We start from the raw sequence: 72089 nt of genomic DNA, 5'->3' as shown, positions 1-72089 counted from the left end.
AGTTCTTCCACGTACTGCGTTTTCCTGGTCGATCAATGATTCGGTCTTATTTAGCAACCGTCGTATTAGAATCATCATGAGTCATGGACATACTTGTCGAAGGAAATTGAAAAATTACAAAAATGAATGGAAAGGTGATGTATTTGCACCAAAGACTTGATAAATGGAAATAGTTTATGGAATATCATCGCATACAAATTAGCCTCAAAAAGCTATGATTTTTCAGGTAACAAAATTATCGGTCTAGTTAGTGTTTAGATTCTATACGCAACATACCGTATGTAAACGATGCCACCAGTATACCTGGGTATGAGCAGCCAACGATGAACTGACAGAAAATGAACATGGAGAGATGTGGCGATGCCGCAGACAGGAAGCAAAAGATGCTTTGGATAAGCAAAGCCGAGGAAATCGCCCGCAGTCTTCCATACCTAGAAAGTAGACGGAATCACGTGGCATTTTGGAACATTTCCTGATTGGCTAAAATGGAGAGACGCTGAGGTTTAATGTCAATGCGACCAAAATCTCTACAGAAAGGATGTTCCTGATAGATAAATTCATATGAACAAAATCAACACGTGCAACAACCGTCAACATAGGTCACACTATTTCAAATGAACAGAACTATTGTAGGAACTACCATCCAAGAAAAGGGGTTCTTATGTACGACGATCAGTAATGAAGATATGAGTTACCGTTTATCTATACGGCTTCTATGAATGAACAGTTTCTATTACAAGTACCTGCAATCACTAAGCAGATATACATTCGGAGGCGCTTTAAACAAAGTAATTTGTATGCCGTCCGCGTGCTGGTAGGTTTTCAGAGAAAATTAAGAAAACAAACACAATGTTAACACTATTACAATAAATATTATTTTTCCAAAGGAAACAAAATTAAATTGAGCTTATGTTAATACACTTGTGTTTTTGTCTGTGTTTGTTTTTTTTCTCCTGGCTGGCCAGTAGGTTTTCCAAAAAATCAAGGACGGCAAACAAAGAATTTTCTTTAAATGGCCTTACTATAATTAAAGTGGACATCGCTTTAAAACACCTAATTACCTGGTCATGAGGGCTATAGCGCCCCTTATTACCCAAGGGGCCCAGCGTTACGTCATGGGATTATTTGTATTTGTAACACGCCACATGCTCATTCGGTGTTGCGATTCGCCAGAATACGTCACGTGACGAGAAAATCGATATGTCTAGTCCCCACTGAATCGACAAAAGTGACGTCAGAGGGTATTTTTGAAACACTATTTCCCTAGGGAAAGTCTTTACCAAATTTGGAAAAGTGCCTCGTAACGTGACCGTAGTCTTGTCTGCAGCTTTCAAACAATGGCGGATGACTCGATCGTGATGTGCGCCCGGGAATTAGCGACGGGCCTCTCTCTAAAACAGACAGATATTCCATTCCACGTGCAACAAGGATGTTGCTGAGTATGCTTAGAATATTATGGAAGAAAGTGGGATCATACTGTAACCGCTGTGGAAATATCACGAAGTAAACTTGTCACAATGGATTGTTGCAGTTCAAAATATCAAAACATTAAAAACTATAACATAATACAACATGAGCCTGTGGTGTGTTATGAAACACCTATAATCTGGTCTTTATTCTGGCCATAGTGCCCGTTTTTTACCCCTCGTGGCCGTGTGTTACCAGAAACACATCGCTATACCCCTCGGCCTATGGCCTCGAGGAACAGCGATGTGTTTCTGGTAACACACGGCCCTTCGGGCAATAAACGGGTACTATAGCCCCTATGACCAGGTAATAGGTGTTTACCATACTATAGTTGTCGAGAAAGCTTTTATCAATGAACATAGGCGATCACATTAATTTATCATGACTGAACAGACGATATAATCCTGAATAGGGCATCTGATGCAAAAAGACAGCTATGCGCGGTTGTAATAATGGACCATTGTGACTACGTGAAAGTGTATGATTCATAAAAATAGACAACATAAAACGACCAACACTGCGGAAAAACTGTTAATACATGACTCAGGAGTTCGATTTGCTGTCATCGATAAAAATGAGAGGATTTTTCCAGAAGGCCACGCTTCTAATAATGGTGGATTTAAGTCACCTATCCGAAATTGTTCCGCAGATGCCGGATCCTACAGTCATTCCAGCGTAGACTACAGACAGGCTAGTTCCCTCAGCCATTTTCTGTCACACATACAGGTTCCACTAAAAAGAAAAACAGTATCATGGTGTATGTACTATATACTTGCATATGATGCAGTCTATCTGTTTATTACTCCCCTTAGTGGAGCTGATTTTGCCTGGGGACGAGGATGCAAAGCAATTCCCTCGCAATGACCACAACGCTAACGATACCTGTTACTTATCCGTAATGACTCTGACCACAACATTGCGATGACATTGACTTTGCAGTTAGTGACTAGCTGACATAAAGTTCAAGCCATGTTTCAGAATGCCATGCCCTAGTCTTGATATTATCAACGTCACCGGAAAATTTATCCACTGTGGTGCAGCCATTTTAGAGATATGTCTGGTCAATCCCGACGGCTGTTTTGAGATATTTATGACGTACTAACAGGGAGGCAGATATCTGTACGACAGTATCAATGTGCAGCTCGAAGGTTACTTGTCACTATTCACAGCAACTTAAGGCGTCTATTGTATATAATTCAATGATAACGGTATACTGAGATTCAGGGAACCAATTGGATCACAGCTTCCGAGATCCTGCACATTAGCCTTTATCTAACGAGTCATCGCTTCATTATTCAAGTAGACCTTGTTTCATTGTCAATACGTTATAGTGCGTTACATGGCCCGGCTGACCCTGAGTCGATCATTGACATAAGGGGTGGATCCTTTTGATTTCTGGGAGGGGGCTAGAAGATTTTCGAAATGAAAATTGTTGCTAGCCATTTATGAAAACAAGACTGTCTGCCCAGTATGCATGAAAAAAATAATTCAAGTCTGTAAAAAACTGTTTTGATGTACCCTGAGACAGCAGACTGCGTCTTCAGTAGACTCTGCAGCCGCGCCTACAGTAGTAAATTATGGCCAAGGTTTCATAGATTGATTGATAATTAATCTCTAATTAATCTGTTGCATAGGATATATGGCATTAATGAGCAGAAACCTGAGTATGCATGAAAGTGTACTAGTATTCTGAATAATTTCAAGTTGTTTACAAATGAATTACTGCTAGCTTTCTTAAACTTAGAAAGGCTATGTACTCCAGGAAAAGGTAAAAGGAGGATTTGTTACATTTTTTCTTTAAAAACCTTCCGTTTGACAATTTGCTGTAAATGTTTTATAAAACGCCATTTTTTGGAATGCTTTGTATTTGAAAACCACAGTTCAAACTTCAAGCAATCAGAAAGGCATTTTCTGTACAACATTTTTTGATATTCTGGACAGCTATTACAGCTTATTTTGTCACAACTTACAAGTAAGTATTTGAATGTGAACATCTGTAAGAACAATCAAAGTGAATTCAAAATAACTACATAAACAGTTTTAGGAAGAATTTATAACTACAAATTGAACATAAAGACAAAATATTATAGCACATTGCAGATATATAGATGTAACATTTTTCATGATTTGTATATGTTGACTAATCAAGAAGTACTGTGTACTGTGCAAAGATAACATATGTGCAAGATATACATTTTTTACATGATTAAATAATTAAACGTAAAAAGCAAGAAACCGTAACGTTTCCTGATGTTTTCTCGGTATTTTTGTTTAATGTTAGTTTTTTTTTACTCTCCATGTTGATATACCAAGAATTACAGCCATTACGTGTACACAATGCATTGTTGTTGTTCACAATTAAATTTTGTCCGGGCAAGATCCATTTGTACACAATATTAATTCACTTTGCATATATTTGCTGTGTACACAAACTGAATACTGGGCATTTCAATACTCTGGAAAATAGAACATAAATTGTTATTAGTAGTTGATATACTGAACATTTTAATACAGCAAAAACAGTTAAAACAATTCTGTATAACACTGTATTTTGAAACCCATGTTGTGATTGAATGTTTTTGCTATTGCTGACTCCCCTCTCGAAATCAATGGTCCACCCCTAAGTAAAATACTATATGTTCGCACATTTGTACTTGCCCTATTCTGCTTCATAGCAAACAGTTAAAACACAATAAGTCTCCATTGACCCACGCAAACTACTAACGGTATGTTACAATAACGCAGTTTTTAAAATTTCAGTCTATAGTTCAGACTGAAACACAACAATATCAAGCAATGTTACAATATCATACGTGTTAATACCTCAGTGACTGTGGTGGATTGGTGTTGTGACCGGTCGTAACCCCATTTTGCGCATATTCGCCCTTCTACGTTGGTGGTATAAACAACGTGCTGTTATCAGCACCTCCGGATAAGAAGTCAGTACTCGAGTACAGCGTGGACCGGTTTTCGGTGAATTTTTTATCAAAAATGTCACACCCTCCTCTATCTTCAACGATCCACGTTGTTCTTAAGGACGTCGCGTTCAGGGATGACCGTTTTGAATCTCTGCCTGACACACGAAGTCGACATCATCGCTTATGAAGACTTGCGCAAACACACGATGAACGGACTGTCCACCAAGAAAGCCGCATTAAACACAAGAGTTTCCTTTGATACGGTCCAAATTCACCCAAGGAGGTCAGAATTGTATCGAAAGCCTCCCGGGGTTTCCCCTCCCTCTTGGCACCCGTGACTGGGGCTTCCCGCATCGACAGTGGCTTCACGTCCTTTCCCCAAACAGCTACCACTGTGTAACAACGTAATGTTACATAACATCACCTGAGACCGAGACGAGACAGACACCATTGTGCACAGACGACCTCAAACCCACATCATGTGCGATTCTGGTTTTGTTTAGCCTGCAAATTTCAATAAACTCTAATTGATATATATATATATATATATATATATATAATATATATATATATATATATATATATATATATATATATTATATATATATTTATATATAGATAATATATATATATATATATACGGATGTCCTAGTGACGTGGGAAATAACAGTGCTCGATGCTAAAGTAGAGCGTAATGGCACAAATTACTTCAAGTAATATACTATATATATATATATATATATATATATATATATATATATATATATATATATATATATATATATATATATTCACCATTTTTTTTAAATATTTTTTATTTTATTTTATCAATAACAAAGACAAAGACTGGCAAAGACTGTTACAAAAGTCTAAACCAAGGCCTTTTTTTTCACTCATTCTTTCATTCAGAAAAATTGTCTGTGTAGACTTTTCCATCTGTTCTATTTCCAAATATGTGTGAATGTGTAAATTACTTTTTTTACGTTCGTGTCGTTACCGCCAATAATTTAACGGCCACAGCGTGGACACTCTCCTACGTTCTAATAGATTCCATGACCAAGTGTTCGGATAACAGTATCCTAACACATGCGCTCAAATCTACATATTTTGTGTTTGTGTACATAATCGTGCACAAACATGGAAAGTAATTTTTCAACAGACTAGAAGTTTTCTTCTAGAAGAAAATAGAGAGAATTAGTTACACGTAATTATGTTCGATCAGTACGCCTAGCGTCTTGTCACGTGATAACCAGACGTCGCGTACGTGTAGCACAGACGTTCCGAACGTCAAACAACACTTCTACACGTAGTCATAATTACGTGTAGTATTTTTGAGATTTTCTCAATGATTTCCACGAATTTAGACAAGCAAACTCAAAAGGTATCATTGTAAATTAGCAACATCTTTGATATCAGAATATTTCGTAGAGTTTGCAACTGCACAAGGATACTTGCGATAATTTCCTTACATGAATGAAATGTTGTAGTCGCATTCCACTTTTTGTCTTACGGCTTCTAAAAGAATCCTCTAAACCACCTAAATAACTGTATCAAAGAAATTCGGCCGATTTAAGGTAGTTCGAGGGTACAACGAGCTACTATAAAGTGGTCCTCACTTAACGAAATTCATGTTTTTCTTAAAAATTACACGAATTTCGCATGTTTATGAGAAAAATATGCACAGCAAAAATAGTCGGGAACGCACAACTAAACCTCTCTATTACCAAACTTCATTAATACTTGAACTTTTGTGTGATTCATGTATGATACATTATATATGTATATGTGTATATATATATATATATATATATATATATATATATATATATATATATATATATATATATATATATATATATATATATATACACGACAAATTGATATCGAAAACACGGCGTTCTTAAAATGTTCTCATGGGGCACAATCAGATGACTTATCAAAGCAGGAAGCAACGACATTTTGGGGCAAAGCATTTGACAGCGCCGAAATTGAACAGTTAAGTTAGCTGTTTGTTGTGTATTCATAAAGTTTTGTTCAAACAAGTCATTGACAATGACACAGTCCCAAGTTGTTAATGGGTACTTTAACTCTTTTCCTGCCAAGTCCAATTTTACCACCAGGTCAAGATGGTAAAATTAATGAAACACAACATATTCCATATGGTTTATTTAAACATAATACTGTACATTTGAAGGCAGTTGAAAACATAAATAATGTAAACTTGATTTTTTTTTTTACTAAAGATGCTATAACAGACCAAGCCAAGTGGTTAAAATACGTCGTGTTTTGGCTCAAAATCGCTTTTTACTGACTTGGCTGATGGGGAATTGATACTGTCTGGCAGGAAAAGGGTTAATTACAAGTCCTCTGAGAGGACTACTGTAAGCTGCCATACTACTTACAAAAGTCAATAAAATGAATCATTTAGTAGTTAATCGACAGGATGCTGCCAAAATTTTTGCATCATATCCTAACACTGACAGATTATCACCGTTACCATATTTCATAAAGTTTGATGCAGTACTTGGACATTCACCCTAAAAACAAAAATCCATTATGTAAATGAAACTACCAATTAATTTAAATATATATATGATACCACTAAGTGTCATTGATTTGTATTTACAACACTATGAGATCAAAATCTGTACCAAGTTTCATCAAATTTAACACAGTATTTGTGGATATATCACTCTAATTACCAAACCTATAAGTCCCCCGGACGGTGGTCCGTGGGGACTAAAAAGGAAATAAATCTAGAAGCAAAGCAAGTATGGGAAAAGGTCAGTCAAGGTCATTCCCAAATTCTCGAAAACATTGTCCAATACTGATCATATCCAGCAAAAGTTGAACCTCCAGCCCACATGGTTGCCAAGATACGTTAAAGTCGCTAAAAGGTCACCAAGGTAATTCGAAAAAAATCGGAGAAATTTTGGTCACATACTAGTCAATACTAACGAAAAACCACAGCCCTTCTGTAGATAGAGAGACTGTGAAAAACCCAAACCTATAGCTCTTGTGGTTGCTGACAAACATGAAAGTCCGGTCAAAGGTCATCAATACAGCGGAATTCGATCGAGTGTCCGGTTTGCCTTGCAGAGCTCGACAAGTCTACATGTTGAATATCGTTAGAAAAGTCTTTGGTGTTTAGATTACAGCGTGTTTCCCATACACTGACTACTCTACAATCACGACAGTCGTTTCAGCATGCCACTCACAACAAGCTTGACACTGCACTACTCATCATCAAGGTTTCATTTCAGGTATTTACATGTACTTTGATTTGACAAATACAACTCTGACGAAACTCACTGACATATTTTTCGAGTGTCGGATCTATATCTCGAGAAAGTCCTCAACATCAACCGACTGACTCTGGGCGCGTTCAGTTGAACACATGCTTCAGCAAGGTGAAGAATATTTTGAAGGCAGAGAGATATTGCCGTCTCCTCCATGCTAACTTAACCGTTGCCGTGTATGATGCCGTCCGGGAAATTAGGTGCCAAAATACCGCGAACTATTTTGAAACACTGGGTATGTTATTTAATGGCACAAAATGTACAGTGTTGGTTGAGAATTGCACTTGCATGTGTAAAATTGACACTTGTCTTCTAGTCTATTTTGTAGCTGTGTCATGTATTTGGAGAAGTGTCCAGTAAGAAAGTTTCATTTAACTGTTCTGAGACAAAAGAGAAAGCAGAAAAAATTTCAAGCAGGAGGTGTTAAGAATTTTCTGGTTGATAATATTGTTGTATTGTATCATATAGAGTAGACTGCGCTGGACCTGCTACAGACTATGCTAAAGGGACCGTTGTCGTGATTACTGACATCGAGAGGAAAAAAGTTTATTTTGAAAAGAATTTACGTGTTTCTTCATAAAGTTCCCAAATTAATGTGTATTTGGTGCAGTGTAAAGTTTATTGTGAGTTGCATGCAGAAACGACCGTGTTGATTGTAGACAAGACAGTGTATGGGAAACGTTCACTGCGCGCTGTAAGCTAACACCAAAGACTCAATTTGTTGCAAATGTTTACTTTTCTATTGATAAGCAACATATAGACTTGTCGAGCTCGACAAGGCAAACCGGACACTCGATCAAATTCCACTGTACTTGGGGGAATGAGTTGGTTACAACACTCGTTGATATCCAAACAAACGAAACCTCTAGCCCTTGTAATTACTTACATACGGTTTATTGAGATATAAAGCAGGCCAAAGGTTGACATATTCATAGGAGTTCCGGATGACTAGTTGGGCATAACTAGAGATCATTACCAATAATGAGTGTGATTGCTATATATCACGTCACCTTTGTAATTTTTTTAGGTACAGGAGTAGCATATATGTAGTAAAGCAGCAAAAATGTTACTTAAAAACGAGACTCATACCTGGAGAGTAAGATGTAATGGTAAAACAGCTTTGGCTATACTGACGGTGATTTCGTAAAACTCGCCAAAATCGAATAAAATAGGAAGCTATAGATTAAACATAACGTGACCGGTCTGGAACGTCAGGGAAAGTAAATTCTTCATGAAGTACTTCATGGGACCAAGTCGAGTAAACCTAAACACAAGAATGCTGTCAGTACAATCCACCCTCAAAGTGTAGCTACATGGTATCTGATGGACATTTTCGACTTTAAAGTCCTCGGTCACCGAAATGTGTGCTTACATATACACGCTGAATAGAGGATAGCCGGTCATGTATATTCAAGAATGGAGGTAACACCATAACAGTATCGGCTGCGTGCTTCGTTTATGCATAGCCATCACAGTGACCACATTTGTCCAGGTTACAAGTCATCGAACTCCTCCGAGTCAAATGCTTCAAGGGATACAGTCGTCGGAACTGCGCTCAAAGGTCGCACGACACCCTTACAACCAATGTAAACACTGTATCCAAGGAAAGACGGTGATTGATGAAAGTCAAAACATGTCTGTCATTATCACATCGTATAATTTAAATGTTGAAGCTATGATAATGAGGTGCATCTAGATATCGTGCACGAAATACATTGTTTGTGAACAAGAAACTCGCACAGACGCAGTTTTGACGACTATTTCCCTTTAATCTGAAACAATGTCATCGATTATCTGAATATCCATAATTGGAACGGAAATTTGAAAACCCCATACATTGTTCGCGAAATCCAAATATTCGACAAACGACCTTCAGAGACTTAAAACTTTTCCCTCATGATGGATGGGTACGCGATGACGTAATATCTCACACTGTACGTATGCAAATTAAATTGCAGCTGATTTTCCTAAATGCAACGTCGAGTAGGCATGCATTACCATAGGGTTATACCGGACAACTGCAAATAAATCGACTAAACGAATCGCAAGTTACCATGGGTTGTGGCTGTTTTCTTGAAGGTATACAGAAAGCCTAAAGCATTTTCTCCCTGCGCAAATGTATTTTTATTACACTTTACGTATAATTTGCCTCCCGGGAACAGATATTTGGACTATGAAATTTTTATAAATTATTTTCGGAACTGCCACTTGTCGGGCTCGTTTTCATTGTCTTTTTTTTCGAAAATCGAAAATTTTATCTTTTAACCCAATAGGGCTAATACATTAATGGCGTCCACTTTGTAATTCAAATGTCGGTAAATGTTAGGTTATTTGGTACTCAACTTTGCACTGTGATCCGTAATTTTTATTCTTGATTTTGTGAGAAATGGTTGAAAATTACGAAGTCTGAGAGAAAATTTAGGTCCTTCACCTTTGGAGCGCATACTATCTTAAGCACCATCGATAGTATATGGCTAGTGCTTTCTGAAAGATTTTAGGCGACACCTGGCTTTACACAGACTGTAAATCAGGCCATGTATATTCAGGACTTTCAGAAACAATTCACCCTAAATCTGAAAGTGAATAACCTTTTACCGGCCAATATCAATGACATCTCTAGGTGTGTAGATTGCTTGAAATGTATTGTATTTTCATCTTTTAAGCTTGGCAATCAACGTTTGGGATTAACGTACATGTATGTAGATATGGTCGTAATCATGCCCCTGTGGACCCTGTCACGTACCCTTAGCAATGTTGTCATTTGGTGCCCCGTAACAGTAATGTTGATCTACTGTTCAGTATTTTCCGTCATGTACAGTCTATGAAATGCGGGTTATTGTTTTATTAACAAAACAATCCCATACGTTTCAGGTATTGGGGGCCTTTGATTAGACTGAAAAATCCGTCGCACGAGGGCGCTCTCTACGCTCCCCCTCATACTTGACGGAGCTTTCAGCCTTGTCTACGATGTATGCCCCGTAAATAATGCACTTCCTTGCACATTGTTTTTCTGATGATTAAGTTGCACTACTATGATCACACAAATATGTGAAATGACACATCATGTAGCAGATTACTATTTGATATCAATCAGTACATTATTTTAAATACAGAATATGTTGACATTCATTTTAAAATCGCTACAGATAGCAGCATATTAAAATACTATCAAATACAATGAATTATTTTTACTATTACTACCTGCATTTTTAAAAGTGTTATTTTGCAATCTTTATTAAACTTTAAAGATAAAATGTGATCACAATAAAATCTTTGCATGATAATTTGTATTGATAAACATTCATAGTTGAAATAACTTGATTTACAACCCGTATAGCTGTAAACAGGTCATAGTCTCTAAGTAGTTTGTTCAGGTCTTCCAAAGATACAACATGCTAGCTGACTTGCTGGTCTTCTATTTTGGGTCTAGATACATTTTACAGGCATATATAATTTTTCCAAAAGATTTACTGGAACTTTTGACATTTTACAGTCCACCTCAATTTTTTCCTATCAGCAGTGCTGATTTTTTACTTTATTTTTCATGTTTCTGTTATTTCAGATTCAACGATCATGTCAGGTTTGTCCTCTAAATATCAATAAAGCACTGTTAGAAAAGGTCATTTCTAAAACCAGTGTACAGAGTAGGTTGAAGCACTTCCGAGGTTTATTAGCAGTTCTTGACTAACTGATATCACCAACAAGCATCCGTCTTGCCAGCTGTACACACAAGTTTTCCTTGAATTGGAAGACGGTTTATAGGTTTACTTGGATACCAGCCTGCATTTATAACCAGGTATGACAATGCATACAGACAAAAATTAAATATGGTCTCCTTCCATCCTAATCATGGACAGAGATGGACATTATAGAAAAAGTGATGGTTCATAGTATATCGTTCTTACCGACAAGAAGACTATTCTATAACAACTTCTTTCAACATCGAAGCCATATGGTGATCATGTACATTTAACTCAGATTTTTTAAATCTATCATAAAGTCACTTGACACTGAATGGGACAAAGTCTGTTTTCGTGTGCTCCTAGGTGCAACCAGGTCTCGTAATGAGCTATAGAGTTTGGGTGTCGACAGTGATATTATACGATATGAAACAGAGACAAGTGTTAGCTGGTAACAATTCTCAAGTGGCAGCCTTTGAAATGGTGAATTTAAGATTAAGAAGCCAGGTCGAAGACTTGCAAGAAGAAGATGACAGATTACAAAGCTTACTTTAGAAGAAGAAGTTAATGAACCAAGTACGACTAGACCAAATACAAAATAAGATAGAATTAGCCAGACAACTGATTAACACCAAGAAAGCATTGGTCAGTCCATCATCAGCAGGAAAAAAAAAAGAAAAAAAGAAAAAATTGACAACGGAAAGTTGAGTGCTTTACTTTGAGAATAACAGACAAAGAAATTACTTGATAAACGAGAAAGTCTCAACTCAGGGCCGGCCAAAGTTCAGAATCGACTCAGAAGATGGGAATTCATCGGAAAGTGTATTGACGATAAAGCTACGTACCATGACCGTAGACATGACACTGTGATGTACACTAACCGTCGTATAAAGAAGAGTGACCTGATCAACATTGTCCAATTACAAGTTAAAGCAGAGAAACAAACAATTAATCAAATCAGCATCTACTGTATACACTTTGCAGTTCCACAAAATAGAAAATCTCTCCAAGCAAAGAAACATCACGGTAAAGGCTTATTTTGTTGGAAGAAGAGTCCCCAAAGCAGAGGAGTTGATAATGAAAAACCCATTATCAAGAGCTCATATCAACAACATCAAGAGAACATTTTTCAGTAAACAAACTGAAGATATAAAGACACCGCTTTTTATGCGTAGTAAGACAAAGCTTATGTCAGACCAGGTACTTCTGAAGGCCTGAGAAGACTAGAAATGTCAAGATTCTCACATTGGCTGATGTTGAAAGGCAAGACAACTTCCTAAATATGACTGGCCCAAGAAAGCGGTGTACCAAACCCTTGCACCTCCATCGATATATTTACAAAATAGGTGACACTATGTCAGTGGAGAATGGTACCAGTGAAACTCTTGTGACAGATGAAGACAATCACTTTGTGTTTGTGAGACCAAAAGCAATGTAGGCTCAACTGGATCTGTTTGGGCAAGTGAAACTGTGTTTGCTTAAGATCAGCGGAGCCAGGTGTTCTTTGAAGTACACAAGCCTGATGCCCAGAATTACTCAAAAACATTCAGAGATATTTGTGCAGAGATATACTGTGCAGCATTTAGATTTTATGACATGTCAGAACCTACAGACATTGCCAAAGTTGAAGGAAAGGAAGAATGCCCTCACAGAAAATATGAATTAAAAAGAACTCAAAATTTGAGAAAAACTCAATTAAGATCTGAAAAGCAATGAAGAATTTCAAGAAGAGGGCAATGAGCAAAAAAACTGATCATCTAATAGGGTTTTACCAACTGTACAGAAAGTTCAACAGAGCTGCAGGAAATACATAACACTGCTAGAGAGCAAAGACTTTAACAGGACAGACCAGAGAAAAGCAGCCGAAGTTGTAAAAGATGACTGCTGCACCATTATTTCTGTGCTAAGTGAACTCAATCTTCCATCACGTGAAGCCAAAGTGGGCAGATTTAACAGATGCTGGTCCATGTGTTGGTGTTAATAACAGAGGTTCAATTTCGTGATGCAGAGTTTGCACGAATGTACAATTCTGACTACCGTATTCGATGTCACAGCCCAGGGGACAGTGGTCAGGGGAAGCAGAGCACACAAATTCTGCAATCGGCGATGCTGGTACTGGCTCACCATTGACTGGGAGTATTTCAAGAAGTTCTTTGACTTACTCAAGATGAAATGGAAACCTATGACAGTGAAAGACTTTGAAGACTATGATGAGAAGAGAATGGCCAAAAATGCATGGCATGTTGCTTATATTGTCACTGAAAGGATTCAAGATGCCCCTCTTTTTAAGTGACTGTATAAAATCCTTTTGCAGCTACCCACCAGAAGAACTTTTCATCAATGACAACAAAGAAGATAATACCAATTATTAAGACGGTCATAGGAGTAGCGAGAAGTAAAATACCTGGATCAACATACATTGAGGAAATATTCAATTTTCTCAATCAACACTACCACATTGGTGAGCTATACATGGAGTACATGAAGAAGAGCTGCCTAACAAAAACTGGCTTTGAATGCACATTCTGCCAGACTCATGGATGGGTTGCCCCCCACCTTCCCCCAATGAAATGCATACCACAGCCAGTACCAGATCCTGCTCGACCAATTCACTACAAAGATTTGTTTAACACCGGTGATGAAAATGATGATGGAAATCAAAGACAAGTAGACGACCTTCAACCAAGAGCTGAAGTTACCAGAAAATTCAACAGTGGAAAAATAAGTACTAGTGACAGCAACGCAACACTGGAGTTGTCCATACAGCTAGCTGTACAGGAGAAACACATCAAATCATACGTGTTGCATTTAGAAGAGCTGAAGCAGACTGCTAAGATCAGACAATCAGAAAGAAATAGGAAGAAAGCAGAAAAGAGAAATGGACAAATACAAGATGTATGACAGGCTTTCATTGACTATAGCCAGGTGACTACCCAAATTGAAACAATGAAAGTGAATGAACTGGACAGGTATTTAGATCATCATCAGCGGAGCAAAAAAGGAAAGAAGGAAGACAAAATTAAAGCAATAATGGCAGAATGCCTTCAAAAATCACAGCTTCGCTCTTCTAAATTGCAAGTACAGCAGTACTGATTGTGAAAGCAGAAGACAGTAATGATGAGATTGATATTGTTGTTCATGAACTCAATGGCACCAGAGACAGTGGAGATGAAGAGAGTGGTGATGACAGTGGTGATGATGATGTCATGCAGTCGTTTCCAACATTTGTGACCAGAGGTAAAGGAGAGCTGGGCCATGGAGGAAAGCTCTCAGCAGATACCCTTATTAGTGCACAGGATTTAGGACAAAACTGAACTGTTGTGAATTCACAGTTTGTTGTTACAGAAATATATATTTTGATTGACTTACGTTCGGTAACCATTTTCACATTTAACCTTACCAATCCAAATTAACCAATACTATACTTGTCATAAGGTAAGCTTTTCTATATTTTGTTGCGACTTTGAATGTCACTTTGTTGGTTGCGGCTTTTTAATCATAATGAGGCAACTAATGATAATATAGCAGAGTAAACAGGATTTAAAAGGTCTTTACCATTGCTGTATCGTAACTTATACAAGTAATTGTATTGATATTTAACTTTTTTTAGGTTGGGTTGGGGGCATCACTCAAAATTTCTGAGTTAGAGAACTGGGTTACTCAAATTCTTCATGGTTGGCAGCGGGTGCTCAAAATGTCGGACTTTCGAATGCAATTCCTCCGCCCCCGACCGTAAATAATGAAGGCTCCTTAGTACATTTGTGACCGTTGGAGACATGGGCTACACAGGCAGTGTATATCTGTGATAGATACATACATTACTACATTAAGTATTGTGTGACCGTAGGGGACATGGGTTACAGAGGCAGTGTACACAAGTATCTGTGATAGATGTATACATAGATGTATTTTTTTACATTTGTTACCATGGGAGACAATGTATGGGCTACACGCGTGCTGATGTGTCTGTATTGCGAGCATACATGACAGCATTAATACGTGTGTGACCATGGGAGACACGGGCTACACAGGCAGTGTACAGATGTATCTTGTCTGCATGCATATATGACTTCACTAATAGTTGTGAACTGTGGGAGACAAGGGCTATACAGGCAATGTATATCTGTGATAGATGCATACATGACTGCATTAATATATATTGTGACCATGGAGGACATGGGTTACAGAGCAGTGTATACAAAGTATCTGTTAAAATGCATACATTTCTAAACGTATCACGTATTCTGTTTGCTAGTGAATGGGAGCCTTTAGATAAGGCGGCTTAGCTAAATGCTGAATACAAAGAACGCGATTGGAACTTATTTGGGATAATTGGATGGTGAAGTAAGGTCGTTTTAACCGGCAAATGTAAGCTAATCTGCTTATTTCTTTTTACGTTACACACTTCTTGTTATGAGTAATTTGTGAAATGCAACATTCATCTATATAGCACCAAACACTTTGAGAAATTTGAAAAATATTAAGATCCAATTATCCCAAATAGTTTCCAATCGTGTTAATGTACAATAGTTCTTGCGTGAATGACGGTGTTTTGAAAGTAATGTGTGAAGTGAAATACATGTGGCGGACGACAACCTACAGTTGGCACAACTCGGGTTTTGAAGCCTGCAGACGTCGGGTACAGCGACTTGTGTGTCAGTCCCGATGCTGCGCCAGCACAACGTGTTCAGGTGCAATTTGTTCCTGGCAGAGAGCTTGGATAGTACGTGAATTTTGCGATTATTTATCGGGAAGGCCCGCACACATTTCCTGACGCAAACTTGAGATCATTACCAGGAGTGGGTCACCTATTGAAAGCCATGACTGACTTAGGAGGTGAAGTGAAGAGTCAATTATGGAAGACGACTTTCATCATAAAACTAAAAGATTGAGTAACTTCTTTAAGTGCTTAAAGCCCCACTAACTGTATCTTTAAGCTAAATAAGTTTGTGAGAATTTTCAAATTTAGGGTTGTGTATTTACAATTATTTGTAACTACCCGCTTGGCCTGTATATGCTTTTTGGACAAGATAGAGAGATTATATTGTGATTAAATGTTTGCCCAAACATTAAATCGCAGCTCCATGCGGAAAAGCAAAAACCGTGATACTCTGCATATCTGCACTAAAATCTTCACATAAACTTGCACAGAGTATCCAATGTAATGCATAGGGGTGAATGTTTTCGGCTGTTTCACAAAGGGATGGTTTCCTAATGCAGTAAAAGCCTATATAACTTCAGCGGGTAGAATTGAGAGAAAACTAGGAATGTATAGGAAGATATTTTGAGGTAACAGATCTTTTGTTAACGTTTGCATTAAATATACGCGCATGCGCGAAGATAAGAAAAAATACGTGATGCTCTTTTATGCGTAAGGTAACCTTAAGGTAAGCTTTGCTTTGCGCATGTGCGAAAGAAAGGATAGGAAAAATTCGTCTCGTACTGTCATCCCTAAGGTAAGCTAACGATAGCTTTAGTTTTTTTGCGTGACAAGTCAGATTGCGATAGTATATTTTGCATAAGAGTAGGGCTTGCTGTATAAAACATTGGACGCTTGAGTCGTGAGATTCAAAAATTCCTTAAAATATTTACTTTCGTTTTCATATATGGTATCTGTGACGCATCAATAACCAGACAACCATTGTGTGTGTACAATAGCCACTAGCTGTTCGAGGCAACGTGTATTCTATTTTTTCATTATAGTTACATTTTTCGCGCCTTTTCCTTCTCGAAATATATCTAAAACGCCGTAAAAGCCCGCCTAGAATATGGAATAGCAGAAGACAGTACGTGATCTATTATCATTGTTGATAGTGTCAAATATTTATTTACTTTCTTTGTCTATCTCGCTCTTGGTCGGGTTAATTAGTCTGCATGCTGGGTTGTTCATGAAATTTTCTTGGGTATTTAAATGTAATTCTCTTTCCAATAATGAGATCGTTTGCTATTACCATCGCCTCACTATTAATTTCGTTGTAGACGCTGCCGTCCGCTAACTCGTGTGACTTACTGGTATTCTCCCGTAACAGCTTCTGATAACAATGAGCGTTAACCCTGTAGAAGTTTCGTGTCTTGTCAGCAGGCACAAAAACCTTTCACGATTGCTTGATTTCACGGATGTCGGATTTGAGCCTTCTTTGGAAAGCGTCATTCACTTTCCTAAATTTAAAATGTCCACCATATGTAACACAGCCTCCTCAAAGGGTCTCAATCCCTAGATCTGTTGTGGTTGCTTTCTTGTTCTGAAGCCATCTTTTGCATCAAAAGTCTGTTGATGGTCGCTATCATCCTTCTTGTTCGTTTAATGTGAATCCACCTGATACGACCAGCTCTTTACCATCGCAACAAGCTGTGTCATGTAGACTTTAATATATGGCCTGGGTATGCTCGTCATAGACTAGTTGAAGCTAATTCTCTCCCTACTTGATGTAGATCCCAGCTAGAGAAGAGTGCTCAAGCTATAAATTAGGAGCCTGTAATATCGAGTATAAAGATGTCCTCGTGGGGAATAGTGCTCTATGCCAAAGCAGAGCTTTACTTCAAGAACAAAGTAATAATATCCATTACTTAAGTTTCATGCACTCTGCAATCCTCAGACAGAAGTGAGAGGCTTTTGGCTCTACACTCTCATTTATATTGTTGGGACCTACCATTCGATTTGTAGGTGGTGTTAAAGTTTGGTAAATAATATTTGTTTTGGTGGCGACATTGTGAAACCTACTCAGAGCGTTTGTTTAACAGTGAAGATTATTCAGCATTGATAATGTGAAGATTTTCTGGCCACATAAGATTAAATCTGATCAAATCAGATGTAGGGGATGTTAACATGAATGCATCAATACATGTGTGACTTTGGAAGACACGGGCTACACCAGTCAGTGTATACAAGTATCTGTGATAGATGCATACATGACTGCCTTATAATACATATGTAACCATGGGACACACGGGCTACACGAGCAGTGTATACAAACATATATGATAGATGAATACATGTTTGCATTAAACACGATCGAAATTAATTTGGGATAATTGAATATTAATATTTTTCAAATTTCTCAAAAATGTTAGTTGCCCTATAGCTGAATGTTGCAATATTACAAATACTCATAAAAACAAGTATGTAACTTTAAAAGGAAAAACAGATGAGGTTACATTCGCAGACTAAATCGACATTACTGCACAATCCAATTATCCCAAATTAGTTCCAATCGTATTATTAATGCATGTGCGACCATGGGAGACATTGGATACACAGGCAATATATACAAGTATCTGTGATCGATGCATACATGACTGCATCACAACATTTGACCATGTAAGAGGCATCGGCTATACAGGCTGTGTAGACAGGTATTTGTGATAGCTGCATACATGGCTGCATAATACATGTATGACCAGGGGACTCATGGGACTCATGAGACTCATTAGCAATGTATACAAGTGTCTTAAGTGTCTATGATTGAGGGATACATGACAGCATTAATACATGTGCGACCATGGGAGACATAGGATACACAGGCAGAGTATACATGGGCTACACAGGTAGTGTAAAGATGTGTCTGTTCTGCATGCAAACATTAATGCATTAATACATGTGTGACAATGGGAGACATGCTACACAAGCAGTGTATACATGTACAAGTATCTCTCATAGATGCACATAACACATAAATGCATTAACATGTAACCATGGGAGACATGGGCTACACAGGCAGAGTACACATGTATTTGTTCTACCTGCAATCATGATGAATGAAGAAAAAAATGATACACAAACAGAGACACACTTCAGAGATATTAATGTACACAATGTGCACAAGTGTGTGGCAGTACGGTCACCTGTGACTGACTAAACGCCCTACTAGCTGTATCTTTTAGCATTATTTTTATGATTTTACTTTCAAACACAAAAATAAGTTTGTTAGAATGAACTGATGTGTGTAGCTAGGCAAGTGTATACACAAATGTTTCACAAAGCAATAGTTTCCTAATTCAATTAAAACCAATATCCCTTCAGAGTGTAGAATTCATAGAAAACCTCTAGAGAATGGGAAGATATTATGAGTTAAATCAATAGTTTGAGTAACTGATCCAACTGTATAAAAGCTCTTTTGATCATCTTTTATCAATGCTGGTTAGTAAGATTTTTGAGAAGGCTATTTTCAATGATATGTTCAATTATGTTAAACAGCATATTTCTAATTCACAATATGGTTATATTACGCACAGATCAACCAAAACTAATCTTGTGTATTATGTAGATTATTTGGCTGACTGCTTTGATAAGAAAATACAAGCTGACAGTATTTATACTGACCTTACTAAAGACTTTGCTTCAGTCAATCATAGACTTCAAAAAGAGAGTAGTGGTTGACAATCATATTCTGAATGGGGTGCAGTATCTTCTAGTGTACCCAAGGGGTCATTACTGGTCATCTATTGTTTACTATTTATACGAATGATTTACCAAGTAGTTGTGCTAATTCTAAATGACTGTTATATGTAGATGATGCTAAATTTTCATACCCATACAAAATTTGCCAGATTGTTTAAAACTTGATGGATGATATTAACAGATTAGAGGTTTGGTGTAGTGTGTGAAAACTTGATTTGAATGCCCAAAAATATTTGGCAATTTCTTTTACCAACAAGAAATCTGTTATTGATTTTAATTATTGTATTGCAGAGTCTTTCCTTAAAGAGTGAACCAGATCAAAGATTTGGGAGTTATTTTGGAATCAAACCTAAGCATATTTAGTCACATATCTTCTATTGTCAATAATACTAAGCTTTTAGAATGTTGGGTTTCTTAAAACGCAATTTCAAGAATTTTAAACAAGTTTGGACTTTGAGAACTCTATATCTGTCTCTTGTAAGAAGTGGTCTTGAATATTGTTCTGTTGTGTGGAATCCCTGGCAACAGTGCCACAAGTCAATTTTAGAGAGTGTCCAAAGAAAATTTGTAAAATATCTGTTTTAAGACCCATATTTTATACCATACAGATCAGTATGAAGCCCATTTCTCTGTTTTTATAGTTTCAACGTTACAACAACGTCGTTTTTGTCTGGACATGATGTTTTTACATAAATGTGCAACTGGTATTTGTAATTGTCCGATGTCCTTTTAAAGCTTTGTTTTAATGTTCCAAGCAAACATCTACGCACCAACTTTTAGACCACCTCTTTGCCGTATCAATGTTTCTCAATACTCACCTATCAACAGGTGAATGAGTAGTTTTAACGAATTATTACATTCCCATCTAAATATTGATCTTTTAAGTAATCATTCTCAGTTTAAAACTGACATCAAACGTTCCATTTTTGTTGATTTACCCACTTTATTTTATTTCTTTTGTTTTCTTAGGTTCACCTATTGTATAGACCTCCCCTTTTTCTATATGACTTGTTCTGTGACTGTATTTGTCTGTAATTGTAGTTTTGTGCTTTGAGTTTGTATTTTTGGAATCTGTAAATGGGACTAGATCCGTAGGCTTTCCCGATAAATCAATAAATCAATAAATCAATAAATCAATAATAGATAAATAGATAAATAAATAAATAAATAAATAAATACATAAATAAATAAATGTTCGTATTCATAATACGCGTAGGCGAGTAGGATAAAACTAGCTCTAAGTGATTTCATTCTTAAGGAAACTAAAGCGAGCTTTGTTTTACGCATGCGAGAAACAAAGGATCGAGAAAGAGTCGTTTCGTACATTCATTCTTAAGGTACGCTAACGATAATTTTTTTTTTACGTGACAATTCAGATTGTGATAGTGGCTTTTGCATATGGGTAGAGCTTGCTGTATAAAATATTAGACACTTGACTCGTGAGATTTACTATTTTCTTCGAAATATTTACTTTCGTTTTCACATATGGTATATATGACGAAGTCATAAACAGAAAACCATTCACGGTGTGTACTTCAGCGACTGGCTGTTAAAGGCAACGTGTACTCTATTATTTAACTAGGCTATGGCTGAAAAGACAAGGCAAGCGAAAGTTTTATACCAAGAAGTAACTGGCTTCGCTTTAGTGAGTAACTGACCGTCTTTCATACTCTAAAATTTTTGTACAACTTTGCTTCACCGTCGTTTCGTTTTGAGTGCATTGTTTGCCATGGTTGCAATGTTTGTGTGAGCTGTAAAGCTTTCGAACTTTGAAAATATTGTGTTAACTTCATAACAAAGGCGGAACAAAATTATGTTTTCGTCCATTCACCAATTGTTCGTGCCATGATATGATCTTAATCTCAGATTCCTGACAATGCATTTCTTAAAAATGAATATGAAAAATTTCGCCGGAAGCACTTGCACATCTTATTTCTCTTTTAAACCTGTTTTAGCATATCTGACTGTAGCCATGCATATAATAGTTGATATTCATGACGGGCTTTGAGTGCTTATTTCAAAAAGTATAACGGGCATGAAATTGATTTCCATGAGAGCGTTTTTCTCTTGAAGACGAGGAAATTCACTCCTCTAAATTTTTTAGAGTTTGAAGCGAAGTCGTGAAGCTGTGTAATTTCTTAATTAATACAGGAATTTTGACACTCTAAAATCTTAAGGCGTTTGTTTGATTCAGCCTTATTCCTGAAGATGTAGCGAATCGTTCGACTATTTCAAACCAGACTTACTGACGACTTTACAGCAAACCGTGAGTAAAATTAGCCTCTTACCATCAATACATGACGTCCTAATATGCGTTTGGTTAGATGCTCTTCTTTGAATGTACGATTTCGTCAGGGCTGCCCGGACACATTTCTGGCGGATAAGGCCTAATGTGCAAGTTGTGCACACGTGTATACCCGTAAGTTTTTGCACGCCACTGTGTGGTTATCTTGTCGTGTAATATAGTCATCTTCGTCGCTAATGTGTTCGTAGTATTTTACTAAAAGTGGTGAATTACAAATGATTTGGATTCGGTCGAGATTTATTCGAAGTTGGTGAACACTTATCCTCGATGGCTTCCGTGTATTCTGGCTAAAAGTATGTTCTTTTGTATACCGAAATGTTCTAAGTGATAGGTCAATTGTTGTATACTTGACTTAACCTCATGTTACGCTTTCGACAACCCGGCCATTATATTCTTTATCCTATCCATATCCTATGATGTATTCAACAGAAGCGTAAATAAAATGTAAAATTCCTCTATCACCGCACTGATGTCCCATGCTTTTTTATTCAATGCATCGGAGTGTCATAAAAAGATCTGAACAAATTTTACTATTTGTATTTCGGTAGGAAGAGCATGTCAATAAAAGCGACTACGAAAAATATCAAGTTCAAAATGCAAGCAAGCATACTTTTGAATATTACAATTACATGCTATTTGCAAAGTATGGTTTTTCAGCTTTATTGTGACATATTAACCATTCTTATAGCAAATGGTACACAATTGGATAATGAGATATTTTGAAACAAGTACACTCAGAAAGGACATGGCGTTACGCCAAATAAGATCTAACCTTTTTAAAGATGAAATAATTGATCTTGCATGCTTGAGATAAAGTATTGAATAAATAAACCTAAGTTATCTGAGAAACGATATTCATTTTCACTGCAGACATACAACGTTAACGCTCATTCCGATCGACTACTTTCCACCGCCTATAGCTATTGCCGTTTTTACTTGTGTGAACTTAACGCATGCGCAAAGTAGTACGTAATGAGACCGTTTATCCGTCGTCTTACTTCGTAAGCGAGGTAAGTTGAACCAGTGTAGTATAGAAACACGTGATTTTGTGTGCGATTTTCGATTTCTGAAAGTAAACTAAACAATTTATCTAGAATATGTGATATTGAACTCATGAAATTCAAAATGCTCTCCGTGGCAAGTTTACTTTCGTTTTCTTATACATGACTCATACTACAAAGCTACACTACAAAGATCACTTAGCAACAATTGAATACTTGCTATAAGCTATATACTTGCTATTATTTTCTTTGTTTTATAAGAAGGGCTTGCACAAGAAAGTTACCGAGTCAGCATTCTTCACGTGATACTTAGTCCTTGATCGATAGACCGGTGCGATCTTATAAAACCCTTGAAGATGAGTCAGTGGTGTAACTTGCATTGTTTCAACGATTGATATGTTTCAACGCCTGAAGTATGTGACTTTCGATACAAAACTATCTTCGCCAATTTATACGGAACATGCGGGAAAGTTAGACCTTTATAATAATTTTGTCATAACATTATACCCATGAAGTAAGCTGAGTTTTATACATTTAGTCGGTGTTTTGTATCCCTATCAAAGTTATTAAAGTTCCGAAGCTAATGGGTGTAATCCAGCATGAGATGGGGACAAAGGATCCTTTAAAACTATCGACGAAAATTCGATACGTGTTGATGTCAACCAACTATTCACACTTTGCTTGGCTCTAGTCAGCGCTGTTGTTGCGGTTAAATATGATCGCTGGGTCAGCTTAATGGTTGACAGTTTCAACAAAGCTGAAAAAAGCCATTTTTTTTTAAACAAAGAATACCCAATTTAGTTAATACGCTATTGTTGTACTTGTTGCGGTGTTTATGCCACTGAGCTGTGTGACCTTCGAAACTAAAAAGTGTGAAACTATGTGCTCAAACTGCATACGCGGAAACCTTTTATTATTATCAGAATGTATATTTTAATGAATGTATATTCAGGAAATAAGTGCAGATTGTTTAACTTTAAAAATCCCTTTTAGTATATTTATACATATTTATACATATGTTGTATCAGAAGAAGTTCATGCTGCAGGTGTTCTAGAAAACTAAAATCCAGTAAAATCAATAAAAATCAGAGGTCACCGTGCAGTGTAGTGTTTGATTAAATAAATAGATTTCAAAATCGCCTTACTCCAAGAGTTTGAAAATGAGCCTACAAGTGGTAGGCCAGAAAAAAATTGTAAAAAAGTGAGTGTCCGAATACCGGTCAACGAGGCGTACTCTACCCTAATCCAATAGTGTAAGTTAAAAAAATTAAGATACACTGCTATCAAATTGCGATATTTCATCAGCAGTATTGACTATCATTTTCTTTCCCTCCAGTGCTTCAAAAAACTTAACGTTGGAGGCTGTGTTGATTCTACGTGGTGAAACATTTAACTTTGTTCCACACTACATTAATGCCACTTCGAAAGCAAAAACAGTTATCACTCTGAAAAACGACAATAGTATAGCACTCCATTTTTCGCAATGCTCACTTGAAAACGAGTTACACCTTGATTCTGGTTTCTTCCTCTCTAACAATAGAGGGAGAAATGATCAGGCACCATACTTATTTCTTGCAGTATGAGTATTTTATAAGCAAATAATAAATAGCGCTGTGTTAAGTAACGTATGGCTTATGTCATATTCATATCGAACGATTGAGTAATGGCAAAAGGTAACAGAATTGGCCGCAAAGTATATAAAACGTTAACAGAATAGGAACATGGCTTTAATCTGTCTGAGCAGGTGATAACAAGCAAGCACTATTGTTCACAAAAATACAATTTTCACGTCTGAGCAGGTGATAAAAAGCAAGCACTATTGTTCACAAAAATACATTTTTCAAGTTTACCAACAGAAAAAAGTGTCATGCCATTTTCAACCTACAACTTATATTACACTTTTAATACTGGGAATAAATAGCTACAACTTTAGAAAATATGGTGTTATTTGGAGTGTTTGCAGAGGTGTTTGGACTTTGAAAGTAAATACATTTAAACAACCAGGATGAATGAAAATATAAATAAGAACCACTTCCCTGAGGTACTTTCACTCTTCTTTGACTGCGCATGCCCCTTTCCCAGTCATAGCCCGATAACGCCAATTCATATTAATCGTCACATAGCTTGTCTGGTTTCTTCACTGCCTCTGAAACTTGGTTGAGATTTATTCCTCATCTCGTTTATCTAGGAGAAACCAGGTTATCAAATTAATATGAGAGAGAGTGTGTGTGTGTCTGTGTGTGTGAGTATGTGTGTGTGTGTGTGTGTGTGTGTGTGTGTGTGTGTGTGTGTGTGTGTGTGTGTGGTGTGTGTGTGTGTGTGTGTGTGTTACATGATACGAACCGCGAAAGAACAGCACATTTGTGTAACATCAGCTGAATACAAAACGGTAACTCCAGATCGTACCTCATATTTTTCGAAATTATTCAGAAAAGCTGATAAGCAAAGTAAAAGTTACTGGGTCATTGAGTTACCTTTAATCTACAAATACACGTCATTCCTTTCAGCAACCATTTTGAATCATGTACCGAAACATCACTTACGAAAGGAAGTGTGACGGAAGCAGTGGTATCACACTCCGAAGCATCAGTGACTCGATTCGTAACATAGAGTTCTTAGAGCGAACTTATGACCGAGACGTAATTAAGTGCCTTGAAAACTGCAAAGAGTTGTATCTTAGGCATCCTCGCGGGGTATGTATTCGTATTATCGTGCCTTTGTGATAGGCAAATCGCTTAAGGAGGTACGCTACCATTCCAAAAAATGTTGCGACATTCTTGAAGTAGATTTTTCTGAAATAATCTTTATGTATACATTGCAAAAATATGAAAAAAATATGGGGTACCCATGCAAATTTTTTGAAAAAACACATGCCAAAATTGACAGAAAACCATTAAATCTCCCAATTTTGTGAAATTTGCACTTACCAGCAGAATCTTTATTTTATCGCAAACGATTAACAGATCCCAGTGTGCATACCACATTTTTGCATCGCCAGGACAGCTGAATTAGGACAATCAACTAAAATTTGTGATGTCTTGTCTTAAAAATTAAATATTAGACCCTAAATTTGTCATTTACCTGTAAAATTAGTCTTTTTTAAAAATATAACTTCACATAAATGCACAAAATAATTTTCAAAATGTTAAAAAGTACAGCAATATCTATCAAACAGACAGTGTTCTTTGATTTAGAAGCAAAAAAAGTTGGGGTCACCGCGCAAATTTTCTTACTAAACAGCAAAAAGTGACGAAAAAAGGTGAGTTTTGTTAGACCTGAGATTTGACCCTCTAGCTTACTGATATTATGTCAGAGCTACAATTGTTAATTATTCTCTACTGATCTTTCAAAATAAAAATAACTGTCGAGTTTTCAGTGCAAAAATATGATTTCGGTTGTTTTGATTCCTAAAAACTTCTGAAAGAAATATTATAAGGTCACTAGCATGATTTTTTGCCATTTTGTCCTGTTATTCACGCTCACCAGGTTAGGTAGTCTAAAAGGAACATGTACATCTTCTGGACAAAGAGGGCGCTCTCCTATGTAGAATGGTAGCGTACTACCTTAAATCACTATTATATTACCATTACATGTCCGCCGTATTTTAATTGGTTGAGTTGAACCACGTGACTGACCACAAATACACGTTAATGGTTTATGACATGCCTGTGAGTATGAATAATATCGTAAACATCGTAATTTGACAGCTAAAATGTTAACTGTGATTTGTGTAAAGATCATAACAAATCTCAAAATATAATGGAGCACTTATGGGCCGAGTTTAGACACATTTTTTCCAAAAAATCTCCGGATTTAACAATGCCTTACAATGAGTTGCATTACTCACTGACAAGTTCCTGGGCCTGATACAACCAATAATGTAGTAACTAACCGATAACGTATCAAACCCGATAACGTAGTAAAATTTTACCAATAAGTTAGTAACTAACCGATAACGTAGTAACGAACCGATAACGTAGCTTTCCCTTAACAACCAAACACGATTGAAATTTCATCAAACACTAAGAATAAAGCCTTACAATGCAAACCAAGGCTTAAAACAGAAAAATAGTTTTAAGGGATATAAACCCTCCCCTTATATACATCACTGTTGACATAGATCCGTAACTGAGCCAACTCTACTGCAGCACCATGATAAAAAGTCAAATGTGCAACCACTTACTCCCCTTATATATCGCCAAAGCTTTCCCTTAACAAACAACACACGACTGAAATTTCATCAAAAACTAATAATACAGCCTTATAATGCAAACAAAGGGTTAAAACAGAAAAATAATTTGAAGAGACATAAACCCTCCCCTTATATGCATCACTGTTGACAGAACTCTGTACTGGAGCCAACACTACTGCAGCGTCATCATAAATAGTCAGATTTGCAACCACTTTCCCCCTTATATAATTCAAAAACACATTTTCTTTTGTTTTTAAAAGGATTTATTATGGTCTATGAAGTTTACTTCAGATGTCAGGTGAATTTAAATGTAAATGCAGTAAAAAATGATTAACCACTTGTTAGGTGTAGTGTCCGTGACATGAAGCCAGTTGCAAATGGAAAGTGGTTTAAGGGGAAGTAAATTAGTTTAAGTTTTCATAAGGGATGCCTTAATTTCACTATAAATAACATTTCTATCTTAAAGTTGTATTGGAAGTAACTGATAACACTATTTATGTTCCTTTTTTAAAGCCCTATACCGTTATTTCCTAGGACAGTATTTTAACATTACAATCTTAAAAGGTAGAAAAAACATCTTTCACTGGTTTAATATATTTCATTTGATGTCTTACTCAAAAACTAAGTTACCTTATTATAAAAATGCAACTTCGGCTGGTAAACAATAGAATTACCAGCTTAAATCACTGTAACAAGTAATGTATGGATTTGGTGTCACGGACACTACAGCTGTCACGGACACTACATTTGGCCCCTTTTTGATATACTGAAACAATACAAGTGGTAAATGGATTATATTTTTATAACACATAAGGAAGGCAAACAGGGCCACTTTGGCTAATGACATCAGATCTCTACTATCTGAATATGGCTGAAAGTTATGAGGGTGTCACGGACACTACAAAATTTTGGGACAAAAAATGTGGGCAACTTTCATGATTTGTCATTCATAATCAATACATTGACCCTAGCGACATTTAGTACCAACTGAACATAGTTGGTCTTCCAATCAAATATATGTTTTAGGAAACATTCTAGGGTAATGTTTTCAAAGTGATAATAGAGAAATAAATCAATGCTGTTGTCAAAATATAAAAAGCGTAACGACACACCAATTTCACTTGTTATCACGCCATTTCCATTCAAATCCATGTATTAAGATGAAATAACTTGCAAAAGAAAGAAGAAATGCTATGTGATACTTTAAATATTCTGAATAATCAAAAACTTAATCTAACAGTTTCAAAAGTGATTTTAAAAAATGTGCTTTTTCAGGTGAAACAGCGTAACGCCCATTTTGACCCATTTTTGGGCCAATTTTTTCACTACTCAGCTCAAAATCATTAAAAAACTCCACTTTTTCGATGGGCCTGTTAGGTTCTACTGGTTGTTTTATATTAAGAACAATTTTGCATTAATTTTGCACAACATTTTTTTATATTAGAGCGTAACATGTCGAAATCTGTCTAGAGCACCCTGATTGTGACTGACCCGACAGCTTTAAAAAGAAGACATAGTCCTATTGCCATTTTCTCCTTAAAGTAGATAGACTGCTGATGACTGACTATTTTTATAATTTACTTTTTAAATATTTTTCTATAAAATAATTTTGATAAGATGTATTTAGAAAATTGTCTATGCCTCCTTGTCTTACTTATACGGCAAGCATCACTATCTATCTATTAGGCCATTGGCTAGAGGGAGTGTCTACGTGCACCCCCCTCCCCCAACCCACAGGCTAACAAACCTTGGGATCCCTAGAATAAGAAATGGGATTTTAACAGACAAAATTTAGGACTTAATAGCTGTTACGGCATATTTTGAAGGGTACCACAAAATCACGATTTTGCGACCCACATGCATTTTTGTCAAACCTGTCTTCTTGTACGTCATCTGCTGAGCTTACTGTTAAACATGACTAGCTTATGGGGTATCGTTATAAATGTGATTTCCAATATGCAATTATTCTATAGTTCTCATGAAATAGGACCGACATTTACCCCATACCCCCAACTTTTAAGTCGCGAACTTCTGTACTAAATTCTACCAATTATTTACCTTGACATAATACATAGGGCAATGCTGTGTACAACATTTGTTTTATTTGCTACAGGTACATGTTACTAACTTGAAGGAAACTTTCCACAGAAAAAAATTCGGGATGCTGTCGCTGTAACAGTCTTATTTTGAAAGGTGCCGCAAAATCACGGTATTACAGACTCGCATATGTTTTTGTTAAATGTTTCGTCTTGTAAGTCATCTGGTGAGCTTATTTTTAACATAACGTGGCAAGTTTGGTATCATTAGAAAGTTGATTTACTCTTCTTTAAAATGGTATGTTGCAATATGCAATATCTTCTACAATTTTCATGAAATAAGACCAAATTTTACCCCTTAACTCAAAGTTTTATGTCGCAAATTACCGTCAAAACTAATCTCAAATTCTACCAATTATTTTCCTAGACACATTACAAAAGGCAATGCTTTTTATAAAATCTATTTTATTTGCTATAGGGACATGTTAAAAATATGAGTTAGACTTTCAACAGACAAAATATTGGATTGAATGACAGTTACTGGTCATGTTTTGAAGGTATCGTGAAATCACAGTATTACCTACTCGCACATGTTTGTTTTTAAATGTGTCGTCTTGTAAGTCATCTGCTGAGCTTACTTTTTATTTTAGCCTAGCTTATGGGCTGGCTTTAAAAAGACAATTTATTTGCTTTAAAATGACATATAACACGATTGGAACTAGTTTGGGATAATTGGATCCTCATATTTTTTAAATTTCTCAAAAATGCCAGCTCAATGTTGCAATATTACAAATTACTCATAAAAACAAATGTATAACTTGAAAAGAAAAGCCGATGAGATTACATTTGTAGATGAAATCGACATTACTTCATCATCCAATTATCCTAAATTAGTTCCAATCTTACAGCTGCAGCATCCCATATTTTTTTTCTGTGAAAAACGCATTTCAAGTTTCTAACATAAATCTGAAGCAAATAAACTTAATACAAATCATTGTCCTTTGTATTATGTCCCGGTAAGTAGATGGCAGAATTTGAGATACTTGTTGACGGTAATTATAAAACATAAAACTTTGAGGTATGGGGTAAGTTGTTGTCCTACTTCATGAAAACAATAAAAGATATTGAATATTGCAAGATAGTATTTTAAAGAAGTGTAAATTACCTTTCTAATGATATCCAACTTGCCACGTTGTGTTTAAAAGTAAGCTCAGCAGATGACTTACAAGAAGACAGGTTTAACAAAAACGTAAGGGAGTCGGCAATACTGTGATTTTGCAGTACCATTCAAATGTGACTGTTACAGCTACAGCATCCCACTATTTCTTCTGTTAAAAGTTTATTTCAAGTTTCTAACATGTCTCTATATCAAATAAAACAAATTTGATACAAGCATTGCCCTTTGTATTATGTCTAGGTAAATAATTGGTAGAAATTAAGATTAGTTTTGACAGTAATTTGCGACAAAAACTTTGGGCTATGGGGTAAGGTTTGTTCCTATTTTATGGAAACTATAGAAGATATTGCATATTTCAATATGCCATTTAATAGTAAAATATTTTTTTTTTCAATGACAGCCCGTAAGCTAGGCTATAGTTAAAAGTTAGCTCAGCAGAAGTCTTACAAGACGACATATTTAACAAAAAAAATGTGTGTAGGTAATACTGTGACTTAACGGTACCCTTCAAAACATGCCAGTTACAGTCATTCAATCCCAATATTTTGTCTGTTAAAAGTCTAACTCATATTTTAACATATCCCTGTAGCAAATAAAAAAGATTTTATACAAAGCATTGCCCTTTGTAATGTGTCTAGGAAAATAATTGGTAGAATTTGAGATTAGTTTAACGGTAATTTGCGACATAATACTTTGGGGTGTGGGGTAAAATTTGGTCTTATTTCATGAAAACTGCAGAAGATATTGCATATTCCAACATATTATTTTAAAGCAGAATAAATAAACTTTCTAATGGTACTGCATTTGCCATGTAAGTTAAAAATACTCTCAGCAGATGATTTACAAGACGATAGGTTTAACAAAAACGAATGCGAGTCGGTAATACTTTGATTTTGCGGCACCATTCAAAATATGACTGTTACAGCTACAGCATCCCAATATTTTTTCTGTAAAAGTTTACTTCAAGTTTCTAACATGTACCTGTAGCAAATAAAACAAGTGTAATACACAGTTTTGCCCTTTGTATTACGTCTAGGTAAATAATTGGTAGAATTTAGATTAGTTTTGACAGTAATTTGCTACATAAAACTTTCGGTATGGGGTAAAGTTTGGGCCTATTTCATGAAACTGTAGAAGATATTGCATATTAAAATGTACCATTTTCAAGACAAAGAAATCGTATTTCTAAGGACAACCCCATAAGCTAGGTTTATATTTAACAATAAGCTCAGCAGATGACGTACAAGAAGACAGGTTTGACAAAAATGCATGTGGGTCGCAAATTGTGATTTTGCGGTACCTTTCGAAACATGACAGTAACAGCTATTGAGTCCCTAAATTTTCATTTGTCTGTTAAAATCCCATTTATTATTCTAGGGATCCAAATGCTGCTAAACAATACAGGTTAGTTATCCTGTGAGTTGGGGGAGGTGCATGTAGACGCCCCTCTAGCCCATAGCCTAATAGATTGATAGTAATGGTTGCTGTGTAAGTAAAACAAGGAGGCATAGACAAATTTCCAAATACATCATATCAAAATTATTTTGTAGAAAAAATATTTAAAAAGTAATTATAAAAATAGCCAGTCAACAGCAATCTATTTACTTTGGCAATAGGACTATGTTGGCGCGTATTAAAGTCTTCTTTTAAAGCTGTGCATTAGTTCATTGCATACCAATGAAATGCCCATCCACGATATACCAATGTATCAAAACTTGAAATTTTAGTGACTAGAGACAATACTGCATGGTAAATACCTAATTTTGACATTTACTTTCTTCTTCAGCACATTGCAATTAGTAAATATCATCCATAAATCTGTTTGATTTGCTTAATTGGAAGGAAGACATAGTAATCATATTTTCTTCCAGTTAAAAATACTGAATAACTAGAAAAAATCGATTAAATTTATCCAATTCAATGACGTCATATTGTTTCACTAAAACCTCACACATTTAAGAAAGACCAGTATCTAAGCTTTCTAAAACTATAAGGTATATGGCATTTCAAGCAGTTTTACTACATCAAGAAAAGAATGTTGTACCCCTACCCCTAGCTTTTGCACATCAAATACGAATACACGCAATTCAAAATTGACTCCAGAGAATTAGTGTATAGTTAAATATCTAATGTTAACACTTCTTTTCTTGTTTAATATGTCGAAATAAATAATTTAAACACAAAAAATTGTCAAAAAGTTTGCTTAATAAAAGTAAATTACAATTGTTACATGGTATTTGGGTAAAACATTTCAAAATTGTCAAAACAATTCATTTTAAAGTCGTCCTGTTCTTTGTACACAAATTTATTTTGCTAAAGTTGGTGTTTCTCAGAAAGAACAGTATCTGAGCTTTTCAAAAATGCAAGACAAAAATGCAAGATTTGTGCTATTTCATGCTAGTTTACTTAATGTAGGGGAGGATATAGTACCCCTTACCCCTATCCATTTTTCGCCAGTTTTTTGCGGTACATGCAAATAAAAAACCAGTGCAGACAGGTAGTACATCCCAAAATATTCAATGTTAACATCTTTTTTTCTAGTTCAGCGGATCCCAAAGAACAAAAAATACCGATGCAGTAGGTTTATGGTGGGGTTGCACGGTGGGCCCCTCCAGCCCACGGACTAACATTAGGGGAAATTTACGACCGGAATCACCACGTCTTTTGATTTGTGCAGCAGAGTAAAACCGATTTTTAGAGGTCAATCAAATTGACTCTAATATTATCTCAATGTAAGAATGAGTTAAGAGTACAAATGTCAGCGTTTGCAAAATATCCAGGCTTGCAGAAAAAATATAATTTGTTTCAGTAATGATCGTATTTGTTTGTATGGAGGGCCCAATACTTGACCCAAAATCTAAGGCAGTATACTTTGAATGTTTTTCAAGTTTTAAATAGTACTTAAAACTGAACAAGCTATTAATAATTGTCTTGTTGATAAAAATTTGCTAGATGACACAAACTACTTCCTTACAAAGTTTGAGACAAAACAGATTTTCCCTGCCCCATCACACGATCTCCAATCCTAAATTGAAATGAAGGAGTTCAATATATGATACCTATATAAACGTGCTGTGTGCAATTCATCAGGTGTGGAGAAATGCTCAAATCACCGTAGATGGCAGATTTATGAAGGTCTTACTTGTCGCTGGTGATGGGTTGAGTCGCTTTAGTGTACATCTCGACAAGCAAGGCAATCCTGTACCCACCGAAACTGTATGGCCGAGTCAAATACCACCGGCGTCGGGAGAATACGGTGCCAGGAGACCATCAGAATTCGGCAGAGACAAAGGTGTGGTTTCAAGTTAATATACCTGCAAGCTATGTGAGGCGTATCTCACAACACTTTTCGAGTCATTGCAACATTTTGATATGAAAGCTGTGAAAGCCAGGAATTTTGTAAAGCAAATAAAGATGAATGCGAGAAACTTTGCTCAAGAGAAACTATCTTGTGCTAACGAGAAAGTTTCTTGTGAGCACAAGATATGTCACGTGCTCAGTTATCCGAAGGGGCACTCTTGCATACCTTAATGTAAAGACGTTCACATTACCCTTTTAGTAGGAATATTCTTTGTGTATTTTTAGCTCACGTGTTTGCACGTGGGCTCATATCATAGCGATGTCTGTCTGTCAGTCCTTGTGTGTGTATGTTAGTGTGCGTGTGTGTCTGTCTGTCTGTTTACACGATAACTCAAAAATACCTGAACAGATTCAAATCAGATTTGGTACACAGGTACTGTATGCTACTTGCAAGAAGTGATTAGATTTTAGTGAGTGTCATTTGCATATTAATGAAGTTATGCAATGTCATTTTTTTCCGTACAATGGTTTCCCTATTGAGACGGTAATGTCAATGTAGACATATGTCAAGAAATACTGCACAAAATTTCATGAAACTTTTCACAGATGAAGATCTCAGAAGATTATGATGACACTGCGAGTGTCATGTCAATTATCTGCTCATTTGCATATTTAATGAACTTTTACGATTAATGACATATATATGAAATTCCAGCACATGATACGTGCAAAAATTTAGATTTGATATATATCTAATTATACTTAGAAGCATCGGGCAGTGTCAAGTTAATAAATAGCTCATTTGCATATTTAATGAAATTTTATAATTGATCATTTAACTCCGATATAAATGCACCAAATTAAATTAATTCTGCTGCAGATACTGACCTGACTGATATCTAACTGTGGTGTAAAGCACTTAGTAGTGTCAAGTTAATTAAGGGTTCATTTGCATATTAATGAACTTTGTAATTAGGTATATAACTCTCAAATTACGATAATCAAGTCAGTGAAATCTGGTACAGATATTGATCTGATAAATATCTAATTGTACTGACAAGCATTTGGCAGTGTCACGTTAGCAAATAGCTCATTTGCATATTTTATGAAGTTTTGTAATTAGTCATATAACTCCAAAATAACTGCACCAAATGTGATGAAATCTGCTGCAGATACTGATCCGACAGATAGCTAATTGTGGTATAAAGCATTTAGCTGTGTGGAGTTAAGTAAGGGTTCATTTGCATATTTAATGAACTTTGTAATTAGTGATATTACTCCATAATTACAGCATTATATTTGATGTAACATGCAACAGATATTGTTCTGATAAATATTTAATTGTACTGAGAAGCATTTGGCGTGTCAAGTTAATAATTAGCTCATTTACATATTAAATAAAGTTTTGTAATTAGTGATTTATCTCTGAGAGTAAACTCTCTGAGAGTTAACTCTGTGCGAAAGTTGCTGAAACCTGGTACATATAATGATATAACAGATATCTGATTGCTCTTATTACACGCCTCACACGGGTGTCGATTATATTTGTATGAATTGGGTTTATTGACAGGAATATTGAAAAACATTATACAATAAGTCCTCGTCAGAGATATTTACTCTGGCAGTAGACCGTATACACATCTAGTTTTATCAGACGTCTGTCTTCCGCGTCCTTGCTCAACTGAACGGCTCTCAGAATATACAATGTCTGTCTTTGTTCTTGTGTTTTGGTTAGTGATTATCCTGAGGTCTGCAAATTTTGCGTAATATAATTCCTTGCTTGTTGAGACAGGTCAAAGGTGTCTGATAAATGTCAATACATGTCGAATCACCAGCAGTCAATTTCAATGCTTGATAAATGAGTTTGTAATTAGTCAAACACAAAGTCATTCCTTCCATTCAAGGGTCACATTAATATGTCAAGTTGCTCTGTAAGTATGCTTAAATTTTCTAGTCTGTTGACTGACTATTAATGAACCTTTGTGAAACACGTGAGCATATTCAGTTCGTATCTGGTCTTATGATACTGTATCCATTGCTGTGCCCTTGCCACCTGATATGTGTTTTTAACGAGTATGACATTGCGCACTTCGAAACTGAAATAGATGTAAAATAAGAAATAACACTTGCCGCAGGCGTACACGCAATTTTGATACAATACGCAACATATAGCACGAGCCGATAGGCGAATGCTATATGTCGCGAAGCGAATTGGAGCAAATTTTACCAAAATTGAATGTATACCGACTGTGGCGGGCTTATTGCTATTATTAGCTGCCATTTGCTATACATATATATGGCAACTGGGAGGTTATATGGCGGGAAAAAGTATGTATGTAACATTTCTCTATGTCTGCATGTATGTATAGATGTCTGTTCGTCCATATAGCAATTTGCGAACCGCTGTACGTTCAACAAGTCATCTTTAGGTCTCTCCTAGGAGTGACCTAAAGATGATTTGGTGAACTCAAGACGAAATTTGCATATTTTATTGTACTTTTTGCCATGCTCTCTAATGTGGCACACGGGTTAAATGTAGTAAGTCATGCATCCAAATTCAAAGAATGTCTGTGTGTATTATTTTGTCATGAAAAGGGTATGATTTTGCTGTTCCGCGCTGATGTGTTTTCTACAGTGTCAGCTGTTCCGCGCTGATGTGTTTCCTACAGTGTCAAAATCAAGCAAATTACGTTTAGGGTAAAGGATTTTAAAGTCTATAATTCGCTTTCTGGAGAACGCGTCTGGCCATGTTTTTACCCTTCAGTGTTATCTAAATCAGCACCCAGAGAGCTCCTTTGACGACAATGCTAGTGTTATTACATGTGATGTTCAGTTTAGAACGGCTTCTTAATTTTGTGGCTTGAGCGCAAAAGGATTGCGCTGTCAAACTAAGGTGCAAAGATAATCTATTGTCAATCAACCAATCGTTTAAACTTCAAAGTTTCAAAATCTGTACTATCCTGGATTTGTCTACGATTGTTTCCAGAGACAAGTAATGAAGAATCATTAGCATACAATGAACGATGACAATCCCCAGGCGAACACAAGTCATCTACATATACTGAAAATAGTAGGGGACCCCAATATCGACCCTTGTAGAACATCACAATTAATTCGATTAATTGATGAAGCTTACCCAATAATAATAACAACCTGTTGTCTGTGAGCCAAATATGATCGAACTAATCAATACCCTTGTCATTCAAACCTATTACTTTCAATTTATGTAACAAGATGACATCATCAACCGTGTCGAATGCCTTTTATAAATCAATGAACTCATCCCTGCCTGGTTACCTGGTCACTTTGCTTTTTGAGTGATATGTGATGTGAATGAGACACTTTTCAATGGAGTAACCCAGTCTGAAACCAGATTGGAATTAATACAATAGATTATTATTTTTAGTTGAAGAGAAACGATTTTAGAATGATGCAGTTCTAGAAGCTTTCTGAGCTAAATGATATTTTAACTGAATTTGCCATACATTGTATATAACTTATCTACTATAAAAACCTTCCCAGTGCGATCAAAAAATAGTTACGATTTAAATAATAAACTTATTAGGAAATAAACAGGGCAAAAATAATTTTAGTGTCGTATCATTAACGATTTCCACTTCTTTGACCGTTCAGAAGTGATATGCTTACCATTTTGGATGATTGAAACATGTAATTATGGTTACTTTCCTGAAGTCCCGACCTAGACATTCTTTACTTTACATTATATTGTTCTGAGTATGTTATTAGAAATAAAGTGTTCACACTAGTTTGTCATGGTAGATTGGTCGAATTAATAGAGAAGGTCCCAATTTCCATTTCTGGTCAAATTGATATTATAAAGGATAGAATAAAATTACTTTCTGAGGAAAAAATATGATGGTCGAATTAAAAGGGTGATCGAATTGACAGTGTTTTACAGTAAATCTTGGGTATATGATAGCTTATGTGTTATTTGTAGCAATTATGCTACTGTAAAGTAGTTCATGATTCTTTATCATGCTTTTGATAAGCTGGAACTTCTTATGTTGCAATCATTTGTCTCTTAATTGTGCTTTCTGTGAGTGCTTACAGTATTGACCCTTTTATCAGGGCTAACGGTAATTTGTTTGTGAAAATAGCAATGGTCATTTGAGTATTAAATGTTCTTGGTTAATATAATAAGTTTCTTTATAACCTGACAGACATGCTGTTTTAACTATGATGTGATCTTGATAAGCAAGGCATATTTACTTAAATAAAATGTAACTAACTCTTGTTTATATTATCATAAGCAGCAGTATCAAGTTGAGCAAGCTTGTATTCATAGGTTGCTCTGTTATGGGAAGTTATGTGATGTAAATATTTCTGTATGTAGGTATTTCTGTATGTATTTTGTCTTTGTGTCTTTCTGTCTGTCTTTGTGTCTTGGTGTCTGTCTGTCTGTCTGACTGTCTGTCTTTATGTATGTATGTATGTATGTATGTATGTATGTATGTATGTATGTATGTATGTATGTATGTATGTATGTATGTATGTATGTATGTATGTATGTATGTATGTATGTATGTATGTATGTATGTATGTATGTATGTATGTATGTATGTATGTATGTCTAATTCCTATCTTACAACTGCAAGACAACAATTTCTTAGAAACACAGAATGACTTTATTTTTAAATATACCTCATATATATATATATATATATATATATATATATATATATATATATATATATATATATATATATATATATATATATATATATATATATATATATATATATATTATATATATATATATATTGTAACCGTACTCTCTGTGCCCAAGTTCAGAGGTTGCCATAAAGCCATTATGGTGATAACCGGGAGGGCACATTGTATACATTTTGTATATATATATATATATATATATATATATATATATATATATATATATATATATATATATATATATATATATATATATATATACAGCCAAAACATGGGACTATGTGCCCGAGGGCAGGTGACCATTTGCCCGACGTAAGGAGGGCAAATGGTATCCCACCCCGAGGGTACATACTCCCTTGTTTTGGCTATAATGTTTTTATTACATGCCTCTCTTACACAGTTTCACTCAAAATATTTAGATTTTTTGGCAAATGAAAATCCAATGCTGTATTTCAATTTTAGACGATAATCCATTAACAATGGAACGATTTTCATCAGCGAATGGCGCAATGATATATTTAAACTACTGTTATGCGGTCTATCAATTTTTTTCCTGCAAAATTTTCCAAAAACGGATATCCTGTGCAAAATATGAAATTTCTACATTTTTACATAAAAAGTTGCCAAGCTGAAAATAGTTCCTGTTCACTTTCAGTAAAATAATGACTATATGCAGCCCGAAACATTGTCAACAAGCTACCATTGAATGCTATGGAGCATGCAACGTTCGATGTATGAGGCATGTAATAAATATATATATATTGTCAAGTGTTATGTATCATTTTGACGCAATTGCACGAACGAGCGGGCTGCCACAGCCTGCCGGTCAACAGTTTCAAAAACTGTTAATCAGTTAACAATGTGGTAAAACCATTGACCTTGGAAGATTGATAGAGCCTTCTATGTAGCCCATGGGCTGGAGGGGTCCACCTTGCAGCCCCGATAAACCTACAACATGGGTAGCCTTTTTTTCTTTCGAATCTGCTGAACAAGAAAAATGATGCTAACATTGATACTTTGATATGCACTACTTCTCTGGGCTGGTTTTTGACTTGCGCATGTACTGCAAAAATGGTCTAAAATGAGTAGGGGTAGAGGGTACGATGCCCTCCCCTAGATTAAGTAAACAAGCATGAAATAACATAAAACTTACGTTTTGGAAAGCTCAGACACCGTTCTTTATAAACAACACAAAACTTCAGCAAAATAAATTTGTGTACGTAGAATAAGACGACTTCCATATGTATTTTTGACGATTCTGAAATTTGTTACCTGAAATACGATGTAACAATTGTGATTTTCTATGAGGTTGAATTTTGACATATTTATGTGTTAGGATCATAAGTGTTAGCATTAGATATTTGCTATACACCTTATTGTTTTAAAATCTTTGGTACCTGGCTTTCTAAAATGTAATGTTTTAGTAAAAAGATATGAAGATATAGAATTAAATAGATTTTTTTTGTAATTTAGTATCTTAACGGGAAGAATAATTATATCATAACTATGGTTTCCTTCCAATGAAGCAAATCAAACAGATTTATGGATTTTATTTACTTATTGCAATGTGCTGAAGAAGAAAATAAATGTCAAAATAGGGTATTTTACAATGCGGTAATACTAAAACTAGCCATTTTTGTCCATTTTCGTAGTACTTGCAAGTCAAAAAACAACCCAGGGAGGTAGTTCCAAACATCCAGTGTTAACATTTTTCCTTGTTCAGCAGATTCTAAAGACTAAAATACCCATGCATACGTAATAGGTTTAGGTGGATGTACGATGGCCCCTCAAGCCCACAGACCAATGCATGCGCACATTCTAGAACGCGTAAAGAGGATAGGAATATCGTTATATATAATATATATATATAATATATATATATATATATATATATATATATATATATATATATATATATATATTATTATTACACTTTTACAGAGCGATTATATATTCAATATTAAGATTAAATACAAAAAGTGAATCACAAAGACAAGTTGCTTTTGACATAATATTCTTTCAATTTGCATTTGAGTGTACTGAGTCTGATTACTTCCTGATTTTAGTAGTCGGTAATGAATTCCACACTTTAGTGGCACAGTTATGAAAACTGCGTTGTCCAAAATTAAAAGCACATCTAGGTACAAATCAATCCGGGTAAAAAGTAGAAAAATGTATAGTAATCATGAACATTCCCGTTTGGAGAGAATGAGATCAATACTGTGGTCCAGAACCATTCATAAATTTGAAACTTAACATTGCAATGAATTGGTGTTTACATAAATTATATATATGAACATTCCATGATAAGGTTTCTTCTAGTGTAACCCCTAAGACACCACCCGATTGTACTTGATACATCAGAAAGCCAGCTATCTCTTCAGATAATGAGGCATTGTTTTATGCAGACGACTCCGTCTTTGATGGGTTGTTATCAAAAGACACTTAGAATTGTTTAGCATAAATACACATATCATTTCGTTATCAAATTCGACACTGGAGAAATATCTCTGCTCATTACATCATTAATATCTCTAACGCATTTACCCTTCGACAACAGTGTCTGATCATCGGCATACATATGCAAAGTAGATGAGTCAACGAATAGAGTCATAGCATCAATAAAGATCATGGATAAAAAAGGGCCTAAATTGAACCCTGTGGAACGCCAACTGTTATATATGTTTAACAGAAAGAATACCCATATAGTCAACTACTTGTTGGCGACTTGTCAAACAAGAACGAAACCAGTTATTGGTACAATCAGACAAATTGTAAACAGATAACTCTGCAAATAGAGTCTCATGATCAATAAGGTCAAAAGCCTTTTACAAATCCAACAAAAGTACGCTATGCAATGCAAGGTCAACATAATTCAAAATTTCATCAGTTAAACGGATTAAGTTGTTTAATTGGAGTTATTTTTCTTGAAACCAGATTGTGTGTCAAAGAGAAGTTCTAAGTAGAAAAATAATCAAAGTAAGCAGAGTGAACATGTCTTTCAAGTATTTTTGAAAGTGCTTGCAAGATAGAAATGGGCCTTTAATTCAACGTAATACAAACGTCACCTGTCCCTTTATAGAGGGGATTACTCTACCACGTTTAAGACACCTGGAAAAATACATTGCTCTAGAATCATATTGAACAAGTAAGTGAGAGTACTTGAATTACCGAAGCGCCAACTTTCAAAAGCTTACAACTTTCACGAACAATACCCGTACATTTTGCCTGCAATAAATCGAAGTATTAAAGGAAATCATACATTACAGGAGGAATATAAAAAGTGGTCAAATCGACCAATTTGCCACAAACAAAGTTAATGTATCTGTATTTACAGCACTACAAAAATCATGTTTAGTTATGTCAACAAAGTGACTGTTAAAAACATAGCAATCTCGGCATTGTTCGGGTTTTTTATAATCATTACATTTCATCAAATTGTTGTAAACACGCCATAATGTGGTAAGCATTTAGTGTTTCAAAAACACTTCTGAAAAAATGATTGTTAGCCCTTAAAAAACTTTGTTACGTTACGGGAGGTTCTATAATCACTCCAAAGACAATCAGATGAACTCATTCTAGCACGCGTTAGACAAAGGTCACGCTTTGTCATAGTGTCTAAAAGTAGTCTTAGGGCTGAAACGTTTCAACACGTCTATTGATTACGGGACAGTGCAAGTTACAAATATTGTTAAAAATTGAAATCCACAGATCAAAAGCCAGATTGACATTGTTCAGTAAATGCCAAGGAGCATTGTGTAGGTCACAGATAAACTTATGTTCACAAAAATGTTTGAATGATCGATACATAACAGAATTACGAGAGCCAGAATTTGAAAACCCTAAGTACAGCTCACCGTTGCAAGAACTTGAAAATGATCGGACAGGCCAATCTCACAAATGCGAGAACTACTGATATGTTCACGGTTTTGTTACATAGATACGATCACTGAGAAATGGAAGCAGGGCGAGTGATACATGTTAAGTGAGAGGTATGACACCGGTAAATTACATTTCAAACACTTTGATTAGAATTGAGGTCAACACTGAAATCCCGCACTCAATAAATTCTTTCCCTTCTAGAAAGGCTGTTCAAAATTATGATTAATGGTAACACCAACATCATGAGTTGTGTCTGACGGTATGTAAATGAGGCTATAAGAAAACATCTGCTCCTAATGGGTTTAATTTCTAACCACATTATTTCTAGATTATCACATTCAGGTCATAACGCCTGGTATAAGATAAATAGATCTATGTATGAAACGATGCCTCTGCCTGATCTGTGCGATCAATGTTTACGCTCGAAATTGAAATTGTCTATACTACTACATTTTCATTCAAAAGTTTCGACCAGAAACAAAGCACTTATACAATGTAGTCCATAGTCGTTGTCAAAATTTATTAAGTATCTTAGCTGTTCAATTTTGTTAGTAATATTTCAATGTTCCAAGAACAAATTTTCATGGCATTGTTGTTTTACCGATAATGGGCACTGCAGCGGCTTCATGTTCCTCGCCAACAATCTAGCCAGCTTGAAAGTACACGAATTCTGTAATGAACCGATTGTTCCCAGTTCCGACAACGAATAGTTATCTCGTGCCGACAAATTCGTGTAACATTGCCCTCTTCACCACACAAATAGCATCAGACTCTTGTCTCTACCTACCTACCTACCTACCTACCTACCTACCTACCTACCTACCTACCTATCTATCTATCTATCTATCTATCTATCTATCTATCTATCTATCTATCTATCTATCTATCTATCTATCTATCTATCTATCTATCTATCTATCTATCTATCTATCTATCTCTATCTATCTATCTATCTATCTATGTATGTATGTATGTATGTATGTATGTATGTATGTATGTATGTATGTATGTAATCTATCTATCTATCTATCTATCTATCTATCTATCTATCTATCTATCTATCTATCTATCTATCTATCTATCTATCTATCTATCTATCTATCTATCTATCTATCTATCTATCTATCTATCTATCTATCTATCTATCTATCTATCTATCTATCTATCTATCTATCTCTCTATCTCTCTATCTCTCTATCTATCTATCTATCTATCTATCTATCTATCTATCTATCTATCTATCTATCTATCTATCTATCTATCTATCTATCTACCTACCTACCTACCTACCTACCTACCTACCTACCTACCTATCTATCTATCTATCTATCTATCTATCTATCTATCTATCTATCTATCTATCTATCTATCTATCTATCTATCTATCTATCTATCTATCTATCTATCTATCTATCTGTCTGTCTGTCTGTCTGTCTGTCTGTCTATCTACCTATCTAGCTATCAAATTTGTATAGCGCCAAATACGAATGCTCAGTAGCGTTTAGAGTTACAATGAAAATGTTCCCTGAAAGAGTTAAGTTTTAAGTTTCTGTAGAAAAAGTTGACATTCGGAGAGGTTTTAATGTCCAGAGGTAAAGAGTTCCGAATGACTGGAGCTGATGCACAGAAAGAGCGGCGACCATAGGTAGCCAGATTCCGTGTAACTGTGTAAAGAAGAAATTTATCAAATGACTCTTTGTGACCTGAAATTGTCCGATAATTGCTTGTTGTCGTTGAAATTACTACGCGGCGATAATTACCAATGATCGAGGAACATTACTTAGAATAGGTCGAGACTCTTATTCCATGAAATAACGATTTATCAACGCTTCTATTTAGCACCCGGGAGGTACCATCATTTTGTTTCTGGGATTGATGGAATCGCGGTGAGCTTTGATTCTTGAACTTTCGCTGAGTCGTAAAAAGTGAAAGAGAGTGACGTCGGGTTTCCATTGCATAACAGAAGTATAAGGCGAGTAGTGAAACCTGAGGAATTTCTAGGATTTTTTGTTGTAAAATTGGATGAGATGCTCAAACAACACTGGCCATATTAACAGCACACGTTTGTTTCCCAAGGGCCTGAGAATCGCCAAGATCAGTCAGTTTCCCTCTGCATATGGCTCCTTAACAACAAACGTATGCTATTAGTCTTATCATTAATCAACTCACGTACACCCTTTGATGTTTACATGACATGTGTATGTCAAAGGTGCATAAGCTGCAACTCTGGGAAATCTCTCCACCTCAAGGTACCTCCAATTTCCTCAGATATTCATAGTAATCTGCAAATTGAACTATATAGTCATTAACTAGCCTATAGAATGTTTGCTTGTGTCAGAATAGGCAAGATATTGAACAGAGTTATGTTCATTTTAAATTTCCCGCCACTTTCAAATCTTGCCGTGTTATGTTAAAAACGGAGAATGTTTTTCAAAGTGGTTGAATCCCTTTCCAATCCCTTCAATGGGTTGCACCATGTTGTATTTATAAAGTTTCAAATGTGTACATGCACCATTTACGTTTATCATGTTAGTTGTATGGAGGCGGCCATATTTTGGTGCAGCACCCGTTTATTATTTATCTTACTGAAACCTCCCCATGCAGTTCCACTCAGTGGATAATTACACCTAAGTAAACATCTTTGAGTAAGAAATGTCTATGAACTAATTATGATCTAAATATAAAATCATGAAAATAATGCCAAAATTGCAGCTCATGTCCCTTTAATGCTCATACAACAAATTACTGGATTGATCAACCTTTTCCTCTTTTATAGAATATATAGGACACATAGAATGCAAGCCATTTATAACTTTCAAACATATCAAAGATGTATTGGAAGAAAATGCATCGCGCCTGATGATATTTAGCGTGAAATATGACGTGAGGCTTGTCTTCAATATTGCTTTCGGTTGTTGAAGGAAAATGATTCAACGGTGAGAAAAATCTATACACTATGCATTTTTGAACTACACAAGTAGTTAACACAATCAAATGACAAGGAAAAAAGTTTGCTTCTTGTATGTTTTAGAATTATTCACTTCATTGGTAATCAATACCATTTTACTGCAAGCTTAATCGTCTGCTTTTGTCACCCCAAATGGCTTGAACGAGTACCTGTAACACTCAGTTTCAGAAAATTTTCCGTGTAGAAGACTATCTTTCATCGCAAGAAGGAAGTTTTGAAAGGAAACAATGTTTCAAAACTTTCTCTCATAATGAAAAATAGCGTAATAAAGATGGTTGAATTTAAATCAACTTGAAATAGAATTGTGTTATTACTTGAAAGAAATTTGACGTAACAGCAAAATACACAACCTCCACGCTATCATGGCGAAGCAGCGTACAAGTTTTGTTCACAGTTGACTATTTGCTTAAAAAGTACCATGAAGAGATTTCCTGTCATAGTTCGTCACTTTTGAAAGCCGATGGCTGAATTCTTATAAAAAACTACTGCTGCGATTTAGCAACCTACGAAGATATTTGAGTGATTTTACTTTTCCAGCCTCTCCTTGTTTAACTTATGGTGAACAGTACCCGTTTTTCCTTTTACGCTAAGGTTTGGAAGAATGCACGAATTTCAATATACGGAATGAACTTGACCATTATATTTACCTCTGGGAATGAGACCCATCACTATGAAGTCACCTCCGTAACGGACAAGGAACCGGTCCATTTTGAAAGCAAAAGGATTGAGTGTGGTAAGATGAAGAATGATTATATTCTGTTGAAGTAGTGGTGAAAACAATGCCGACCGATTAAAATTCTGCAGATGATAATCAATTATCAAAACAGAAACATTCACATGCTCGACTCTAAGTACTGACTGCATGTGAGATACTCGAAAAAATGCTTTGTACATGATGTTGCAGAGATTGCGTATAGTACAGCCCGGTTAATAGTTGGTCTAATTTGTGTGTTACGTGATGATTATAATTTTGCCCTTTGCAGCTGTTGAAAAGAAGTGTGAACTTAAAATCACCTGCGGACAGATCAGTACGCACAGAGATCAGCTCGTAGAAGATGGAAATGATTTGGATGCCGAAAGATATCATTCTTCTCAACTTTAGTTTCAGTGTTATTAAAGACCATCCGAAAGAGGTATGATTAGTTTAATGGGACAGCCTTCAATCCCAGATTCTCGCGTTAACCCTTGATAGGGATTTAGTATTTAAATGATGTTAGCCTTTTGTTTTCTGTCGAATGTTTTATCAGTTGGGTCAATTTGCGTTTAGATATAACTGATAAAATAATAAGTTAGTCAAATAGAAGCGTTGACATAGATTGAATCAAAGTATTTAATGTGTACGCGAAAATACCGGAAGATCGTTCGTATGATTCCCACATGTCCAATGACACACAAAGTGTGTTATACTATGCAAAAGTATCACCTATGACCGTGGAATACATACTTCACTTTAGCCATTTTAACCTGAACGTATAGTTTGTTGACTCAGAATTTATAAGAATATCTGAAACTTTGTTTTGAATCATCTTCATTACACGATAGAACATCCAACGGAGGCACTCACTCTATTGGATTTTAGATAAACCATGTATCGACGAAAGCAGTCTTCCTGTAAGTCACGCATGGCTTCTACCTTGTACTTAAAATTTGAGTATTGAGACAAGCTAGCAACATATAGGACTCTAAAGAAAGCGTAGGGTTTATCGATTGACCGATTGAACGTGGGAGTGTTTAAGTATTATTTACCCAAGTATTCGAATTGCATGATTGCAGGTTTGGAGTGATGCAGAAATCAATGTCTTTTGTAGCAAGACAAAGGTTTGTTTTCACTCTGGCGAGAGAAAATTCAAATTTGAAATAGTCCTTGGCTCAGACAACCAACCAATATGTTTGCAGACGGGTGGCCCTTCGCTAGATAACGGTAATGGTTTAAGTTTTGGCGTTTTCTCACTACTTAGCTTTACACAGTACACTCAACTATCAAGCAGCAATATGCATGCACACTTTCGTTGACACTCATCACCCCTGGAAACATTGTGAGTGTCCCGTGCAAGGAGACAATGAACGGTTTTTATCAAATTTCGGTTTCGCCTATATATGTTTTTGCCTTTATCATTACTGTAAAAATGTAGGTAGAACAGAAATATTTGTTCTTGACATAATGTATTTTTAAACGTAACCATTTAATTAGATTTCTGTTATATCAAACTAGAACTTTAGCTGACAGGGCAAAATACCTAATGAGCAAAACCTTTAACAGATAAGTGGATGTTAAAAATTTCAAGGTTTGGTATATGATGTAAATGTAAACATATTAGAGCAATTCGTTACCGGTATCAACACTTGAGCGTAAATAAGTTATTCAAGAATTATTTTGTAGTCTGACTGACTAAAGCTATTTTTGCGCTCATGAGATAGCGTTTTTCATTTTTATTTTGCTTTGCAGATATTACAGAAGAATGCGATCCATTCATCAGCTTTAGGAACGTACAAAACGTAATTAAACAGCTGGAAAACAAGTATGATGGCCTTCATGAACTAAAGGTTTGTATGAAGGAGTGCAAGGAATTGATCAAACGTCAATCTGTAAAGGTAAGTCCACTGATGTGAAACAATAATACTCTACAAATATAGTTTTGTTTTTAATGTTGTTTGATGTATGGGAATGAACTAATTTTACACGAAAGTGTAAAAGTCTAATGCGACTAATGAAACCTAGGCTTATTGCGTTTTAAGGCCCATGGCTTTTATGCAAGCGATTGTGCCAGAATGAGAAAATAAACGAAGTAAATATTAAAATACAGACAGATGATTCAAGAATAAACTTGTAAATGAAATAGATAGAGATGCTAAGCCAACCGTCTAGGCGACCTGAAAATTAAGTTTTTGTTTTCAAAACGTTTGCAAACCCGATTTTCTCGGTTTTATGTATTATATACATGGTTTCTTAAAATATTTGTTTAGTTGCTCTTTGCATGACATAGAGGTCCGTTAAAATCGTGATATTTTCAACTTTTAATAGGTGTTAAGTAATGCATCAATAAAGCTGTTCAGTCAACAAGCACTTATCACCTTAAAGCCGGAGCTGGCAAAAACAAGTTTGACATAATTTATGGTGGCGATGGTGAAGTGATGACGAAGACATACAGCGAGATCAACTGGCTGCAGAGGAGATAATGGAAAAATACAAAGGTAGCTTAATAAAGCTTGCTGAGGTTTTGTTGAAATGATCATATTGGTGATCAGTCAGGTAGACTACAGCAACGAATATATGTACTGTATTTCACTTGAAGGTTTTGGTATCAAAGTATGGGTTTGCGCATAAGGTAATGTTGAGGTTTCCACCAACGTATTTGATAGTCAATATTTTGACGCTAAAAGACGAAAGCAGTGATAACAAAGGTTAGATTACTACCATTAGTGTCGCGGAATTTGAGTTTCTTTGACGACTACCGAGTTTGGAACAACCATTCGATTCGAAAACATTGGACGCGGGTTGAACGGGCAGCATCTTCACAATTCTAACTGTCCTGTTAGCGAAAGACCGACGGGGCAATTAATTTTGCCCGATCTTGGTGAAATTGGCTCCGCGAAGAATTAACGGGAATGAACAGGCATTATAAGCAAAACAATAGAGTACACTGCAAATTCTCTGGTTTGAAATATAACCGCTTGGTTTGTAGGTGGTTTGCGGTGAACCAGTGTGTATATGTTTGAAACATTTCGCTTTGCCCGAAATCCACGAAGATTTTTTGGTTTGAAGTCACGCCACCACACAGAGTATGAATGGCGTGTATTCATACCAATACATGGTGGCTTATTATCAAGCCCGTCATGGCATAAATGTAAGCTGAATGGCTTCTTTTTAAGCCCGTCATACTATAATCTATTGGTTCAAATTTTAGCCACTTGCATCGTTGGATTTGTTTATATACCGACAAATTCATTGGCTCATCTTTAAGCCAACCACAAGTGGCAACTTTGTGGGCATGGTTTTAGTTTAAACCGGTCAAGCACTTGAAATAAATCGGCCTGTTTTCAAGCCATCATCATGACAGTCACTGGTTAATATCTAAGAATTGTAGGCCTACATCACGTCACTACATTGATAACAGCGAAGACGGTGCGCATCCATGCCTGCATTCAGTGCGACAGATTGATTAGCTTTAATTTTATAGTGCGATACAATTTTGTGAAGTTTTTAATTGAACAGAAGACATGGACTTGCTTCAACTTCAAGTCAGCATATAAATATCAAAACAATAAATTGAAGGAATGAACTGACAATACTGAAATAGCGTTGATCGCAACAACATACTTTGGTCGAATTTCAGGCAGCGATGTCGCTCGCGTGCAACTATAACAAACCTGAAATCGCGATCAACGCTGCTATTCTGACTTTTTTCCAGGCCAAAGCCTTGATCCTGGGACAATTCCGATGTATTTTATTAATAAGGACATTTTTGAAACGGATGACCATAGCACAGTATAGCTGATAATATTGTCAGACGGTCCAGCGTGTGTCAATAAAGGTCAATGGTCGCAGTTTGCATGGAGGGAGGTCTGTAACCTTTGACTTACGATTCACTCTTTGTAACATTACGCTTTAAAATAGTTCAATTTTACACAATGATCCGCAGAGCCAATGGTAACTTTGTCATAGATATCTCCGTGACATATGTAAGAATAGTACTTGCTAATTGTTCATAATCTTAAAGGAACTGCTGGCGAGTGGAATCCTCACCCCTTCACTTTACAGCAAGTTGCGAATGAATTCCTCTGTGGCACAGATTGCGCGCCAAACTTTCGATTAATATGGGCCTTACAGCCCTGCGGAGATGGTACTCCACGACCGTTCCACCTCCGTTCTTCGGCAGTTCGTCAATTTACCTTCAATTTCGCGCACAGTTGTGACAGTAATGGCTTCCATCACCAATGAAGGATGACTTCGGAAGAACTGGTTATGTATCTCAGCGATAACCATTGCCTTCACACGTTCAACTGATGTCTTTGAAATGCAAGGAAGGCAAGTACAAATCAGACGTAATGTATTTGTTTTATTCCGTGTTATATTCCGTGTAAGATGTATGTAAAGGAAGATGAGGGCAACTTCACACTCTACCAACTTTGTGTAATATGACGATATGGTGAATAAAAGGACAATTGCAGTTATTTTGTGTGGAATACATGGCGAGACACTGGTGAATCTATAGTGCTTTGACCCTGGCCATGTGATCGGGCTCCCGGTAAACGGTTTGTTGATAGAGTGATTCGTTTTAACCATGTTTCGGAACAAAAAATCGGATTCTTTCATCAGTCGCTCTGTTGTTTTTAACCCCTCCCCTTGGTTGTGTGATAAAGTCATCTTCGCCCTCGCCCTCGAGGAGGAGAAGCCAGATTCGATAATGAGAGATTTATTCCATTATTGACTGGGTCGGGTGAGCTATCCGGTATGTTGTGTCATATTATAATTAAAATGACCCAGCATCGACGAGAGTTTCTCGACGCTTATATGGATTTTTGTGTTAGGGCATATTTTGAGTGTTGCTAGTACTCGTTGTGTTACCAGTAAATGCTTTACTAATCTGTCAACGATTAGTTGGTTTTGGGCACTTTAATCGATTATCCGAATTTCTGGTTTTAAGTCAATTTTTCATAGATTTTGTAATGGATTTCGGATCGATATTTGTGCCCGCTTTCCGTTGTTTGAAAAGCATGTTGTGAAAGGCTGTTCTGTTATTCAAGGCAAATTTATGTTTCCAAAGCTACTTAGCTTGATTTTAACTTGGGTCCTTCAACATCGTTGTGTGATCCATCTTGTCATTCAAGACAGGTACCTACTGAACTTTCAGCAAATGCACAGTTTCATAAATCGTTTCAAACATGCAGCCTTCTTTGTCTTTCTGAAACGTGGCTGAAGGAAAATATTTCAGATTCAAGCGTCCTAATTGACGGGTTCCAACTGTTCAGAATGGATCGTAACAAAGACTCTGGGAAGAAAGTGGGTGGCGGCGTGTGTCTGTATGTAAATAGTAAATGGTGTCATAGGAATAATGTGACAGTGAAGAGTAAACGATGTACTGAGGCTGTAGAAATGTTATCTGTCAGCTGTAGGCCATACTATCTGCCACGTGAATTTTCACATGTTGTTGTTACAGTGGTATACGTTCCACCAAGTGCAAATGCCCGTGTTGCAGCGGAGACAATCGAAAGCCTCATCCATGACATGATGTCAACGCAACTAACGCTTTTAAGATCGTAAGCGGTGACTTTAACCACTGCTCACTTCAGAAAGAGCTGGCAAATTATTTTCAACATGTAACATGTTATACTCGTAAAGATAAAATACTTGACATGTGTTATTCAAATGTACAGGATGCATATAGATCGGTAGCCCTTCCACCACTTGGGCGCTCTGACCATAATTTGGTACAATTGCTTCCTCGATACAAACCTCTCGTCAAGTGCGAACCCGCTGTCACTAGAACAGTCAAGAAACGGTCAATATCAGCATGTGAGGAACTTAAAAGTTCCTTTGAATGTACAGATTGGAATGTGTTTATTGACAGTACAGATAGCCTTGATGAATTGACGGATACCGTGACTGACTATATTAACTTTTGCGTGGATTGTACTATTCCGACAAAGGTTGTGAAGGCATTTGCAAACAATAAACCTTGGATCACCAGAGATATTAAAAAAGCACTGAAAAAGAAGAAGGAAGCTTTTGCCAGTAAGAACAGTGATGAGATAAAAGAGGCACAAAGAGAACTACAAAAGGTGATAAAAATCGGTAAAGATGAGTACAAACGAAAAATGGAACAGAACTTTAAAGGTAACAATATGAAAAAAGCTTGGAAGGGTTTGAAACTCATGAGCAATTATACGAACAAAACTGTTAACAATCAGTTCAGTTCTAGTAATACTGTACAATATGCAAATGAGCTAACCGATTTTTATACAAGATTTGATCAACATGATTTCAGTGATGATTATTCTTTGATTCGCACCACTCTTACTGACTTGATCAGGGACAATGATTATAGAATAATCACCAACGAGGATGAAGTCTGTCTGATTTTGTGTAAGTTGAATTCCACCAAAGCTGTAGGACCTGATAATGTGTCCCCTAGAGTTTTGAGAACTTGTTCAAGTCAATTAGCAAATATTTTTAGTTTTATTTTTAACCTATGTTTCAAACTATATCAGGTGCCACGTACCTGGAAAATGTCATGCAATATTCCAGTCCCTAAAAAGCCTTCCGCAACCACTTTGAATTATTTCAGACCAGTTGTACTTACGTCAGCGGTGATGAAGGTCTGTGAGAGGATTGTTTTAAACCATTTGCAAGGAAAAGTTTCTCAATTTATTGATCCACTTCAATTTGCATATAGAACAAAGCGAGGTGTTGATGACGCCATATTACAGGTGTTAAATACAGTTTATTCACACTTGGATCGACGTGGAAATTCTGTCCGTCTGATGTTTTTCGATTTTTCTAGCGCATTTAACACTATCCAACCACATATCTTAGTCCAAAAGTTGCGGGAAATGAATGTGTCTCCTTCAACAGTCGCATGGATTTTTGATTATCTCACCAACAGGCCCCAGTTTGTTAGACTTGGTTCTGGTAACAGACTGAAATTTAATTTTTAACAATACATGCTAAATATACACTCATGAACTGGGTTGATAATGTATGTTGGACATTCATCAAACTGCAGTATTTTACACAAAACAAAACTACTTGGAAATTGCCAAAAGTTACAGCTGATGGAGCTTTCAACATGCTGGATTTGATTTCTGTCAGATTCAGTACAAGGACTTCTGTGTAACCGTACAATGGAAAACTCTCACAACCCTGTTACCTTCTGAGGGCTGGTTCAGGGATGTACACACAGCTGTATCAGCCCTGAGAAGCTACAGAGACTACCAGCTATTAAAATAATATCCCCAGTATAGCATAGTCAGAAAAATAACTAGCACAGCTGCATTTCACATCCATGTACCTAGTGTGTCAACAGTCCTGTACAATAGTTTGCAAATAGTACATGCAATATGGGTTTGAAAAAATCAGCTTGAAAATTTGCCTCCAAATCGACCCTGTAGAAGCAATGTGAACAGTTCTGTAATGGGAAAATTCCTACATAACTGGTACATGAATGTCTGCATAGGCACAATTGCACTGTGTGTTTACAATAAGGCTGGTACAGAGAGGTAAGCTTTTATGTGACCAGGGTGAAAAGGGGCTGAAAATTTCAACAGGGCTGGTATGGGATGTGTTTATCACTGTGACTCAAATGCTGAACACCGGCCCTGGTACAGAGAGGTGAACAGCACTTCTGGTACATGCATATAGTGCTAGGCACGTTACATACCTACATAACACATTCCTATATCAGAGCTGTGTATAAAATTACCCCTGCTACAGTGTTGTCAAGTACATACTGTAGGTGGTACACAGATGTGTTCGTCAAAAATGTGCTAGGATGTTGTACAAGGACATGGCCATGCATTTGTCAATTTGTTTCAGGATAAAAGGCCTATATGACCATTAGTCATGCCCTCATTCACATGAATCATATGTTTACTTGGTAGATTATGGCTTTGTTATGTTGTTTTGATCTCCATTAGCCACAACTTTGGGGCTTTCTGTCAGCATTGTTGTCAGTACTGCTTATCAACTGCAGTTTCCCATTCAAGTCATTGAGCATGATGAAATCCCCATGTTTAGCTTGTACAGTATGTACATGTAGCATTGTTATTGTTAAAAGTTTCATTTAGGGCCAGACAAGAATTCATTTGTCAATTATAAAAATGATAAAATATACAGGCTGTGTTTATAAACATAATACTTGGCATTTTAGTATGCTGAGGGATGTCGGCCAAGGAACTGTAGTAGATAAACAGTACTGAAAAGCTGTCTTTTTCACGCTAAGAGACTTTACCCTGAGCAGTCATGTCAGATTATTGGTGCACCAAGAAAGACTTGATAATTGTGTTCCTGCAGTCAAATATGTGTTTAAGAACATGACTGTAATTTAGAATGCTGCCAGTGAACATTCCAATATACTTGTACAAATTCCCTAAACATACCAGTAGCTAGGCCTTGCCCTGATTGTACTAGTAGCTGGGCACTGAGTGTTTTACCAGGATCTAATCTTGTACCTCAAATTTTGAATGTTTACATCTTTTATATTCCAGGATGCTGGAAAACTCACTTTCTGAGGAAGAGATGCAAAGCAGCAGCCCTGTTTAGGTGTGCTCGTCTATGAAGGAGGAAGCAGTTTGTGTTGTTTCTTGAAGGTGTAATATTCTGCAGCATGGAAAGAGACAATGTTGTGCTAGGTTTGCTTAGTTATCTAGGGTTTCAAACTTTGATTACATCAGATGTGTGAAAGGAACTTGTCAATTTGTAGAGTACTTCTGGCTTGACAAAGCTGGGATGTGAAGTAAATGGGCTGACAATTATGAGTGGTCTGTAATGTGCAGGGGATTTCCCAGTGAAACAGCTAGCAATTTTGCATCAGATGCATGAGGTAAACTTTATAACATCAAATTATGTTATCAGTATGATTTTACAAGTAGCATTCATAAGAATGCAGGGCTTTCATTAAGTTTATATCAACAGGCTGAAAACATTTTATCAGGTGGCTAGTTAAGGCAGCGACCTTTGTAGCCGATGACCGAAGGTCATTGGTAGAGGGAGAGCTTGAGAGGGAGGCATCCCCTCTGGAAGGGGGTTTAGGGGTCTCCCCTATAAAATTTTGAGATTTTATGGCTTTTTTACAGTTATTTTGTCGCTTTCCAGATACTTTTCTATGCATTTTAGGGGCTAAATGTATTCAGCATTTCATCAAGTTTGATGCTATTTTTGTGTAAAATCGTTAAAACCCAAACAGTGAACAAAAATCCAAGGAGGGCAAGTATTAAAAGCGACTGACGAAGACCCCGCACAATGGTTTCGAAACGTAGCGTCAAAGGATCACGCTGCCATTTGACAGCCAGGTTACGGCTAGGTCTCGCCATGGCTCACATCTACATCAAGATCCACACACACACACACACACACACACACACACACACACACACACACACACACAACCAATCATAAACACAGAGAACGACAAATAGTATAGGCGATGTGTGGAGCGAACAGTAAAAATTATCACTTGTGATCAGTATAGTATACAACGTACAACACCGGAGTAAAATGTGTTGAACCAAACATAAAGTCGACACGCTGAGACCACGCTTGGAAATGGAGAATGTACAATTATATTACCATGAGTACGGCATGAAACAAATTAGAAACGAAAAACAAGTCCAACATTTTTTCAACCTCGTATTGAACGTTAAAATATGAGTATTTTATGACTCATTCGACTGATTCGACTCGGAAAAAAGTCCAACATTTTTTCAACCTCGTAATATGAGTATTTTATGACTCATTCGGTTTCACTATTCAAGATAAAATGTCGTTAGCAAATTAGCTTTACCATTGATGATTGATCGTTTCTCTCGCTGATCGATCGCCAGAAAGGACTAAACGTTCTCCACCATATACTAGCCTCGTGGCATCATACGGTTTCATTCGGTTGACTTCGTAAATCCGAGATTGTAGCTACGTAACGTCCGTATTCCATTGTAAATCCTTATCGTGGCATAAATTCTTGACTTTCCAGAAATTTAAAAAATTTCTTTTTTCTTTCCTCCCGACCCCTCATAAATCAAACAAAGTCGTCGCCGGCCGCTTGAAATGGTACAAGGTGAACAAAGTTGTACACAATAGACGAATCACCGGATCCGACAGTTGACGATAGTGGACATAAACCAACCAGATGACGCGACGCATCAATGTCAATCGACTTGATTGGACAATTAGATCCTAGTATTATCTGACTCTCAGTGAAGCTTTCGTATGCGGAACTAAGTTACTGAGGCATGTTCGCGTTATAGATTCGCCCTTTGAAGTGTAAATCACATTTTCAAATGTAACTTTTTATAATTCTGTGTAAAAGCCAATCATAAAGGGAAAAGGAAGGATCGGTGTTTGATTTCAACCGGCGATTGTTCCGTTCTCTATGTAAACGCCGATAATAGGGGTGAAAGAATCGATATATGTTTTCAACCGGCGATCCTCCGTCGTCAGGCGGCGATTTTCGCCGCCTGACAGCTGTTAATGAAAGTCCTGAGAATGTCAATTTTAGTGAGTATACCCTATAAGTGTTAGATTTAATTATGTTGCACACAATTACTGTTTCATTTCTTGTAATTGCAATAAATGTTAGTCTGAAATTCATTTTGATAATTGTTGTTGTGTTTTTTAATGTAGCTTGCAGGATTCTAACTACTTCGGCTGTGTTTGTGTTGTATATGTTTACAGTCCTGCTTTATACAGCTCTATCACATAGAGGACCCAAATAGGCCATTCCATGAATGATAATCCTCCCTTGTATCTGCAAAAATTTGATGAATCCATTTAAATTTGAAGAATGGTCAGAAATAATTATTCCCTCATTATGGTTCATATTGAACTGGTTTGTAAGCAAGCCATACAAAAGCCCAGAGTGGCATGCTTGCAAGCCAGCTTGTAATGGCTTGTTGGTAAACCAGAAAAATCCTTAAAGTGGCTTGCCTGTAAACCAGAAATAGTCAGAAATTAGTTTGTCGGTAAGCCACATCTTCAACCAGATGGAACCAGAATTGGCTTACTTGTGAGCCAGAGAAGTGTGGTATTGGTTTATAAAGAAGCCACTGTTCAGTGTTATCTGGTATATGGGAAAGCCACAGTATCTTAAAGATGGCTTGCTAGCAAGCCTAGTTCATTATGTAGTGGATTGCCTGTAAACCATTGCTTAGTACTAGCTGGCTTACTGGCAAGCTGAAGTGATCTTTGCTTGGCATTTATTTATGCCATATCAAAAACCAAACTAGCATGCACAGAAACCAGACTTGGCATGCCAGAAAGCTAAAAATAAGCTAATATTCACAACTCGAAACACTCTGTTTACTGACAAACAAGCCGGTTTATTTTTGGCTTGAATTTAGCTGGCCCGCAAAACCGAAAAATTTGCAGTGTATATGCAACATTTATTAAAAATTTTATGAAAAAAAAACCACTCAATAAGCATTCTCGCAATGAGTTGAAATCTCTTCTCGTTCAAAATTCACGACTGGACTCCTCATTCAAATAAATTGAGATCGCCCAGGAAGTGACTCCGTAAGTGATCCTTAACTTTCAACAATAATCAGTTTTATGTCACACACAACATTACGCTTACCAATTCAATCATCTAAGCAAAGACATTAATGTAATTAAGGGATATTAATTATTACCATATTGAAAATGTTGAATTCCTTGTCCCAAGTCAGCAAGAAAAACAAAGCGATGAGCTTCACGATTACAATGGCTGAGTTAAAATGTCATCTTATCTCTGTCAAAAAACGTCCCACTTTTTTTGTAACATAAGATGAGCAGATAAATAGGATAAGAAATCATCGATAACGCATTTATTTTACAGAAGATTGCTTCATACGTACGTGTACATGTGTGTATATTTTTTTTCCTTTTCGACGATAAGTTATCGAGTGGAAATGTAGTCCTGCTATTACATTTCAAGATGTTTATGAAGTCATGTTCGACATCAAACACGGTCGGCTCGATAGGAATAGTGCTGATTACCTTTGCTTGATGGAGTGTAAGAAACTAATACAAAAATTACCTCTGCAGGTTAGTGTTCACTCACGATTTACTGAACTGCCTGTGTTGTATGTGTTTTAGTTACGTTCGATAGGCTCAATAAAGACGCTGAGGAAAAGGATAAGATTGCAAATGTCAACAGAAGCCTCGCATATATGAAAAAATGCTAAAATAACACGATTGGAACTAATTTGGGAAAATTGGATGAGAGTAATTATTAGGAAAATGTACCGAAATCGAAATTTTTACAGCTGAAATTTAACAAAATGATAGAATAGTGTAAAATTTGAAATATTGTTCTCATCGGACAAAACAACGAAAATACAACAATTATTGCATACCTCTTTCATCGGATTCAATTTTATGAAAATAAGTTCATTTTTGTGTAAATGTACTGAAGAAACGAGACAAAATGCTTAAAATTTCTCTAATTGACGAATTTTGAGTCAGGGCACTTTTGAAATGTCCCTGACTTTTTCATGAATTTAAGGCTTCATAAACATTAAATTGAGTCAGGGCACATTTTAAAAGACCCTGACTGACTTAACTGTAAATCAATCGAAAACTTCATTTTGGTCGAGGAAAAATGACAAACTGAGATTATTACTAGTGTTTCAGTAAAGAAGAAACTACAGACAATCTCTCATATTTTCATTCAAATATGAATATTGTTCACAAGTTTTGAACAATATTGCATTAGATACTATCATGCACTGATTCTTACTCATAAGGTTTCAACAGCATCGTAAATTTTGAATAAAATTTTAAAGATGGTAAGCAAATATGGTGTAAAAGTAGAGAAATTTCTAAAATTCTTGAGAAATTCTGCCTATCCAATTATCCCAATTTAGTTCCAATCGTGTTAAATGTAAGATGAACGAAAATAGTGCTTACTTTTTTAGCATACCTTTCAACTTACTGTTACAGAAAAGTGACCTTATGACTGTTATGAAGATATTGAAATGTTAAAAGGTTGATGTGTACATCAAGAGTTATGAGTTACCTTTTTAAAGATAGACGCCAAAAAATGTCTATTGGTCACAGCGAACGACATAGTGGGATAGCAAGGCTAATAAGTCCGAGAAAAAGACTGACAGCTGGAATGTGTTTTACAATCAAGATTACTTTCTTCTCTGCCTCTGAGAGCAATATTTCATAGATTAACCTTACTCATTTATCTGTTTCAAGAACTTGCGACGACATGCAAGTTTATTAGGCTTCTAATTCTATCTTCCATTTTTTTTTCATATAGGATCTTGCTAACTGTCAAATAAAACTGTACTGTGAGCAGGTCTTGATAATACTTGTGTCTGGTAAAGGTTTTAACTGCTTTGATATAATTGATGCTGAAGATGGCAAAATACTGACTAAGAGATACACTACTGATGATTTCGGTGAGCTTCTTCTCCTTTATAATATATATATATATATATTATATATATATATATATATATATATATATATATATATATATATATATATAATATATATATTTATATATATATATATGTTACTGCTCTTGTAAGCATGCTTGATTTCCCGGATGCCTGTTACAATTCCACGCATGCCCCGTTTAGTATTTCTTCGCTTCATATAGAGTACTTCGTTTGCAGACGGGTTACATATCAATCGTTCCTCTTTTTCACAGAGCAAGCCAATTACCAAATGGCTGAGGTGATCACATGTTCCAAGTCTATTAAAGACGAAGATATAAACAAATTGCTCAAAAAGTTGAAACATAGCAGTAATGAAGAGCTTCGCAAATGTCTTCAACATTGTATAAAACTTATACATCGGGAAAGAAAAGAATACGGATTATGGGTAATTATATCATATATTATTGCCTTAGGCCGTAAATTAGGTATCAATAAAAGTGGCAGGGATATGAACACAATCATTTTTTATCCACGTTCTCGTTGCAGGACAAAACAAACACTAACACATACACATATAAGCACATGGAAAATGATAAGGATGTGTGTCCAATTAAAAAATAGCATACATACATACATACACATATACACAAATACAGACCTAGCTGCGCATTCATGCACATACATACATACATACATACATACATACATACATACATACATACATACATACATACATACATACATACATACATACACACACATACATACATACATACATACATACATACATACATACATACATACATACATACATACATACATACATACATACATACATACATACATACATACATACATACATACATACATACATACATACATACATACATACATACATACATACATACATACATATATACACACATATATACAGACAGACAGACAGACAGACAGACAGACAGACAGACAGACAGACAGACGTATGTACGCATTTACGTACGTGAGACGCATTGTTTAATCACATAAAACGATAACTGCGTGTCTCTTTGTCTGTCAGGTTAGTCGGAAAATGCGACTTTTGAAGAACCCCCATAAATTTGAATAGTCACATAAGAGTAACAACGTTCATTTTCTTCATCGGTAGACTATGCCGAGACAAGCATGTCGTAACCGGAAGTTTGTTTGTCAATATGTACTATAAACAAACGTCATCAGCTTCTCTATTGAATCTCTCTTCTCGGTCGCCAGCATTGTTTACATTTCAAGAGTGTGAGCATTCGTTTGGATCGATTTCAATTAATCCTAGTAAAGACAGTCCAAAAATATCCGATTGCATGACATTACCTGCACTGTCAACCTTTAATGTGGCCCAACGATTTTCAGTTTTACCCGTGTAAATGGCTGTGTGGTGGCACTTTTCTTGAACAGGCAGTTATAAATTAAGCAACAGATGCAGTCTCATTAATCCACCCTGGCCAATTAAGGCTCTATATATACGCACAAAATGGCAAGGGTTTGAAGACCAACGCTCAAAAAGTAATTAAAATCATGATTAGCATAATTGAAATGCCTCTTATTCAAAATGTAAGGATACTGTTGCCAAACAAAATATTTGTTTTGTTTTATAATATTTTAAGAACATATTAAATGTGAAAATTTCAGAAAACTCTGATCCTGCCAGAGGGGAGTTAAATTCTTTGGAAATTTTGAAATTGGGAGGACAAGGAAGCCAGGAAATCGGGTGAATTGCATATATTTCCGTAAATTAGCACTTCTCCACTTCCTTATCACGCAACTTAGGTCTGCTTGACATGCCAAAGGGTAAACGCAACCTATATTTTAATCTAGGATTAAGGCCATCGTCTGGGCTAATGTCGGTCAAAATGCTCAAAAAATCAAATTTTATTTTTTTCCTTCATTGTCACCCTCGACATGTATACTTTCAAATTAGCTATATCATTCTTCAAAAAATATTAACTAAAATCGAGAAAATCGCGTTTTTTTCCCACTGACCCCTGGTCAAATTTTATTTAGTCTAATTATATATTCAAAACAGGTAAATCGCTATTTTTGGTTGCCTAAAAACTTTGTTGAGTTATGGCATCATGTATGAAGTAGGGACCATTTGCTTGCTTATTGAAGCAGCTTTTTCAGAGGTAAAAATATGGCGTTGTGGAAATTGTGAGTTTGAGACTAATTGCAGTCTAAAAAAGCCAGATCAATGAGTAATCGGGAAGAAATTTGCAACAAATGCTTCTGTTTTATATTTTGTGTGGATATTACTGTAAGGCATATGAAGATTTTCATTCAGGTATAGCATTAAACCAGAAAACAAACCATATTAGACGTTATGGTGTCCATATACATAACAAGTAAAGAATCTCACATGAATTTCATTATCATGCTGATTATAAAATCAATGTTTTTTTGATAATTAACAGTTCATTTTTCTCTTAGAAAGCAATTACAACCAGGCTTTTGTAAATAGAATTCTAACTGACAATTTAAACTTGTCGAATACCCTATTTTGAGGTCGTAAACTTTGCATGAAGTATGAGTATCACCTTTATGTTGTAAACATTTCAATCCAATACTCCTAACTATTGTGTTTTGTACTGCATTCGTTTCTTGTGGCAGTAATAACTCTTGAAAGAATGGTTGGAATGCAATGAAAATCAGCCAACATATGTGAAATGAAATTAAATACTTTACAAAATAAACTTCAAAAAACAAGGTCATCCAATCATGTCATAGTAGAAACTTGACGGAAAGTTGTGAAATTTATTAATTTTTCAATCTTACCGAGATGACTATGATTTAATTTATATTGACATCTTATACAGTCATAGATTTAGGTTCATATTGTAATACATATACATCTGAATGCTACAGAAAAAATTCGGTTGTTGTATGACTTTTCGTTCAATAGATATCTTTGCCACAAATTTCCTCATATTTTTAACCCTGAAATTGTCGCCATGCCAACCGAATATCCGGTTTTCCACCTGCACTGCATTTTACCATCTACTGCAACAAAAAGATTACAAAATCTGAAAACAAGGTACTACACGGTTAGTCTTTTAAAATAGCCCAGACAATAGCCTTAACAAATTAAATGAAATCGAATTAAGATTTGCAAAATGGTGATTTGGGCCTACATACGCTGTGCTGGGTGCAGCGCCCCCTCAATCTCTGAAATTTTGGGCGTAATTATGGTAAGTTTTGGTTAAAAACACATAATTACATTTCATCATACTTTCTTTCATTTAAGTCTTCCATTTAGATTCTTTGCTGTTCAAAGCTTTACTTTTGTGATATTTTATGATGAGAATGAGGAAATTGAGAAATCAAGATGTTGAGCGCATCATTTTTCTTTAATATTTGATTACTTTCGTACGTCTCCTGGTCTTCCATGTGTTGATTTCTTGCCTGATATTTTGTACAGGTTATGTTTAACTGTCATTAGCGTCATATGGCCAAAATACTCTACACTACAGTAGAGTCAGAACTATCTGCCGGTATGCAGTGACAGCTACACTGCCTTTAGGCTGTAGCAGGGCAGTAGCTGAATTAACTTATTATATTAATTATCTCGCTATGATTTATCCTCCAGAATTGGAGATTAAAGAAACTACAGAAACGGCCTCTTCTGCTTCATATCTGGACATTTTACTTGAATTTGACTCCAATGGTCACCTTTCTACTAGGCTATATGACAAGAGAGATGATTTCAACTTTTGTATAATTAATTTTCCACACCTCATCAGTAATATTCCACTCTCACCTGCTTATGGGGTATACATTTCCCAGCTTATACGATATGCAAGAGCATGCAGTTCATATGGTGATTTTGTAGAGAGACATGGCTATCTCTCTTTCAAACTGTTAAATCAAGGTTACACCAGAGCAAGACTTGTCTCTACATTCAAACGCTTTTTTGGCAGGTATCGCAAGCTGGTAGATAAATACAATATCTCTCTTCGACAAATGATCATTGATGGCATCAGTGACATTGGGCCTTAGTTAGTGACCACTACCTATCTGACTTACAGATTGTGCCACATGTGGGGCAGGATGCGCTTACTATTTTCGAAACACCTGACATCACTTCTTGGTCTTTTGGCCAGAGGTCCATATATCTTTCTTTCATGAATTGACTTTGTTTGTACCGTCTATTTACTGTCTGTTCTGTGCTGTTTTGTGTCTATGTTTACACTATTGTCTTACAAATTTTGACCTAGTGTTATTGGATTATGGATTGGTATGATTGCGATTATTTGATCATTTTGACAATATTTTTGTTCAGATTATACAGCTGCGTTTTGTTCCACTCCCTACAACATTTTGAGCTGACCCACTATTCGGCTTGCCAGCACAACCTGTGTCTTACGTTTTCGAAAATCGAAATGTTTATTTTTCTCCATAAAAATTAACACAAGGATGGCAGTCATTTTGAATTTCAAATATAGGTCAATAGTAGTAATTTGTTTCTCTGCACCAAAGTTTGCATGGTGACCCCCGATTTTATTTTTGATTTTGAAAGAGAATTATCAAAAGATTCCTTTAGGAAACTTTAAACAAATGTTTAAATGTTTCACTTTCGAAGCGCATACTCTTTAAATTTATAAATATAACAGTATCGCTATTCACGTGTTTCTGTAACTAGGGTCATAAACGATGCGAATATACGAGATAATGCTTACTATTCTTGGATTATTACTTACCGTGTGAAACGAAATTGATAATATCCACTGAAGATGAGTTGAGATTGTGGGGCGATTTTGCATATAGCAGGCCGTAATAAAACCGAGCATTGTTTCAAAGATAACATGGTGTATTAGTAATTCCAACACTTGCTATGCTTTTCCTCACCGATTTTAATTTCCTTCCGATTGACATGTACATAATTTCAATGATTACTGTGTGATAAATCTTTTTGTTCAAAAGCACCGTAGTCTTCATATTCATATCTAAATGGAAATTTCAGCCATCGGTAACAAATTGACACTTGCGTGGTACTTCTTTTTTATTCACTTGTTCTGTTAGATATGGGAGAATGCTCAGATTCTTGTTTCCACAAGTGATGCTACTCTAAAGTTTCTGTCAGGCAATGGTGGCAACAAGTATAAGGTCTGTTTGGATGAGAATGGACACCCAACAGATCATTGCGAAGCTCGAAGCAACTGGAAAAGGTTTGCAGATGCCAGAAAAACGGCAGCGTCAGTAATAACAGGTGTTATGTCTACTGCACTCGGCTTCGTTAGTCAAACTGCGGGTACGCTGACAGGTATGGTCACTGCGAAGGGGGCATATAAAGCACTGAAGAAAGATGATTCGGAAGAGTAAGACAGATGGATAGAGGAGAACAGAAGAACGTAAACTAGCAATACACCAGGCTCTGAGGCGGCAATATTTTTTTTAGTCAACACGATTGGAACTAATTTGGGATAATTGGATGGTGAAGTAATGTCGATTTAATCTACAAATGTTATCTCATCTGCTTTTCTTTTTACATTGCACACTTGTGTATTTGAATAATTTGCAATATTGCAACATTCAGGTACAGGGCAAATAAACACTTTTGAGAAATTTGAAAAATATGAAAATACAATTATCCCACATAAGTTCCAATCGTGTTAATCGTAAAGGGCACACGTCGTCAGATTACTACGGATAAATAGAAAAGTTACTATAGGAGTGTTTACATGAACTAATTTGTCATCCGTTACTTCTATTTTTAAGAGAGGTTATATTGCTCGATAAGCTTAATTAAAGGCTGTAGAACAACACGAAATAAATGCTTCCTAAGCACCATAAGTTGACTTTTAAGAGGCTTATTTAGAATATTCGTGAAAAAAATAAAATAAAAATCGTTTGGCAAACAAATTCATACGTTTTGAATAAATGTCATCTTGCCGTTTGACACTCTCTCAGTGACTTACATTTTAATGGCAAATGCAGTTTGCCCTTCGTCTAGTATCTCCACTGCTTGAATTGAAGAGGTATGTGTGTTCACTGTTGCTAAAGAACAGTCGATATATAGAATAATGATTGAAAATAACATCAATTGTGAAACAGTGAGAACCAAATGCTAAGATTTCTTAACTGTGCTGAATTAACTTTATATCGACCTTCAAGTGTGTATAATTTTATTTTTGGTATATGATGCTACATAATGATGTTACAATAAAATAATGGGAGAAAATTTTGTAAAAATCACTGATTGCAACCTTGGCAACTGTTTTGTATTTGTAGTATACACAGCAGAAGAGTAAAATATTAAAATGTCTTATGGAATAAACTAAGAATGAAGACACAATCAAAACTCTGTCGTGCAGCCATGACGCACTGAGTAGACTCGCGGCGTATTAAGGTAGAACAAGCCTCGAGAACAGAGTTTTGAGCTTTCAAATCTTATCAATTCTCATCTTACCTGCCACTTATTGGGCTCATTTTGAAGGTCTTGGTTAAAATAACGTTTTTTCTGTCTCACCTTTCCAAAATGGAAAATTTTATTTTTTTCCCCAGTAGAGTTAACACAGATATAGCGGTCATTTTGAATTTCAAATATCGGGAAATCTTAGGTAATTTGGCTCTCTAGTACCAAATTTGTACGGTGATCCCAAATTTATTCTTGCTTTGATAAGACAATGGTCAAAACTTTTGATTGAGATAAGTTTGAGCAAAAGTTTCATTCTTCCACTTTCGAGGCGCATGAAAAGCTGAAAGACAAAAGAGGAAGAAATCATGTTAAAGAAACGCGTATATACGTCTACATAGTGTTATAAACCAGCAAAATATTTCAAAATGCCCTATATTGTTGCTGTAGAACATATCGTCATAGCGACTTTGATATTTATATGGTAGTCTTTACATGCATAAAAAAATTTGCAAAATGATCTCAATGATGCGAAAATATTCTAATTTACGATGGTGTAAGCACTATCTTGTATCAAATCCGTAATCCGCCAACTATTGCACAGGTCGCTGACGCGGGAGTCGTGAAGCATGTACTTAAATATCGCCACCAAAACCAATACTATTTATGACATTTTAAACACCACCTACAAGTAGAATAGAGCCAAGAATCCTTTAACTCTATCTGAAGGATGCATGAAACTTAAGAAACAGAAATTATTACTGTGTACTTGAAGTAATTTGTGTGTACTTGAAATATTTCGTGTTATTGTTTATAACGCTCTGCTCTCCCGAGCACTGTAAATTCCCAGAGGGACATCGGTATACTTCAAATATATATATATATATATATATATATATATATATATATATATATATATATATATATATATATATATATATATATATATTGTTACGTGCAGAGAAAACGAACAAAAGGGTGAACTCAGCAGTTTCCGTTTAAACAAAATTTATTACAAAAATAAAACTAATTGCTAAGTCAGGGATAGAATACAAGCTTTAAAAGTGTACAGACAACTTATCTCAGCTGGGACGGCAAAGCTCCAGTCTCAGAGTTGTAACAATCAGTCCGATGAATGAACAGGCCTTTGGCTTGCAGGCTTGAAGTTGCACAAAGTCCACAGTATAAATCCAGCGTGGCAGTGAAGGTCTTGAAAAGTCTTGAAATAAATACAGCTGGAGTTTCCAAATACTCGAAGTAACAGGCAAGAGAGTTGATCCCAAATGTCTGACTGCAAGCTGTGCACGTCCCTATATTTATACCCATGTGCTTACATAAGAGCATATAAGAACAATCTAGAACTTTTATTGACATGCTAATTACTGTTCTAACATTATCTCTCTTGCACAACTCAGTAAATTTCCAGGACATTTCAAACATGACTAATTGAATTCAAGGTTGTGAGGTCATTAAGGGCAGTGACCTTGAGAATGTTCTAGACTAATTGAACTCAGGTCATGATGAGTGTGTATATATATATTATATATATATATATATTATATATATATATATATATATATATATATATATATATAGATATATATATATAAGGGATGCTGGAGAATTGATTTTACAATGTCATCTCTACAACGTTGTTTCGTGAGTCGCGAAACTCACTCATCAGGAGACTAGACTGGAGTGAATCTACATGGGCTAAACACCGCTGGTTACACAGGTGGTGGAATTTTGGTTGAGATTGACAGTTGTTGCATAACAATATATTGCTGCTGCTATGAATATTCATGTTCAGACTAAATTCGGCAACAACATTGGACTTTACAGAGACGACGGACTAGCCATTTCAGACGCCAACCCGAGAAAAACAGAAAACATCAAAAAAGAAATCTGCCGCATCTTCAAAAACAACGGGCTGAAAATCACAATCGAAGCTAACCACATTCAACTTAGCCGCAAATACATATCAACCCTACACGAAGCCTAATACCACACTCCAGTACGTTCACCGTGAAAGCAACCACCCTATTAGCACTATAAGGAATATACCAGCCGGAATCAACAAACGCCTCTCCAACCTATCATCCGACCAAGCCTCCTTCGACCAATCTACCCCACCATATCAAAAAGCACTTGACGAGAGTGGATACCAATACACTCTACGATACGAACCGACAACCACAAACAAAAGAAGAAACAGGCAAAGAAACAACATCATCTGGTACAACCCACCATTTAGCAAAAATGTAAGCACCAACATCGGACAGAGATTCCTTTCCTTAGTAGACAAATGTTTTCCGCTAAATCACAAGCTCAGAAAAATATTCAACAGAAACACCATAAAGATAAGCTACAGCACCATGAACAACTTGAAGCAGATTATCGACAGCCACAACAAACGCATTTTGAGGCCTCAAGCAACAACAATACCACTGAGACCAATAACAGCAAGACATGCAACTGCCGGCAAAAAGACACATGCCCACTCGACGGTAACTGCCTTCAAGCCTCCATCGTCTACCAAGCCACAGTCACACGGTCAGACAACAACACCTCCGAAACGTACGTTGGGCTTACAGAGAACAACTTAAAGACAAGATACAGAAACCACATACATCATTCCGACATGAACGCTCCAGAAACTCCACCGAACTCAGTAAACACATTTGGACGCTAATGAACAACAATATCACGCACACTATCTCATGGAAGGTCCTAGCCAAAGCCAAGCCATATGACAGTACTAACAAGCGGTGCAACCTTTGTTTAACAGAAAAATTTATTATCATCCGCCATCCAGAATGTTCCACACTCAATAAAAGAAATGAACTTGTGTCATCATGCCGTCACAGAAGCAAGACATTGTTATGCAATAACTAGTAACTCCCGGTATATCCATCGAAGTAAATCAGTCCTCTCCGTAAACATGAATATTCATAGCAGCAGCAATATATTGTTATGCAACAACTGTCAATCTCAACCAAAATTCCACCACCTGTGTAACCAGCGATGTTTAGCCCGTGTAGATTCACTCCAGTCTAGTCTCCTGATGAGTGAGTTTCGCGACTCACGAAACAACGTTGTAGAGATGACATTGTAAAATCAATTCTCCAGCATCCCTATATATCTCGCTCTACTTTTGTATTGAGCACTTTGTATCGGACAAGTCGAACCGCATACTTCGTATATATATATATATATATATATATATATATATATATATATTATATATATATAATATATATATATATATATATTATATATATATAACACGATAACATAACACGATTAGAACTGATTCACTGTTCGCAGGGGCTGCAGTGACGTGGACTTTCTTCTTGTGGGGCCGACACAAGGTGTGTCTTGTGGCGTGTTTGGGCCCCACAAGATTGGGGCAAGATTAAATGAGTTACCTATGTAGGTGAATTCTTTGTTAGACTGTTAACTGGTCACCCATTTTGTGGCCCACTTTATGTATTTCACAGTTATCAGCATGTTAATCATTGTAAGGAAATTTGTTTTGTGTGTCAGTTTATTTGTCACCAATTTTGTGGCCTAATTGATGTATCTCACCTTTAGAACTTTATCACATGTATAAGTAGGTTAGTTATTGTAAGGTCACATGTTTTGTACCATGTTTGTGTGTCATCAATTAGTGGCCTGTTTGATATATTTTACTGTTACAGTTTTTCATTAAATAGTCACCCATTGGTGGCCTATTTCTACCACAGAGACATGAGTTGGGTATTCCTTAATTTTGCCGGTGTTGTAGCTGGCCGGGGCACAGCATCACTACCAGTGATGTGGGGCCTTGTCCAGCATAGACAGCGTTTGCGGGGGATAAAAGAAGTTACAAAAGTAAGGAATTTCATCTCCTGCAAACGTTCATACAGCGCCACCTGTGGCGGGGGTCAAGAGGTCATCGTGTAGGCTTGTCCTATCCTCTTTTGCCCTGAGACAGTCCTCCAGGCAAGACTGCCATTTCGGCAGCTGGACTCATCTGAACTTTAACAACGCCCTCCTCCTCCCCTTTCCAACACATTTTACCATGCATTGATTTGTGTTTGGGCCCCACAAGATTTGGGCAAGACTAAATGAGCTACCCATGTAGGTGAATTCTTTGTTAGACTGTTAATTGGTCACCCATTTTGTGGCCCACTTTATGTATTTGACAGCAATGAGCATGTTAATCATTTTAAGAAATTTGTTCGTGTGTCAGTTTATTGGTCACCAATTTTGTTGCCTAATTGATGTATCTCACCTTTACAACTTTATCACACGTATAAGTAGGTTGGTTATTGTAAGGTCACACTTGTACTATGTTTGTGTGTCATCAATTAGTGGCCTTTTTGATGTATTTTACAGTTACAGTTTTTCATTAAATAGTCACCCATTTGGTGGCCCATTTCTCCCACAGAGACATGAGTGGGTATTCCTTAATTTTGCCGGTGTTGTAGCTGGCCGGGGCACAGCATCACTACAAGTGATGCGGGGCCTTGTCCAGCATTGACAGCGTTTGCAGGGAGTAAATATATATCGTCTGATAGGAAGATTTTATAGAATCTACCTATCTGACGATCGCGTGTATGCGTGAAACCCGAGTGATAGGTACCAAACGTACTTGATGTGTACTAATATTTAATATAATATTGCTCTGCATCCCTGCATAATATTTGACCAATCATAAACGGTTAAAAACTTTTTATAGAACATTGTAGTAAGATGTCATATGCGAAATTTCAGGGTCACTGACCTTGCCGTTTTTGAGAAGAAGATTTTTAAGTGATTAAATTGATATTTTCCATAACTAATTATTATGCAAAATCTATGTATCTCAGGAACTACAGGGGCTAAAAGTTTTGTTTCTTGTTTATAGGGGTTAGTACGGGACCAAAAATATGTTCACAAATTTTTGGTGACCTTGGATGACTTTTGACCTACTTTCACATACAATGGCTCCCATGTGTGACTCATCTCTGACCAATCAAAGTCAAAGACACTTCTTACTTTCTCACCAAAACCGACTATGTCACAGCCTAAATTAGCCACTTTACTTTAGTATATGTTTATGTACAGTATAGTGTATGTGTATACGTGTACTCAGAGCGCATCACTCACCACTGGATCTGGTCGTCACTTATCCACCCACTGATACATTATGTTATTGTAGCAGTAGTTCATCGTAGCTGAAGTGATAAAGTTTGAAGAAATACAGCGACGCCTCTGTCTCCATCACTTGAACTCAAAAGACCCTGCTTCGTAAACAATCCCACACACATACAGCACTGGCTTAGATTCCAAAATATGGAAGTGTCAGAAATGAATCCCCCCCCCCCAAAAAAAATATATATACAGAACAGAAATAAATAAATGAATAAATAAATAGAGAAATTAAAGCTGCAAGCAGCTTCACGGGCCAAAGCACTTGCAAATACAGGCAAAAGGTGCCAAAATAATAATGAATAACCCTCTTAAGTCATAAGGTGCGTCATTCGGTCAAATTTAGAGCATGTTGCACTTATTTAGGCCAAAGTAATTAAATTCTTTGTTTTGCGTCCCTACCCGCCTAGGTTTTTAAGGTTTTCATGAAAAACACACACAGTGTATTTGAATAGGACATTTTAGGACATAACCGCTTAGCTTTTCTGAACTAAAATTTTGTTACAATTTTTTATTTGCTGCAATCAAATTACATTGTGTTAATTTTCTTGTGTGTGTTTTTTAGCCGCTTAGACGCGTACCTTTTCCCATTTAGAGTGGACGCAAAACAAAGAATTTAATTATAGGCATTTACAGGTATATTTGTTAAATCGAGAAGAACGGTAGTGTTAGCCTTTTGGACATTGTGGCAAAACGATATCTCCCAAATTTATATCTGTTTACCAAAAATCAGACATCTAGCGTATTGGCCAGTCCAGAATTAGATATGCATATTATGATGAGGCACAGGATGTGCAACTACAAAGTATGCCATCATACCAAATATGAAGGGTGTAGTACTTTTGTCTACTGAATTATGGAGATACATGTATATTTGAGGTATATGCACATTTAGTTAATGTCACATTTTGTCAAAAAAATGTTATACCACAGTCATCCCTAAGTACCAAAAATAAGACCCTGATCTCTATTGGTTAGTCTAGAATTAGATATGTACATATGTAATGAGGTACCGGATATGCCGCCATAAGGTCTCTATCTCGAAAATCAGACATCTAGCGTATTGGCTAGCCCAGAATTAGATATGCACATAATTGACGAGGCACAGGATGTGGCACCACAAGGTCTCCCATCAATAAGCATT

The 72089-nt window shown here is 36.2% G+C and overlaps 1 long non-coding RNA gene across 1 annotated transcript in view; it reads right to left on the bottom strand.

Annotated features, from left to right (window-relative positions):
• The window catches only part of LOC139128099 (uncharacterized), a 2681-nt gene extending 502 nt beyond the window's left edge, over positions 1-2179 (bottom strand). Inside the window, exons 1-2 of the long non-coding RNA XR_011551185.1 lie at positions 2096-2179; positions 277-431 (exon numbers count right to left, since the gene is read on the bottom strand). This is a non-coding gene — a long non-coding RNA (uncharacterized lncRNA). The remainder of the gene's footprint in view (positions 1-276; positions 432-2095) is intronic.
• Positions 2180-72089: the final 69910 nt, after the last annotated feature.

The sequence above is a fragment of the Ptychodera flava genome, unplaced genomic scaffold, assembly GCF_041260155.1.
Source record: "Ptychodera flava strain L36383 unplaced genomic scaffold, AS_Pfla_20210202 Scaffold_43__1_contigs__length_1316584_pilon, whole genome shotgun sequence".
Classification (NCBI taxonomy): Eukaryota; Metazoa; Hemichordata; class Enteropneusta; family Ptychoderidae; genus Ptychodera; species Ptychodera flava.
The sequence above is the reverse complement of the archived record's forward strand: the minus strand, read 5'-3'. Positions and strand labels throughout refer to the sequence as shown.